The sequence below is a fragment of the Pseudorasbora parva genome, chromosome 6 (assembly GCF_024679245.1).
Source record: "Pseudorasbora parva isolate DD20220531a chromosome 6, ASM2467924v1, whole genome shotgun sequence".
Taxonomy (NCBI): domain Eukaryota; kingdom Metazoa; phylum Chordata; class Actinopteri; order Cypriniformes; family Gobionidae; genus Pseudorasbora; species Pseudorasbora parva.
In genome coordinates this window covers 12626899-12698987 of record NC_090177.1, presented here as the reverse complement: position 1 = coordinate 12698987, position 72089 = coordinate 12626899, and the positions used below count along the sequence as shown (strand labels likewise).

General features: G+C 38.1%; 2 protein-coding genes across 3 annotated transcripts in view; one reads left to right on the top strand and one right to left on the bottom strand.

Annotated features, from left to right (window-relative positions):
- cd40 (CD40 molecule, TNF receptor superfamily member 5) overlaps positions 1 to 10986 on the bottom strand; it is an 11132-nt gene extending 146 nt beyond the window's left edge. The window contains exons 1-9 of the mRNA XM_067447178.1: positions 10840 to 10986; positions 10015 to 10096; positions 6964 to 7086; positions 5817 to 5969; positions 5513 to 5603; positions 4961 to 5019; positions 2966 to 3061; positions 1497 to 1516; positions 1 to 1360 (exon numbers count right to left, since the gene is read on the bottom strand). The exon at positions 1 to 1360 is cut by the window's left edge and continues 146 nt beyond it. Coding sequence (XP_067303279.1) covers positions 5518 to 5603; positions 5817 to 5969; positions 6964 to 7086; positions 10015 to 10096; positions 10840 to 10869 — 474 coding nt within the window. The 5' untranslated portion in view covers positions 10870 to 10986 and the 3' untranslated portion in view covers positions 1 to 1360; positions 1497 to 1516; positions 2966 to 3061; positions 4961 to 5019; positions 5513 to 5517. The remainder of the gene's footprint in view (positions 1361 to 1496; positions 1517 to 2965; positions 3062 to 4960; positions 5020 to 5512; positions 5604 to 5816; positions 5970 to 6963; positions 7087 to 10014; positions 10097 to 10839) is intronic.
- Positions 10987 to 16972: 5986 nt separating this feature from the next.
- On the top strand, positions 16973 to 71598 carry LOC137079225 (uncharacterized). 2 transcript variants are annotated; one of them, XM_067447176.1, is made up of 19 exons: positions 16973 to 17056; positions 17138 to 17341; positions 17896 to 18018; positions 18351 to 18425; positions 18505 to 18678; positions 18789 to 18946; positions 20653 to 20913; positions 21019 to 21598; positions 24378 to 24540; positions 32456 to 32567; positions 35355 to 35445; positions 38832 to 38918; positions 54232 to 54384; positions 64261 to 64390; positions 64497 to 64529; positions 64838 to 64935; positions 66644 to 66727; positions 70296 to 70436; positions 70743 to 71598. In XM_067447176.1, exons 2-18 carry the CDS (start codon positions 17309 to 17311, stop codon positions 70398 to 70400), a joined length of 2460 nt encoding a protein of 819 aa, XP_067303277.1. In that variant the 5' UTR covers positions 16973 to 17056; positions 17138 to 17308; the 3' UTR covers positions 70401 to 70436; positions 70743 to 71598. The 2 variants fall into 2 exon arrangements, with proteins under 2 accessions (XP_067303277.1, XP_067303278.1); XM_067447177.1 differs by having other exon boundaries at positions 17008 to 17137; positions 17305 to 17341; positions 70296 to 71598.
- Positions 71599 to 72089: the final 491 nt, after the last annotated feature.

Here is a 72089-nt window from a genome sequence, read left to right as displayed (position 1 = left end):
AGTGATTACAAAGCCAAAACACTGAAAATATATATTATACATGATATTGTGAACACAATTATTGCAATCACATATTTGCATAACACTACACTGTAAAAAAAAAAGAAAAGAAAAAGAAAAGTTGCTGCCATACATTTTTTAAGTACAATACACTTAGACTGTATTGCAAATTAAATGACATTAAACTGATCTAAAATAATACGTTAAATCTTGTATAACTTGTGTAAAATGATTTGCACTGTTTTTGTGTATTCCATCCCAGCTAACCCTTACAGGAAAGTTTTCCTGACGTTCTGATTACATTCCGAAAACATTACTTCCAAGCATTGTGTGAATGTTTAAAACGTCCATTTAAAAGGTTTTAATTCAGTCAGTTTACAAGCCTTCTGGAAAACCTTCAAAGTGTGCAATCCTACATCAGGGTTGCCAGGTTTGCCCAACAAAACCTGCTCAATTGCTACTCAAAACTACCCCAAAACTAAGCAGGCCAAGACCATCCCAATCCCAGTCATTAAGACAAATTTGCATTCCCAAGGCTAAATATCACTTAAAATGAAAAACAACCCGCGGCAACAGTGTTTAAGTCGCCTAATTCCACGGTGAATTCCACCAATTTCACTTGGCAACACTGTCCTACTAAAGTACCATTCTTAAAAACCAAAGCATTCTGATGCGTTTGCCTTTGTTTTCTTCTGTCTTGCATCACATTGGTGTTGTTTTGATAATTTTTCTTATCTAACTATATCTGACTTAAGGGAAAATCTCCTTAGGAGCTTTCCTAATGCTTTGCCACTTTTCTTCCTCGTGTATGCTAGCTCAACAAAAAGCCACCACTACAATCCATCATGTTTTCATTTAGTTTTTTGCATCTAAATAGTATTGATTGCCTTCTATTTTTAACTTGTATTTATGTTCGTGGATTATGAATTCACAGCAGCATCATAACTTCCACATGACACACTCTCAGCAGCACTGAGTAGTATCTAAACATTAAAAAACTCAAAGTTCATGCTAAGGAGTTATTGTTTCAGTCATGAAGAATACACTTATGACCTAAAGTTGTACTTTATAATGCAATGTCTTTACGATGATGGTTGTAACATGATGGGAGCACAGATTTCGGTACTTTGTACAACACATTGCTCTATGAATAAAAATGTGATTCAGTACTTGAAATGACATGTTCCTTGCCCTGCTCTTGATCCACAACGTTTCCATTTTCGGTCATGTTACTCGGCGTGGGGCTCTGAGGTATGCTGTTGTCAATGTCCTCCTCAGGCTGTCGTAATGGTTGCTCTGCTCTCTCAACATCTACATCTTGTGGCTTCTTTATTATATTTAAGACCTGTGCCTTTGGCAACTAAAAACAAAAGAACCATTATCATTAATCTCCACACATGACTTTTATTTCTTTATTTAAGGGTGATGCAGCTCGAAAAAGCTGTGCATGACTGCATTATGTTGCATTTGATTAAAAAGTAAACCTAGATATTTACCTCTTTCCATCCATTAGTTCCTAGAGGAAAGTAAAAACAGCAATTATTGATCATTTTTGTTTTATGAAAGATATAATGAGCACTTGATCACTTTGAAATTGTAATATGAAAGCCTATAGAGCGCAACAGTCGTGGTTCATTTTCTCCACAGGGAAACTTCTCACGATAACTTTTAAAGTTCTACGAGGTTGTTAATTGATAGTATTTGCTTCTGCTGAAGCTGTTAGCCCGAATTATTTCAACTTATTTTTAAAATACTTGTTTAAAAGCAGAATTTGCTATGAAAAACTACATTACTCATGATTCCATGCAGAAATGAATCATCTTAAGGTCCACCACTGAATGAGGTAATCAAGTCAGTTTTTCTATTTTTGTCTCTATATATAGATGCATATTATGCAATAAACTTAGCAGTCTTCTGATTTTCCCCCCCTAAGAACAGTCTGATATAAAGCCAGAATTTTGAGATATAAAGTCAGAATTGTGAGTCATAAAGTCGGAATTGTGAGTTATAAAGTCGGAATTGTGAGATATAAAGTCAGAATTGTGAGATATAAAGTCAGAATTGAATTGTGTGATATAAAGTCAGAATTGTGAGATATAAAGTCAGAATTGTGAGATATAAAGTCAGAATTGTGAGATATAAAGTCAGAATTGTGAGATATAAAGTCAGAATTGTGAGTTATAAAGTCAGAATTGTGAGATATAAAGTCAGAATTGTGAGTTATAAAGTCAGAATTGTGAGATAAAGTCAGAATTGTGAGATATAAAGTCAGAATTGTGAGATATAAAGTCAGAATTGAATTGTGTGATATAAAGTCAGAATTGTGAGATATAAAGTCAGAATTGTGAGTTATAAAGTCAGAATTGTGTGATATAAAGTCAGAATTGTGAGATATAAAGTCAGAATTGTGAGATATAAAGTCAGAATTGTCAGATATAAAGTCAGAATTGTGAGATATAAAGTCAGAATTGTGAGATATAAAGTCAGAATTGTGAGATATAAAGTCAGAATTGTGTGATATAAAGTCAGAATTGTGAGATATAAAGTCAGAATTGTGAGATATAAAGTCAGAATTGAATTGTGTGATATAAAGTCAGAATTGTGAGTTATAAAGTCAGAATTGTGAGATATAAAGTCAGAATTGTGAGTTATAAAGTCAGAATTGTGAGTTATAAAGACAGAATTGCAAATCTAAAATCAGAATTGTGATTTTTTTTTCTCTCTCGAACTTACATTGTAATTCTGAGAAAATAAGTCAGAATTGTGTCATTAAAGAGTTTCCATAGTTCATGGCTCATAACTCTTTAATACTTTATGGAAATCCTTATGGGAGAAAGGAATGTAAAAAATACTTCCAGAACCAATGGGTCTTAAAAAGTGAGCAGGCTCTGTTGCACTCTATTGTTAACTACTTTGTGGTATTGTAGATACATTTAGTAGATCATTTGTAGGTTGCAGTACTTACTTTTCTTTGTGAGAAATATCGCCAAAGCTATGATGACCACCAACACAAGTGCTGCCACGCCAACGCCAATGGCAACTCTGTGACTGGGTGCACTCACTGAAACGTGAAAAACAGAACACACAACAAACTGAGAAGATGATCTTGCTTATGTCTAATATTCAGGTAGCTATAATCAAAACATTACTACGGACAATACTTCAAACAGGGTTAGATTGCGTTTATTGATTGAGTGACTGCTTTTAGTGATTATAAAGGGAGCACTCTTTGCGCGCTGTCTGGGCAATATAATTATGATTTATTTTTTATGAATAGGTCTAATATATATTTCGAATTTGAATAAAACTTTTGTTTACCATTCGTGACAAGCAGCCACATACACGCTTCAATACACTGACCCATCCACATGCCGGATTCACTCGAAAAATGTGATGACTGATCAGTTATAAATAATCATGTCGAAATCAGGCTCATAAACATGTCAGGAAAACACGATTCCTGGCTGCATGTCATTATCCACGGATCACTGAATCTGTGGTAAGTTGTATGGACCACTATATCGAGCCCAACCTTTGGTTTAAATTGATAATCGTTTGCTAAACTCGCGTTTTCCACTATTAACTCCAATCACGCAGCAGCTCTTCTGCCACTCAGCCCCGGCTGAGGGGGCGTGTTCCGGCGGGAAAGTGACGTCGATGCATTCCCTCTATTGAGAGTTGCTAGACGATACTCGCGGCAAATTAGATTTGCTGCCGCTAGGTTGCGTCTAGATTTATAGGCTAGTTATAATATATTATGATATATTAGCTAAACAGATTTGGCAAATGCTTCAGTGCATATATGTGTTCGCGCTCTGGAGAACGTCAAATTTATCTATATTTACAATGTGTTTTGATGGACAGATGGACATTGCAATCACATGCAGCAAATTTTCGGTAGTGACGTCTACATATAAATGCTGGATTCACTCTGCACGAGGCAGAAATATCCTCCAGGACACATAGATGTTAGATGTTTTGCGTCTGTAGAGGAAGATTATTTTTTAGAGAATTTCTCTGACAATATGTTACAAGCTTTAAGTCTGGTTATTGTTATGAAATATGAGATATTCTTATGAAAATATTCTCAATTATTACCCCATTATTACACGTTTTTTCCATTACCTATACCAGGGGTTTTCAAAACCATTCCTGGAGCCTCCCCAGCACTGCACATTTTGGATATCTCCCTTATTGGACACACCCAGCTCAGCTCATGGAGTACTAAACTAATCAGCTGATGAGTTAATACAGCTGTGTTAAATAAGACACTAACAAGGGAGACATCCAAAATGTGCAGTGCTGGGGAGGCTCCAGGAATGATTTGAAAACCCCTGACCTATACAATGTACCGTTGCATTGCATAGAATATCTTTCATAACAAATCTCTACAAAAAAATTGGATTAAAAAAGCTTGAAACTTAAACATTAATTGGAGAGTAAAAAATAATCCCATTGTTTTTGCCTATTCATGTCTTTTAATTTTCTTAATAATTGGGTCCTGATGTCCTCTACAGAGGACATAGGAATATTTTTTCATAGGACAAAAATGTTTTTGTTCCATTGGTTGCTTATGCTCCAAACAATGTAATAAATATGAAATATTAAAAACTTTTAATATAAATTTTTAAAATAAAAAAGAAATGTAAAGGCATTCTATTTTTGTAGCAAAATATTTTGTATATTCTATTTCAGTTATTGGTAAAAGTGATACCAATAGCACCCTCAGTGAACTGACTCTCTAACCGGGCCTGACTGCAAAACATTTAGTGTGCACAAACTTAGCCATACAGGAACCGGACTCCCCCCACACAACTCACACTGTACTTTCAACACCCACGTCTTGTCTTTTAAGAGCTGACAAATCAACAGCAATTTCAGTTCTGTTTTCTATTTAAAATTCATAGTGATTTTGGACAAAGAACGCATGGGATTAATAAAGAAGATCATGTTTACTCACAACAGGCCCGGTCTGAGGTTGAACTGCCAGGAGTGTTTGGATCATATCCATGGGAACATCTAGACACAGAAAAAAGGAACATTTAAACAGTATATACAACTATTTCTAAACTTTATGATAAAACTTAAACTCTGATATAAACCTTTAAATATGATGGCCAAATGAAAATATATAATAAACCAAAAATTATACACATTTGAAGATTTGGATTTGGAAATGGTTTTGAAAAAAGTCTCTTAAACAAAAATACAGTGAAGACAGTAATTATTTTATATTTTAATGTATTTTAAGATTCCTTTGAAACGTCCCTCCATTATTTAGTGTCACACAATCCTTCAGATTGACGATTTACTACTCAAAAAACATTTCTTATTATTATCAATCTTAAAAATGTTGTGCTGCTACATATTTATGTGAAAACATGATATATTGTTTCCAGGATTCTTTGATGAATGGAAAAGTGCTACAGCATTTGGAATAGAAATGTTTTGTAACATTATACATGTTACCCTTGCTGAATAAGGGACATCTAATCAGAACGTTTTTTCTTACGTTTTTCATTCCTTGCAAGCGTCGGCTGAATCTTCAGTGGAGAATGTTCCGTGTTTACATGTTTCACACTCAGTATCACTGACCGATGAACCTGTACAGGGAGACAAGGGGCAAAGATAAAACCATCCTTATAAACTTTCATTCAAACAGTCCAAACAGTGTCTTTAGGCGAATCAAAGTGAGTACGGTGATTATAAAATCTCTAAATCACGTCTAAAATGATTATTCTGGAGGTGCGGTTTGGGACAGACTCCACATAAACAAGCGGATATATATATGCTATATACACACTAACTGCACAAACCGTTTTTGGCGACTCTCTGTCCTGGCTTGCAGACCGTGTGTTCCATGCAAGTGCTGCAGTCGTCGTCTTGTGTACAGTAGTATCCAGGCTCACACACACATTTGCTCAGACTGGTTTTGCTGGGTTTGTCTGTTTGTGGCTGAAAATGTAAATCTGATTTAAACAGAAAAGCAAGAGAAGAGATTACATTTATTCATTTGGCAGATTCATATATCCATGATTTTAATCATGAATCGTTTTTAAAAACAGTTTATTATTGATATTAACAGATCAAAAATAAATTGATATTAATGGATAAAGACTTAAAGCCAAGACTTAAAGGGTTAGTTCACCCAAAAATGAAATGTATGTCATTAATGACTCACCCTAATGTCGTTCCTCACCCGTCAGACCTCCGTTCATCTTCAGAACACAGTTTAAGATATTTTATATTTAGTCCGAGAGCGTATCCAAGTGTATGCACACTATACTGTCCATGTCCAGAAAGGGAATAAAAACATCATCAAAGTAGTCCATATGTGACATCAGTTAGTTCATTAGAATCTCTTGAAGGATCAAAAATACATTTTGGTCCAAAAATAACAAAAACTACGACTTTATTCAGCATTGTCTTCTCTTCCGGGTTTGTTTTCAAACCTCAAATAAAGATTCAAACAGTTATGAATCAGCGTATTGATTCATGATTCGGATAGCCAATGTCACGTGATTTCAGCAGTTTTATTTTATGAATCAATTCATGAATCAATCCGCTGATTCATAACTGTTAAAATCTTTATTTGAGGTTTGAAAACAAACGCAGAAGAGAAGATAATGCTGAATAAAGTCGTAGTTTTTGTTATTTTTGGACCAAAATGTATTTTTGATGCTTCAAGAGATTCTAATGAACTAACTGATGTCACATATGGACTACTTTGAGGATTTTTTATTCCCTTTCTGGACATGGACAGTATAGTGTGCATACACTTGGATACGCTCTCAGACTAAATATAAAATATCTTAAACTGTGTTCTGAAGATGAACGGTGATGGGTGTGGAACGACATTAGGGTGAGTCATTAATGACATCAATTTCATTTTTGAGTGAACTAACCCTTTAACATTTATTAACAGCTTTCCCCCCTAATAGTTCAGCAGTAATAGACACTCACTGGGGTCACAGTAGGGCTGGCGTTCACATTTGGTTTCAGTCGTGTAGCTGCTCTGATACTCTCCATTTTGGCAGTCCTGACAGCGCGGGTCCTCGCAGTTGTCCTCCACCAACATCCTTTTACCTGTGACACACTCACAGTAACTACCCGCTATGAATAACTAAGAGATTCTTATAAGAAAAAAGGACTAAGATTAAGTCAAACATGGTAGTACTGATGGGTTTATTTTTAAATTAGTTTATTTTAAAAAATTTAAATTCAAATGGGTCGATATGTTTTGTTGTCTGCGCGGACTCGCGCATATGATCCGCGCTGTGCTTTCGTGTCTGTTGTCTAAATTTAGACCAGAGCCGTTGGTGTGTGCGCGGCTGCGGTGCGTGAAACTAACGTGAAAACAGACTTTATTCGCCTCAAATGAAAGCATATTTACACTGAATCGTTTCCTATCACATATATAGTGCGCTATGTGCCTTTCACCATGTAGAAATGAGTAAATGTGTGTTAACTGACCGATTTCAGCTTCAGCAGTGTAGGGGGCGGGCTTTAGATTCTAGAGCGCATTCTGATTGGACAGAAGATTTGACGAGAAAGTGAAGTGTGTGATGATGTCACCAAAATCTGAGATTCGTTTTAGCGGAAGTGGGAGACTGTAAATTTTGAATGCTTATATCTCCTAAATGCAAATTTTGTCGTAGTTTTGGAACATACCAGCTTATTCATAACTTTAAGGCTAACACAGTCATACTAAAAGCTAAAAAACTTAAATTTTGATTTTAGTGGACCTTTAAGGCGACATGTGAAAACCATTACAGGGTTAGTTCATCCAAAAATGCAAATTACCCCATGATTTACTGACCCTATACTGACCCTATACATATGTGGTAAAAAAAAAAAAAAAAAAACATTGCTTTGCATTTACTGGCTAAATTTATGCTTCTGCTGCTATTGATGTCATATTTTTACATTTGTTGATCATCACCATGTTTGATATTTGTGTGTTGATGTACCGGTGGCATCATTCAATACAACTATATATATATATATATATATATATATATATATATTAGGGCAGGGACTTTAACGCGTTAATTAAGATTAATTAATTACGTGACTTTAACGCGTTAATTAATTACGCAAAAAAATAAAAAATTTAACCGCATTTATTTTTGCACCGCGGAACGTTTTTCAAGGAATCAGTTTCGACGGACCGATTATACTGGAACACCAACTAGCGCTCCGGAGTCAAGACAACAACAAACCTTGGGTGCGTCTCAATCAGCTCCCTAGTTCAGTAGTCAGGGCACTGATCAGGGAGTCAGCCCATTGACTTATGTCTTGATCAGTGCCCTGACTAGGGAACTATGGAGCTGATTGAGACGCAGGGCATGAGTGAACATGAACGAAGAAGCTGATGAGACCGCTTTGCTCGGCCCCGTGGATGGGAAATTTTGTTTTAAAAAACGAAAGAATGGAAGCGTCGTCAAGAGCAGGGTTGTGTGCAAGCTATACAACAAGGAATTTGCATATCACCGCAGTACATCGAGCCTCAAATATCACAAATATGCTTTTGCTACACTTAATGGCAAACATTGCGCTGGTCTGCTGGACTGAAATAAATAAACAATATTTTGTTGATTAAGCTTATGTATTCAGTCATTATTCAATGGTATACTAAAAATACATGTGAAAAATTACTTCTCATTGTTCTCAGGTAAAATATTTATATGCGATTAAAATGCGATTAATTTCGATTAATTAATTACAAAGCCTCTAATTAATTAGATTAATTTTTTTAATCGAGTCCCGGCCCTAATATATATATATATATATATATATATATATATATATATATATATATATATATATATATATAATGTAGTTAGCTTTGAAAAAACAAGACTGTAGCTGCTTACATGTAGCTACTAAATGCTAAACATTCTTTAGTTGCCTGTTTTTAACTTTTAACTTTACATTTTTTAAGTTTAAAAGACTTCTTGTTACTCATTAAATGAACATAAGTTTTAAGTTGACTGGAGGAATTTAGTTGACCTTAACTGTCACGTCAACGCCCCACCTCACCCCACCCTTTTTTCCCCTTTTTTTTCTTTTTTTTTTACAGAATGGATGTGAAAATGCTCCATCCAAACATAAATTGTTGTAATTTAAGAATGCTTTGGACTTAATTTTGGTCTTGTTTTAAAGAAGACATGAAAAAGTTATGGAACTTTAAATCAAATGTACTGTACTAAATATATATTTTATATTTAACAAAATACTCTAAAATTACTATCAAATCAAGGCCAAATGTCTTTCATATTTGAAGTTGATATCACAAAAATGTAAGTTCCTATGAGATTTTGTTTAGGTACTGAACCTAAAATATCCACTGGAGATCACCCACATTCCTTAGAATTTTTTATGCATTCTCCTCTACAAATGTATTTATTTCTATCCAAATTTTAATTCTATCACAAAACCTTGAGACTTGGACCTTTCCGACGATGTGTTTTTTCAAGATTAGAAATGGTTTTGATTACAAAGTAGTTCAAATACATTTTGTAATATGAAACATGACACCATCCACTAGGAGAGGAGCCTGCTATAATTTGACACACCCACTTTAGGTCTTGCAGTCTCTAATAATGAGCTGACGAGTTGTGTGTTAGGTGAGGGACACATACAAAATGTGCAGTGCTGGGGGTGTTCCAGGACAGGTTCGAAAAACCCCTGGTTTAGAGAATCTGTTCAATGCAACATCCAATTTCAAAATGTTTTTCACTGTGTGAATTTTGAGTTTGTAAGCTTTCAAACTGATACCTAATTGGCAATTGCTAAAATATGTGATATGAAAAAAGGTGATAAATAAAATGGGGTTGACTTAAAGTGAATAGGCAGGTCTTAACGTTTTTTAGTTGCCTTGACAGGAACTCAAAAGACCTGTTACTCATTAGATGAACAATTTTAGATTTTACAGTGTGGTGATACTTCCTCTACTATGCAAATGTATTACTGTAGCACCACACCGAATTAGCCTACAGTATGTCCACATACCTGGTCCGCACTTTTTGCAGCATTTATCATTCTTCAGATATTGTGTTTCATCACAGCATGACACATGGTACAACAATGTGACCTGTCAAAGAGAAATACATAAGGAACTTTATAAAGAATATTGTTCTGGTTTACAGAACCGGCCATGTGATGTCCACGTTAGCGCCCATGAGAGGTGGCCTCGATCCGCCTTGAAGAATAAAACCGCTTTTTCTGGTGGTCTAATATGTTAAGAGTCGTTTTCATTTCATTTTTAATGTATAATCTTAATTAGCTATAAGTACATTTAAAAAAATCTGTTTTGTCATTCAATTATTCGTTAATAATACCCAACCCTATTTCAACATTTTTGAGCTCGTCTGCATGTTAAAAAAAAAGAAAAAAGATCCCAAACAAAACATGAGGGCATCTAAAACTGAAACGACGTGGCTGTGGGCAACACGGAAAGTCCCGGACAATCCCACTTTGAATGGCTGTTTTGAAGACTGCAACCTTATTCTTGAATCAAATAACTATTTAACAACATACGATGCAAATGTTTCCATATGCCATACAGAAGATACCGATGATATAGACACAGAAACACGATACATGCATCTCTAATGCTATAAGTTGGCTATTGCGCATTCAAATCGAAAGTGAAAGTAACCTTAAACATACGAGTCATTCTTTCAGCAACCATGGCAATCTAGGCGTTCTAAATGCTGCACAGGAAAACTAATAACTGTAGCTATTGTTGACGATGAATATTACCAATCTAAATAACAGACATTAACATTCACGCGCAGTTATCATGCCGTGTATCAAGTATGCTACATCACTTACCAGCAAACAAAGAACGAATACTGCGCGCATGATGGAAATATCTGTAGAAATGGATCCTTGTAACCAGTTGTTAATGCCTCACCAACATATAAGACACTAAACTGTCTTCTGCACTGCAGCTCTTCACACTGGCGAGAGGGGATTTCTTCCCACAGACACGCCCACATGTGCATGTGACCATTTCCTTTTCACCATGCTATTCCAAGAAGTGAGAGTAGCTACAAAATCTTATGACCCTTATTATATTATTAGATATATTTCGCATTTTAGAGTAAATTATTATTTCAGTCATTAACAAAAACATCCAAATAAAAAAACCCAAAAAAACACATTGGCTATTATAACATAGGAATGGTTTATCTCATTTCTAACTTGCAACTCAATACAGAACTTCCCAGTTTGACTCTCACTTCCCCACAGACAAACACTAGTCTATTATTCAGGCACGTCACCAGTGACGCTCGCGCCTTAAGTGGAAGTGACATTTATTTATGTATTTGTTTGTTTGTTTATTTGTTTACACCCAGTTTAATTTTACCATATCATATTCATAAGCAAAATATAAAATCATGAAGAATAGTTTATCTATGATTTACTGAATTACATTATGTGACTAGCCGGTAAATGTTACCCAAAAAGGCCTTCCACTGCATTTTATGCTAAAGGTGAATTAGAAAACAATACAAAATCATTTACACAGGATGTTTTTTTTTTAAGCTTAAAGTACTTGTGAACATACTGATACATTTAAGTAGGCCTATAAATAACATTTTATTTTTGTGTATGTGCATGCAATACAGTATACATAAAATTCAAGTATAGGCATTTTTTTTTTCAATATTTGCCTTTGTTTGTACTATAGTACAGTGTTGATATTCTTAACTAACTAAAAATATAAAAGTGTGTTAAATATTTTAGTTCACAAATATTAATAAATACTAAAGCATGATTTAATAATAATTATGGATATACACCAATGGGGTATAACATTATGACAGGTGAAGTGAATAACACTGATTATCTCTTCATCACGGCACCTGTTAGTGGAGGGGATATATTAGGCAGCAAGTGAACATTTTGTCCTCAAAGTTCATGTGTTAGAAGCAGGAAAAATGGGCAAGCGTAAGGATTTGAGTGAGTTTGACAAGGGACAAATTGTGTTGGCTAGACAACTGGGTCAGAGCATCTCCAAAACTGCAGCTCTTGTGGGGTATTCGCGGTCTGCAGTGGTCAGTATCTGTCAAAAGTGGTCTAGGGAAGGAACAGTGGTGAACCGGTGATAGGGTCATAGGGGGCCAAAACGTATTGATGCACATTGGGAGCAAAGGTTGGCCCATGTGGTACGATCAAACAGACGAGCTCAAACTGCTCAAGTTAATGCTGGTTTTGATAAAAAGGTGCCCATGCTGACCCCTGTCCATTGCCGAAAATCCCAACAGTGGGCATGTGAGCATCAGAACTGAACAACAGAGCAATGAAAAAAGGTAGCCTAGTCTGATTAATCACACTTTCTTTTACATCACGTGGATGGCCGTGTGTGTGTGTTGTTACATAGAGGAAACATGGCCCCAGGATGCACTATGGGAAGAAGGCAAGCCGGCAGAGGCAGTGTGAGGCTTTGGGCAATGTTCTGCTGGGAAACCTTGGGTCCTGCCATCCATGTGGATGTTGACACGTACCACCTACCTAAGCATTTTTGCAGACCATGCCCCAACGGTATTCCATGCTGGCTGTGCCCTCTTTCAGCAGGATAATACGCCATGCCACAAAGCAAAAAAGGTTCAGGAATTGTTTGAGGAGCACAACAATGAGTTTGAGATGTGGACTTTGCCTCTAAATTGCCCAGATCTCAATCCAATCGAGCATCTGTTAGATGTACTTGAACAAACAAGCCCAATCCATCGATGCCCCGGATCTGATCTTAAAGGATCTGCTGCTAACATCTTGGTGCCAGATACCACAGAAAACCTTTAGGGCTTAGGGCTGTTTGGGCTGCAAAATGGGGACCAGTACAATATTAAGCCTATACAATAGCCTAAGACAAGAAAGCAAGTGATATTAAAAATGATATTTTGTTTGTTAAAGAAACAAAAACGTTGAGATAATGCTTTGAAAGTACACATTTGCCACAGTGAGAAAAGAGGAGATTTAACTATACAAAACATCTGTAGCGTGAGAGTTTAACAGCCACAGGTGAATCCCGCCACTGCTGTAGGACTCTCCCTTTAAAAAAGAAGAAGAAAAAAACCCAGGTTTGGATTCATGAGACAGCAGAAGGAAATCCCCACGTTACAAGGAAGTTCTTTTGGAATTTTACACATGAGTAGTTCTGGGGACATACCATGGAAGAGAATAAATACTCTCTGATCATCAATGATTCAACAAGCCAGATCCCAGCACAATGACATCTGACTTTAGACACACTTGGAAGATTTTCTTAACATAAAACCTTTTGTATCACTTCCTTATCATGGCATACATTCTGAGAATGATTTGAGGCATGGCATACTGTAATTAAACATTCTAGTGAAAAACCCTTCAGTCCCACGAGGAACAGTTCAGAGAAAATGATCGTCACATTTTACGGGAGCTTTGAACTTGACTAGTGGTAAATTAAATAGGATGTAAACAGTTTATTTTCTCAGTCTGACACTATTTTGACTCAGAAGTTATTTTAAACAGGTATGAGTTGAATGCAATATGTTTTGGAGTTTTGGTGGATTGAAACATAAGAACACAACTTTTTATGTGGTTATTAAATGCTTGAAAGTGTATTCAAAGAGTTCAAATAAAACTGATTAAAATGCTAATTTCCGTTTACCAAATAGAAGTTAGAAGATATCTGTACTATAAAATGGCGGTGCTCCATAGGCAGCTGTTTCTAAGAACAGCAAGCCCAGATCCTATCTATTTCGTATCTGTCTGTTATGGTTAAAAGCAGGGTAGGTGAATTTTTTTTGTTATGCTGTTTGAAAGTCTCTTTGCATCCCTATAGCAATGACTAAGTTAAAAGGATCGTTCACCCAAAAATGAAAATTCTTTCATTGTTTATTCAACCTTAAGTTGTTCCAAATTTGTATGAATGTCTTTCTTCTGCTGAACACAAAGGAAGATATTTGGAAGAATGTTGTAACCAAGCAGATTTCGGCAGCCATTGACTGCCATAGTGGGAAAACAAAATACTAGTCAATGGCTGCCGAGAACCGCTTCCTTTGTGTTTAACAGAAGAAAGACATTCATACAGGTTTGGAACAATTTGAGCATGACTAAATGATAACAGAATTTTCATTTTTGGGTGAACTATCCTTTTAAGTGGTCTATGTATTAGGCTATATACTGTAGCCTATATCGTCTGTGGAAGGTGTATGACCATAAAATGTTTGTTCAATTATTGCATTTGGTCAGAATGCACATTGTCCAGCCTGTCAGCGTATTTTCACGTCATTAGTGACTGTCAGTCACCGAACACCGCAACCAAAACAGCAGCCTCATTTTACATTTTCTCCTGAACCAAAACATCGAGCTTATGCTGCATTCACACCAACTACTTTGATTTGGAAGAGATGGAAACCCGTAAAGTTGTACTCAGAGCAGTTTGTGACTTAAATTGACGGGTTTCAATGGCAAGACTATCAATGCCGAAATGAATCTGCAGCAGTCAAGTAAGAGTTCAAGTTGTTGTTTTTTATTGTGATGTTATGTTCTTTATTTCATTATTATTGTAATATGTTCTTTGAGACATGAGGTAATTTAACACTGTCTCTTGTGACAGACACTTGTTGCAGATTCTGCTCTGTGTGCGTTTCGTGATTCTTTGTTCTTTTATCAGAGAAAAGCTTAACTCCAAGTCGCGGTCAAAGCCGATTCGAAAGGCAGCTGTTCGCCAGCTTCTGTGTTTACAAGTAGCACGCAAGTGCAACTCTGCCGTCATTATGCTAAGCCCCGCCCACCGACTGTATACACGATGTAATTGGGCTGACCAGAATTTGGTTTTTACAGCTCAGAAGTGTATTGAGAGTTGCTACGATACTTGCGGCAGATTAGATTTGCTGCCGCTAGGGTGCCCCTAGATTTCTAGGCTAGATTTCCGCTGAACTGGTTTGGGAAAAAGTGTTTTAAAGGTCCCGTTCTTCACGTGTTTTCGAAGCTTTGATTATGTTTACAGTGTGCAATATAACATTAGTTAAAAAAACAGTATTTTTCACACAATTTACTTATCTGTACAGCGCTGTTTTCTCTGTCCTAAAAACGGCCTGATGATTTCCTTGTTCTATAAAGTCCCTCCTTCAGAAACACATAACGAGTTCTGATTGGGCCAGCGCTTCCCTGCCAGCCTCTTACCATAACGGGGAGATGCAAGCGCTGAATGCACGCTCTTCTCCACGTGGGAGAGCAACAACACCACGCCCCCTATTTTGCGTGTTCTTGTGGGCGGAGGGTTTGTCAACAAATGGTTCTAGTGACGTCATTACATCACTGCACTTCCTGCTGTAGTCCAAACCGGCCGTTCGCTGTAGGCTTTGAAAGGGAACTTCTGTTAAATAAAATATCTCGCTTGGCATTGAACTTTGAGCTTTATAATTTTACAGGTATTATTTATGCTCTAACAGCAACATTTCACACTAACTAAAGTTTGAAAGATGGAATTGCGAAAAACAGGACCTTTAAAGGAGTCAAGGCTTTGGAGATGCTCTCAGATGATCTTTTGCTTTCAAAGCTAATTCGCTATTGCTAGTCACTCTGAAAAATAGCCTACCCTAGCTTTCATTAGCTTATTTCAATTAAAAAAATACAACCCATGTTATAGGCTACTTATGGTTTACAGTACTTTAACTCATTAAAATAATTTAAGCAATTTCAACTTTTTTAAAAGGCACAATATCTATGTTTTTGCCATTAGAGGTTGCATATACAAAACAAAGTCATAGCTTGATGAAGCCTTAATTTTGTGGGTTCATGGGAGCTGTTGTCTTTACATACAGCCGGGTGGAAAAGAATCCACCGAAATCTGGCAGAAATCATATTCATGGATGAGGAGCTAACGTATTAAAGATTTATTAACGTTACTGTGGAATGAAGCAGTGTGTGGCTGAAAGCTGTTGGAGCGTAACGAGGCCGCTGGAGCGATCGCTAATTGAGAGACAAGTGTGACAAACGGCTCAAGAGTTTTTATTATGCTTCCGCTTCTCCCAGTCATGCGTATGTGGTAACGCAGCGCTGTTTTATCATATTACATACATTATTTGAGTGTGTAGAAAGTTGTGTCATAATGCTACTCTGTGCGTTCGCTCAGCGGTTACTTTGAGACACTCGTTGAACACTGCAGTGAGCTGGATCAATATAAGGCATGGTAAAACATGATTCTCGCAGTAAATCAAGAAAACTAGATTAAAACAATAAGACTAACTGTGTTGAGCTATAGAACAATCATTGTAACACTGGTATGACGTCATTCACGACAAATGGACACGGTCCGTGTCCTTGTTTAAATCTTATTTCTCTGATTTAAACATTGTTAGAAACATTTGGGATAATGCAAGTACACAAGTCAACAAAATATATAGGCTAACGTTGTTCTAGTGGTTTTTAGATTTTTAATTTAAAAATTCTTAATAAGCTGTAGCCTAGACAATAGCCTATACACAACTCAAATTTTTAAGTTTAAAATTGAAATGACCTGCACAATCAAGCTGATCATATTAACAAATTTAAGGCAGCAAATTAATTTGAGTTTTAAAATAGATGTGCCATCTTTTTCAATGTACTTTTCAGACTGGTCCTCCTGCTAATGAGCAATGCGCATGCGCATTCCAACAACAATAGCGTTAGGAGTACGAAATAAATTATTAAAAACAGGTAGGCCAAACCTTATGATTATTGAATTAAAAGCAACTGCGATAACTGTGATATTTTGATGGAAACTAAGTTACTTGTCTAATTTGGAGAATTTTCGTCACATCAACATGTCTTTACTTATGATAGAATTCGATTTTACAGCTGCAGTAACTGCTTATATTAGTATAACTTATATTAGTATAACATATAACTAGTTTGCATTTGCAGGTTATTTAATTTAAAGTTTAGTGTTGTCTTTTACAGTGCTGGCTGTACGCCATCTAGCGGCTGGCAGCACATTCACAACAACAGAGGCAAGGACATAATACATAAGCCGTTTTTTGCTTTTCAATTGACTCTCAAATGAATGACAGACATTGTGGTGAGTCACAGAAAGATGAGAAGTCAGATAAAGGGGGGAAGGTGTAACTTATGACTTCATCTTTTTCTTTTTTATATTCAGGTAAGCCGTCGCGTTTAAGGAAGTTACCTAGTAATATATACACATGCTATACAAGCAAGTTCCCTCTCACACAAACACACCCCTTTACAATCCTCAGTGTAAGTTTGACAACACTTGATGGTTGATCTGACATAGGCTATGTTTTGGTCTCTTGAAATCCAATGAAGAAACATGGATCACAGAAAGACAGTGCATTTTCCTCAGGTAAGGGACACAAGCTATCATTCAAATATTCAGTGAAAAAAAATGTCAGTTTAACGACAGCTATACTGTTGAAAAAGAACAGGTAATCATTAAACTGTTTCATTTTAAATTTCAAGTTTAAACAAACAAAAATAATATCAAACCTCAAAAAACATTCACATTGCTGTAAATGAATGTTGTAAATTAATTAAACACTAGCCATGTTCTCTATTTCATTTACAGATTAATGTATTGCATTTGATGTCCCACATTGATTGACAGCTGATGACATTAAGCAAAAGAAGAATCATCCTCTGTCTCTATATAGTGTAATAAAAACTTACATTTTTACAAGACCAAACATGTGCCATAGGAAATTGGGTGTCCGCAAATCATTATCAAGTGCACTAGCATGAAATACTAGTTTACAGTGACGGTTAATTGTGTTCCAAAAATAAAAAAAATCATCAAAACTTCCTCATTTCAACAGTGTGTTGTCAGCGAGTTCATTATTACCGAACAATGTTGGAGACAGCATGTGCTTGTCTTAAGAAAAACTCTTATTGTTTCTACAGCTCAGCAACGAAATGCAGCTGAATCTCATGGACATGGTGAAATCGGGGAAAATGAGTATCGATGAAGCTGTGAATCAGGCTAGAAGTGGCACGGTACAGAAGCAGAGGAACTTAGACCTGGAGGTGCAGTATGAGATATGTCTAAAACTGACCCTCATGTCTTATTGTCTTATTGCCAAAAATTAAAATAAAAAAATAAGATCTTATCAACACTTGAAATATATCTTTAAAAAAATTCCTATGCAAGTTATTTAGAGTACAATTAGACTGTGTCTGCCACAGTTCTTGTTAAGGAAATGATTTGTTGTTTAACCAGTCTTCATGGGACAAGCCCTATTATTAAAACAGATCTCTGTGGTGATTTTAATCAACCCTATTGTAAAGTGACCCTCTGCTAAGGAAGTATTCTTGATTTCTTTGTTTTACATTGTCATTGATATGGATTTCTGTTGCAGGAAGAAGAGCCGTCACAGTACAACTTCAGTGTTCGCAAGTTCAACCGATACATATGGCAGAAACGAGTGCTGCAGGTGTGTATACACGCTGAACTGTTCAAACATGATTACGTTTTAATGCATGATATAACACATGCATGCTTCTATACTTCAGATTGATTTTAGCAAAAGCCTACTGTGCAGCATTGAGAAAGGCATCGTGAAACGGCAGCTCCTCTTTTCTGATGTGAAAAACTGCCATGAAGCTACAGGTAACAGGTTCTCCATTTCGTTCAGAGGTCGGCCTGACTATGAGCTGGAAGCGGCATCTTTAGAGGACAAGCAGAAGGTGAGAACATCCCGTGCAACGTGGATGGAATTCAGAGTCTTTGGCGGATCATTAGCCATGATAAAGCATTTGTATTGATTATTTTTAAAACCATGTAATCTCACCTTCAGATCATGCTTCTGGTAAATCAGATCATCTACAGTAACATATACAGCCCTCTTGTGAATGGGTCTGTTGAAAGGAAAACCTCACACTCGGCTCCAGACAACCTCAAAGAGGGTCAGCTTTTACTCCAGAGAGGAGGACTGGCATCATTCAAATGGAAAAAGTATGAGTTTTTTTATTGTTGACATTTTGTTTTTTTCTGCTTGCAAGTCAGCGCACAGCAGTTGCTATACCAGTTAGACTAGAACATATGTGACAAACATCTTATCACTGAAACAATCAGCTTTAGGCCATGTTTGTAGGCTCATACTTTTTTAACAAACCTCTAACCATGTATACTAAACGTCGTGTCATGTAAAAAAAAAAAATAAAAAAAAAATTAGATTTTGTTTTTAAACCTTGTTTTCCCCCCTTATAAAACTGGCAAAAGAAAGTCCCATAGGATTCCACTGGATTATAAATAGCAACAAGAATATCAGCAACACCTTTGCAACCACTTAGCAATACTAGAACTGTAAAATGTAGCAACTGCACATTTCTGGCAAAGTACCCAGCATCTTTGCTTCATGTTTTGCACAGCAAATACCACAAACATTTTTCTATTGCAAAGTTCATATAGAAAATATTTTGGCATTAGAAATATAAATTTATACAATGTCTTCCAGGGCAGCCTTAGCCACATCGACTACCTTAAATACATTTGTAATCTAGTAAATTAATAATTAATGACATTATTTATTTTTTGTCAATGTACTGCCCAAAATTGATCCTAATGTAAAACCTACTGTTGTGGCCTGGTAAAAATATCGAAAAACGTTCATAAATAATATTAAATATCAGTTTCAAATAAAAAAATGCTGTTCAATGAACATTCTATTTCTAAAAAAAGTAGATTAGCAAATCAGTAGCAAATGAGCATTAAGATTATTTCTGAAGGATCATATGACAATGAAGACATGATGCTGGAAGTTAAGATTTGCATCACAGGAATAAATTTCATAAAAAATAATAATATTGAAATTGAATTTTTTTTTTTAAATGTAATTCTATTTCACAATATTACTGTTTTACTGTAGATTTGATTAAATAAATACAGCCTTTGTGAGCATTAGAGAATGCTTTCAAAAATATAAAAAAATTATACAGACCCCAAGCGTATATATATATATATATATATATATATATATATATATATATATATATATATATATATATATATATATATATATATATATATATATATATATATATATATATATAATAACTTATACCTACAGTATATACATTCTTGTTTGATTCAAGCCTTAATTAGAGCAAAGACTATTGTTATAGAAAGATGGTTCAGGTTCACTCCTATTATGAATGGGATAAACTGCAACATGCAATATAGCAGAATATACCTACCCTAGAGTTAAAAGATAGCAGAGTTATAGCAGAGTTAAAAGAGCCAATCGCTGATTGGTAAAGTCATTACGTCACTGCAGCTGCAGTTAGAAGCTCCGGTTCCTGAGACTCTTGCTTGTCAGATTTTGTTGCTGGTTTGAGATATTTTATTTAGTTTTGAGTTTGGGTAGCATTTATAGAGATTTTAGGATTTCCCCCATTCAAATAGATAGGACTTGATCTTGGATGCTCGAAATATTGCAAATATGGCCGCCGAGTATGCAGACTATTCTTGAAAGGGACTTTGATTAGGGGGCTGGCAGACTGTTTAGAGCCGTGGACTAGACTCATGGTCACGTGCTCTGACACATTCAATTCTTATCATTGTCATTACTTCCTGATCCTTCTCCCTTATTGCACAATTAATAAAAAGGGCTGTTTTTAAAACCAGATTACTAACAGTTATGCTATGCTTTGCACTCTTAGGTATGAAGCTCATCTTCAGACTGGTCAGTTGACTTTGTGGACTGTTGCTCAGCAATCTGCCAGCAATAATTCAGACACGTCCCTTTCCTCCAGCGAGTCTGTCTGGAATCTCTCAGACATTTATGACAATGTGGATGATAACAGGTGTGCTGGGGGTGATGGGACAGCTGTTATCATCCATCTCTCAGACGGTAATGTCAAGGTGGAGACCTCCTGCACCACAGACACCTTCACGCTGATCAACGACAAGAATGACTTCCTGTGAGTCAAGCGCTCTTTCTTACACCTTGATATTTACCTCAGTAAATAGTAGTCAAGAATAAATGATTGTGTGATTGAAAGTTATCTCAACAACACTATCTTTAGGTTCCGAATTCCCAAAAGCGACCACATGACCTCAGAAGCAATAAAATATGAGCGAGATGCCTGGGTCAAAGCGATCAAACAATTATGCGTGGACTGGAAACGAAAGTCCCAACATGAACACTTCTATGAAGCCCCTGAATTAGATCTTATTGACGGTCCTAGGCCTGTAAGTAAGATGCAGAACAACAACATGCCGCATATACCTCCACCGGTGCCACCTTCACAGAGACCACGCTTACCCAAAACATGGCCAGCTGAGCCTCTAGGTAATCCAACAACACAAGAGCCAGAAATCGTTTCCATGAAAGCATCAGAACCAGAACCGAAGCCAACCCAGACAGCACAATGCAGATCTGTGCTCAAGCCAGCCGAGAGGCCCTCAGCAGTGCCCGTGACCTCACCAGTGGCCACATGCTCATCACCGTCTCTGACTTTGCCATTTTTACTGCCCCCACCATTGCCTGTGCCGTTAGCAGTGCCAGGTCCTGTATTACCTTTGGCCCCTCCGCTGCCCATGATATCCAAGCAGCTTTCAGAGAGGACTAAAGCTTTTCACTGGGACGTGGTGCCTCAGGATAAGGTATCTGCTCTGTTCTCTTATATCTATGGCCCTGTTTACACCTGGTATTAAGATGCGTTTTGGTCGATCGGTAGCAAGGGAGACACATCCCGTTTACACCTGGTGTTTTATTCCATGTCTTTTGTCCACTTTCAATCACTTCTGTCCTGATTTCTTTGCAGTAAGGGTCTATGTATGGGCCTTTTCAGATCTTTCGATCTAATGCACAAAATAATCTCACGCAATTTACATATGAACACACTGAAGAGGAAGGAAAAAGTAAGGAGAGCAACAGCTCTGTTTTTTTTTTTTGCTATGACAGCTGCAAGACCAGCTGAACACTGTGAATGTGTGTTAGAAATCAGGAACGTGAGAGAACATTGTGCTTGGTACGTTTTTCATCTTCAAACCAAACTTGGGTCTCCAGCCTACAAAATTTAAACCTATCTGGCTAGCACACTTCCCATAATGTTTACTTGTTAAATCAGTAGGCGGAGAGTAGATGGTCTTTTGTGGCTGTTTGAATACAATCGATCACATGACCACATTACACTTTGAAAACAATCTGGTCACATGTTTTTTCGACTCCCTCAGAAAGTGGACAAAATTTAAATATTTAGTGTCGTCCACTTGTGATCCAATCAACCAAAATCCATCTTAATACCAGATGTATACTTTTATAGTTTTTATTAATATTTTATAGTTTATATTTAATATTTTTTATTGGCTTTTAATTTATATTTTCAATTTTCATTAAGTTCAAAATTGCATTCTAGCAATATTCTCTCCAGATCCTTCAGATTTCCATGTTGTTGTTTCTTTTCTTCAGTTCACTTCATTCATTTTCTAAAGAATTCAGGTCTGGGATGGCAGAAAATTATTTTTGTGCTCAGTGACACATTTATGTGTTGATTTTGATGTCTTGATGGAAGATCCAACCATGGCCCATTATAAGATTTCCACTAGAATCCATCAGGTTTAGATTTTTTATCTGTTGGTATAAATTTGCCAGAATCTATGATTCTAAATATCTCAAGCAAAAAAATAGGCCCTCAACATTAAAGATTCAGCTTTATGTTTAACCGTGGGCATTGGGGTACTTTTTCATCCCTGTTTCTGTTTGCACCAAACCCAATCGGTGGGTTCGCTGCCAAAAAGCTCTTTTCATAGTTTCATCTGACCATAGAACCAGGTTCCTTTTGAAGTTCCAGTCGTGTCTGACAACTGTATATACTGGAGTTTGTTTCTGGATGAGCAAGGACGTCTTTTCTTGAAACCCTCCCAAACAACATATAGTGATTTATAGGGTTGTTAGATTTTTTTTAGGCTCTCTGAGCCCAAGACAAAACTAATCTCTGCGATTCTCCATCTTTGATCCTTGGAGAGTCTTTTTCCACTTGAAGTATCACCCTCACCATGCATTAGGACGATATAGACATGCATCCCTTTTCAGGCATATTCGTTACATCTTTAGTTGATTGGAGCTTCATTATTATTGCCCTGATGGTGAAAACAGCCACTTTCTATTTTGTGAAGCTCAACAATCTTTTGATGCACTTTCTCATTCTGATGAATGATTAAGGGAATGTGGCCTTTGTGGTTACTTATATTTATACTCCTGTGGAACAAGACGTCATAGCTGCGGACAATTTCATGTTCCTTGTCACCCTGCTAAAAAGTGTAAATATGAATGGGAATGTACTTCATAAAATATTCTAGGAGTGCCAGTAATTGTGGCCAGTGCGTTTTGGAGAAAAACATTTATTTCAAACATTTATAATTATAGTTTTTCCCCTGACTTTCCATTCTTTTACTTTAATGAAAGGTTAGATTTTTGTTATTTTTTAGAATGAAAGCGCAAAAGGATAAACAATGCAGATTTATTTTTACAGCCATCTTTGATCATATTTACCAGGAGTGCCAATAATTCTGGCCATGACTGTATATTGTAGAACACTATCATTCAAAAGTTTTTGGTTGGTAGGTTTTTTTGGTATGTTTTAAAAAAGGAAAGTCTCTTCTGTTCACCAAGGCTGCATTTATTTGATCAAAAATACAGTAAAATAGTGACATTGTGAAATATTATTACAATATAAAATAACTGTTTTCTATTTGAATATATTTTAAAATGTAATTTATTCCTGTGATGCAAATCTGAATTTTCTGCATCATTACTCCAGTCTTCAGTGTCACGTGATCCTTCAGAAATCATTCTAATAGACTGACTTGATGCTCAAGAAACCTTTATTATTATTATCATTCAATGTGAAAAACAGTTGTGCTGCTTAATATTGTTGTCGAAACCATGATACATTTTTTCAGGATTCTTTCATAAATAGAAAGTTCAGTAAAACATGATCTATTTGAAATAGAAATCATTTGTAACAATGACAGCAGTTAAACATTTTACACATTTAATTTTGCATAATGTGTTCTTTTTCACATACAATTTTTAAAAAGTATGCTAGTGTCCTGTTCTGAAAAACCATAGTTTTACATGTTTTTCATGACACCTTAGTTTTTATTTTTGGTAAAAGAAAGACCCTACAGGGGCTCATTTTTGTTAAATGTGTGGTCATAATGTTATTTGCTTATAAATTGAGTCTAAAGGAGTCATTGAACATTCCATATTGCAATTGCAGCATGACTGTTTCAGCACTGAAATAGTTGTTTTGCTAAATCTGTTCCTTAATATGTAATCATTTTGATATCACTAAAGATCACTTACATTCAAGGCAATGCCTTGATATAAAATAATATTATATGAAATAACGGTATTGACTGTTCCCTGCCTTTGCAGATCGAGAAGTCAATGTGGTCTTGCAGGAACCCCAGGAAGATTGAAATTGACACCTCACGCTTGCATGAGCTGTTTGGAGTGAGAGAGATAGGAGCCTACGGCCGATCAGAGTCCACCAGTACTATGGAAATCATGTTGAATTCAAGGGTCGCTCACAATTTCAGTAAGTATTGCAGGACCTCCCATGCTGTTAGCCAAGGGAATCTTTAACCCTTTTTTCCTCAAAATTACCCAAAGCCCTAAAAGTATAAAATAATATTTCTCTTTAAAGGTGCACCATGTAGTATTTTTGCAGTAAAATATCCAAAAACCACTAGGCCGGTGTTATATATTTTCAGTTGACCTACAATATCCCAGATGTTTCCAACTATTTGTAAATTGTGAGAAAATTGATATTTTAACTAAGGACCGGGACGTTTCAGCATAGCATTTGAGGGAGTCGCCTGTCAATTGCGTCATATCTGCGCTACCCTCGGTTTCGGCTTTTATTTGGCAGGAGCGCTTTACTCTTAGCAGTGTGAACAAGTGAGCGCACGGAGTAACGTCATAACATCATTTTAAACACACTTTAATGTATCTAATATGATAAACAGAGCTGCATTACCGTCATCAAACTACGCATTTGTTTTGAATAGGCGCCCTCCAGTGGATGGAAAGTTGCATAGTGCACCTTTAATGCAATTTTTTAATGCAAGAGTTTTGTTATTGTTTTATTTTATTTACCTTTAAATTACTAGATTTAATCGATAGATAGACATTTAAAAGTATAAAATAATATTTGTTTGTCTTTAATGCAATTTTTTGGAGTTTTTAAATTTTTTTATTTACCTTTAAATTACTAGATTAATCAATAAATAGACATTTAAGTAATTTAATTTACTTAACTCACAATTTTTAGCGTAACCCTCTGAATTCAGCTCAAAATATTTTAGATCGGGTGTCTTGGCTGACCTCTTGTGGAAAAAAGATAATATAATGTGATATTTCATGACTCCGTATGCATTCAGATACACATGTAGACATTATAAAATAATTTTTGGTAAATACATGTAGACATTATAAAATAATTTTTGGTAATTTTTAGGTTTTTCTATGTGTACTGAAGCATTCCTCACATTTTATTCATTCGCATGAGGGTCAAATTGACCCGTGAGAGAAGGATTTGTTACTTTTTTACATTACAACCACATAAACTCCTCGAATCCAGTATATTTTTTTGTGCATTTGTAGTTTAAGGGCCACAAAAGTCCTAGGGTCTTAGACCACTCAGAATTTCAATTATAAAATAAAAATCGGGTCAAAATGACCAGAGGTAAGTATGAAAGTTAAATTAAAAAAACACCCTTTCATTTTCATCATAGAAATTAGCAGCCAGGATATACTTTAAAAAAACATGTACAGGAGAAGGTCATACAGGTTTGGTACAGCATGAGGGTATGTAAATGTACTATTCCTTTAAAGAGGATCATGGCCTAATGTTGTCGCTTGAGGTGAAATGTCAGACTGTGGCTCGTTATAAATGGTGTATTTGTTGTAGAACTTGTGGAATCAGTCATGGTGGGTGGGTTATTGATCTCTGTGGGAGGATTAGAGCAGCAACAGAGAGGACCATTAAAAACCTCTTGTGGATGGACTTTGAATAACAATAGATCTGACAAAACAATTTGCACAGTTTAATTCTCACGTAGTTTAGTCCTCTATAGGTTTTTTTACTTTGACAAAACACTATGAATTGAAAAGCAACATTTTTAGCAGACAGCTAGGCTGATTACTTTAGAAGAGAGAATTGTTTCTTGATGTGTCTTATGGTTGTGTGTTTATTCGAGGTGTTTGCAAAGGCAAACCTCACAGTTAGTATTGTTGATACTTTTTTGTGATTCAGACACGAATAATCATGTTACTTACTGATGAATGGTGTGCTATGCTACCTTTCTAAGAAGTAATTTTGTTTGCCTTGGACAATATTTATTAATATATTTTTAGGTTATGTACTGTATAGTTCGTTGATATGGAAACACATCAAGCTCAAAAGACTGAGATCACACTGAAATTCTGACTGTCAAATGCTAATTTAAACCTGAAAACAAACTTTATCCCTAGCCTTTTAAAAAAACAGTTAAACAAATAAACATCATGATGTAAAATGAATAAGAAATATGTAGCCTCCATTGATCGGATTTGTTTGTTTAGCACATCCTACCGATGCTCGACTGGATTGAGATCTGGGGGATTTGGAGGCCAAGTCCACACCTCAAACTCTTTGTTGTGCTCCTCAAACCATTCCTGAACCATTTTTGCTTTGTGACAGGGCACATTATCCTGCTGAAAGAGGGCACAGACACGAGGAAATACCTTTTTTCCACTGTTGCCGTTTTTGGCGGTGGAGAGGGGTCCGCTTGGGCACCCTGACTGGTCTGTGGCTATGCAGCCCCATACGCAACAAACTGCGATGGACTGTGTATTCTGACACCTTTCTATCAGAACCAGCATTAACATCTTGAGCAATTTGAGCTACAGTAGCTCATCTGTTTGATCAGACCACACAGGACAGCCTTTGCTCCCCACGTGCATCAGTGAGTCTTGGCCGCCCATGACCCTGTCACCGGTTCACCACTGTTCCTTCCTTGAAACACTTTTGATATATACTGACCACTGCAGACCGGCAACATCTCATAAGAGCTGCATTTTTAGAGATGCTCTGACCCAGTTGTCTAGCCATCACATTTGGGCCCTTGTCAAACTTGCTCAAATCCTTACGCTTGCCCATTTTTCCTGCTTCTTACACATCAACTTTGTGGACAAAATGTCCACTTACTGCCTAATATATCCCACCCACTAACAGGTGCCACGATGAAGAGATAATCAGTGTTATTCACTTCACCTGTCATGATGGTATGTCTGATTTGTGTATACATATATACACATGCACATATTTATATATATTTCTATGAAAATAATAATTAAGCATAAACAGAACAAATGCTCAGGAACAATATATCGAAAAAGATCTAGCACACAAAAAAGATAAATCTCTATGTTGACCAACTGAACAGCTCAGAAAGCTACAACTAGGTGGCAGTGTTGCGTCAAACTGACAGATATAGACTACATAGAAATTACAGCTTAAAAAAAGTTACTTCAAGCTCCAGTGACCTCCAACTGATACTGAAGCATGGAATATGTTGATTCATCACACTGGGGTTCAAGTGTTCGGATGAAAAAAACATCTTTGTGATGCATGTTTTCCAGAAGGATGTTGATAATGTGAATGTTGACGTTGAAGCATGTCAGAGTAGCACAAAACATCTGTTATTTTTGACCACCTTGTTTAATTGGGTAACATTTTTAGCTTGATTCTTCCTAGTGTTTCAGACTTAAATAGCTTCAGCGGCTTTGTAATGCATTTTTACTTGTTCACTCACACAAGGCATAAAAATAAAAAAATAAAAATTGCAAATGGAAGTAGGTCCTTGTGATCTCTGCTATTAATATTTAACGCATCCCTAGAAAATGTTATAAGAAAAATTGTGCTTTGATTGTTAGATTCTACAAGGTCCCATTTTAAGTCACTTTGAATGATCTGAAGTGCACTTATAACTACATTGAAAGTTGAAAGGGACTTTTGTGCAAAGGTCTGCACCAAAATAAGACATTGCCACAAATGTTACATTTTATTTTCACATTAATTCTTCACAAAGAGGTAAATCAAGGCCTCCTCTGCCCAGGAAGAATAAAGATTGGATTTCAAAAGCCAGAAAATCCGAATGAAATCTGAATGAAAACAACAGCACCAGCAGCAGCAACTAAACGGCTGTGAGTTTCTCACACAGGTGCCTCAATTAGGGGAGCAGTATGAAAAATGCATGGCATCCTTACTAACCTGTGTGTCAGCTATCTCTTCCCTTCCAAGTGTCCTCTTCCCCTGTCTCTGACAAGTTGCAGTGGTATGCAATCAGGGCCCAGAGCAACCCCCAGGCAATTTCTCTCTCAGCCAGTCTAACACGAAGGGGCAAAGGGCTACAGAGCTCGGCAAAATGATAATGCCTTCTCAGATGAATATTGCATGTTGATCAGTAATAACTCAGCCAGAAAACTCCCCCGACTGCATGAAAAGGAAAGAGACTCGCGAGGTGATTGAGCTCGTAGGTGTTCCTGGATGATGGTGTCTGTGATAGCGTGGAAGGATATGCTCCATCACGTTTGTACCGTTTCACATCTGTGACCAGTGTTATGACATTCATTGTTTATGTATCTCAGAGTTTCGCTTAAGCATTATACAACAAAAAAATACATTGATTTTACAAAGAGAAAAATACTGATGGAGGAATTATGGGATTGTGCATTTCACTCTTGTCTGGGTCTTCTCATGACTCGGCTTTCCATCCGTAAGTAGCAGTTTCAGCTTAGCTTTACCAACCCCTCGTGCAAATAAATGAAGAAGACGACTACAAATCATAGCTCACTTGAGCTTTATTTGAATATAGAGTCCAGAATGGTTATGTTATACAGATTGTTAAAAAATAAAAGTGCTCAAGATATATTTAATTATCAAACAATTGTGAAAAGTACAGCATTTATTTGAAATATAAATATTTTGTAACAGTATAAAGTCTTTACTGTCTGCATCTTTTATAAAATAAAAATATAACAGACCCCAAACTTTGAATGGTAGTGTAGACATAATACATACAGTAGTAAATCTGTTATAATAATGACAATTAACATTTGTGTGGGGAATGGTTATGCTTATTTGGGCTGGTGCCCGACTTTGCGCCAGACAGTTTGATCATTAGCAACACGCTGATGTTAAACTGTATTGGAATGAACAGTCAGTTGAGTCTTTTTTTGTATGTTTTCTGCCTGTGTAGAGCAATTCAGATCAGCCACTTATGAGCTTTCATTTTTGTTACGGTGCTTCCTTAAAAGACCTATTTACGTATGTGACAGCCAGGCAGCTCACTAGAATTTGGAACAGACCCATTATAATAATATGTAATATGACTACTTATTTTGGCTCTTGATATAATTTTTAGCAGACGTAGGTCCTAATATGGCAAACTCAAAGACTAATTTGATGTCAGACACTCTTAAGGTTGAGACTTTTAACACAAACCTTACAGTCATCGTTAGTAGCAGCGCTTTTATCCTGAGGACAGTTTAATTGCCTCAAGGTTGCTCTATCATGTCTCTGGAGATTTAAGGGGTAGTTGGGATAGTATGAATTGATTGGTCTAGTCAACATTTCCTAAAGAACATTGATCGCTTCATTTGATGAACAGATTGAATTTAGGCTTTTATTAAAATAAACATTGATCAGTGAACATAAACAGAAGCTCAACTAAACCTGACTGACGCATGAGAACAAACCTCTTGAGGAAGCTCAAACATGCTGCGTAACACGAGAATGATCCTCATTGGTTCTTGAGGAAGCTCAAACGTGATGCGTAACACACGAGAATGATCCTCATGGGTTCTTGAGGAAACTTAAACTTGATGCGTAACACACGAGAATGAACCTCATTGGTTCTTGAGGAAGCTCAAACATGCTGCGTAACACGAGAATGATCCTCATTGGTTCTTGAGGAAGCTCAAACATGCTGCGTAACACGAGAATGATCCTCATTGGTTCTTGAGGAAGCTCAAACATGCTGCGTAACACGAGAATGATCCTCATTGGTTCTTGAGGAAGCTCAAACGTGATGCGTAACACACGAGAATGAACCTCATTGGTTCTTGAGGAAGCTCAAACGTGATGCGTAACACGAGAATGAACCTCATTGGTTCTTGAGGAAGCTCAAACGTGCTGTGTAACACGAGAATGATCCTCATTGGTTCTTGAGGAAGCTCAAACGTGATGCGTAACACAAGAATGATCCTCATTGGTTCTTGAGGAAACTTAAACGTGATGCGTAACACACGAGAATGAACCTCATTGGTTCTTGAGGAAGCTCAAACGTGCTGCGTAACACGAGAATGAACCTCATTGGTTCTTGCTGAAGCTCAAACGTGATGCGTAACACGAGAGTGAACCTCATTGGTTCTTGCTGAAGCTCAAACGTGATGCGTAACATGAGAATGAACCTCATTGGTTCTTGCTGAAGCTCAAACGTGATACGTAACACGAGAGTGAACCTCATTGGTTCTTGCTGAAGCTCAAACGTTATATGTAACATGAGAATGAACCTCATTGGTTCTAGCATATCAAGCGAACATGCTTTAGCTTCTGTTTACCACAACTGATGTGAGTTGATGAATGTTTATGTGTGAATAAAAGCCTAAATTAAAGCTAAAGTACTGAAGTAAGTGAACAATGAACCCTTTCATTTTTGTATTAAAAATATATTTGTAATGATGTTTTTTTTTGTATTAATCCCAAAAACTGCTAAAGAGAAGCCTTTATAGAGAGTTATAGCTAATGGCTTTACAGTGAACTTGCCTATTTCTGAATTCAAGGACTGTACAATGTATCTGAACTTTTCTGCTCCCACTGCGTATACCACCTGTAAAGAAAATAAATCGCTAATCGAAAACCCATGATTAGAGCGGCAGTAACAGTTTGAAGGCTTTTCAGAGAGGTTTGGCTGTTCAGCTGGGGTAGAGTTTCAGGAATCGAGAGAGGAACGTAGTCTGAAGTCCCCGTTAGCTATTACAGCTCTGGCTGTTTTCAGTGCAATCACACACCATGAAAATAAGGTGAACAGTATCATTTTACAAAAGTGGCACATTAAAGCACAAGCACAAAATTATATGTTAAGATGCGTGAAAATGTCATTCTCAATCATTTTTTGATTTATTTTTTCAGTGTAGTATTGGTGTTTTTTTTAATGGTTATTTCCAAAAATAAATTATTGAAATTGTCATTGTTTGGAAGCAAATTATTAAAATATTATATTTGCTTATTAAGTAAAATTGATCTTTTAAGGCATTTTTTTGCATGGTCTGAAGCACAGGTGCACTTATGCCGTGTCCAAATTAACTTTTGCTAGTTTAACGATGGAAAGGTTGGCACGCTGGACACATGGTCCAAAAGTTTTGTACCTAGTTTCTTAATGAGTCATGGGTGTATTTTAGATGTAACGTGCAATAAACCAATCAGAGTCTCCCATTCCCTTTAAACGCCATTACATGACGAAATGTGCAACTTTAGGTGCATATTTCTTACGCGCCCTTTAATAATAATAATTAAAAAAATACTGCGCTATTGACTTAACACCAGGATTTTGTTGTCCAATGGTGCAATTGATTTAAAATTCAACACATTTACAATGCGCCTGAAGCCTTGAACACACCTAATTTTCAGACCAGCACACCCATACGCGAACAGATTGGCGAGAGTACATTTGCTATTTAAACAATGTGCCGCTGGATGTAAAAATGATTACTGTGTCTGGCTGAAACTAGCAAAAAACACTTGCGTCAAAATCTTAATTTCTGCCGTATCAAATATCAGAGTGATTGTAAATGCTAAATACTCACTCTGTTAGTCTGTTTTGTGTTTTGTGGTTGTTGGTTTTTATGAATGTTACATGGCCTCCAATGTTTATATGGATGAAATCAAGAAGCTACTGTGGATTTTCTTGTTTGGCTCATTGCTTTGTGAAATCATGTCTGCCGTGCAAGAACCTTCCTTTCACACAGGATTGAATGCTACGTTTTTTTCTCTGTTCTACAACTTGATGCAAACAGGGAAAAATGGCTTAACATTGTAATTGTACCCTTGATCCTGGTGCCACTCAATCAGTGTGAATATGTTGCTTTAATGAGCGTAAGCCCAGCCGCCACAGCTCACATTATTCATACCTTTTTTTCTGTTTGTAGCTTTAGCACAGCTAGGTTTATTAGGTAAAATGAAATTCCCATCCATTCAGGTTTTGTACAATGCAAATCAGCATGCATCTGGCCCTCCCTGGATCATGTATAGAGAGGTAATTAAGCACACAAACCTTTTGTCTTCAAAATGCTCTTGGAGTTTTTCATCACAGGTAGGGATAGCTGCTGTCAGGAGAGATTGTTTCAAGAGTTGCTCATGACTGAATATGTGTGCTCCTGTGTAAATGTATTGTGTATTGTCCCCACAGATATTTTTCTCAAGAGTTTCCCTGTGCATCCAAAAGAGCTCAAGGACAAATTGTTGATTATAAATGAAGAGGAAGGGGGTCTCTCAGACGAGCATATTGCCTCTCTAAGGAGGTAAGAGATACATGGAGACAAAGCAGCCTGCCAAACTCCACACCTGACACAATAGTTCATTTCTTCACAAGTGGTGGTGTGTGTATTTTAAGTAGGGCTGTTGATTGATTAATTGTTGGTCTATGAACACATGCAGACTACCGTATCTCTTTAAAGGCATAGTTCACCCCAAAAATGAAACTTCTGTCATCATTTACTCACCCTCACGTTGTTTGAAATGTATGAGTTCCTTTCTTCTGTTGAACACAAATGAAGATCGTTTGAGGAATGTTGGTAACCAGACATTTGACGTAGCCATTGACATTCCTATAGTAGGAAAAAATACTGGTTACCCACATCAAAAATACAGGTTTGGAACAACGAGTAAATGGGTGAACAATCCCTTTAAGAGTGCCATGTCATATCAAGTTTAAAAATGCGTACAGGATGTTTATGAAAATAGAAAATAGATTTTTTTGTAACATTATTAATGTGTTTACTGCTTTTGATCAATTGAATGCATGCTTGCTGAATAAAAATATACATTTCTTTAAAAAAAAATGTTACTGACTCAAACTTTGAACAGTAGTGTAGTTGTGTGAGATGACAAATTATACCATTTAAATTCAATTTTAAGCACATTTTATATAAAGCTGATGCACGTATGACCAGAATAGACCGTAGTATTTAATTACAAAATATATTTTATGAAATATAATTTTTAATACCATTAAGGTTCATAATCCAAAAACCCTATACATGCATGGACATTTTCACCTCAAATATTAAAGGGTTAGCTCACCCAAAAATGAAAAGTAGCCCATGATTTACTTACTCTCAAGTCATCCTAGGTGTACATGACATTCTTCTTTCAGACGAATAAAATCGAGTTTGTGTAAGAAAAATATCCATATTTAAAACTTTATAAAGTAAATGATCTAGCTTCCGGTCGATCGTATTGTCAACTTATAGAAAAAGTGTAGTGCCTCTCGATTCCCTTCAGAACGCCTTTATTAACCCCCCTGGAGCCGTGTGGAGCAGTTATATGACAGAAGCCCCTTTCACACTGCACGTCGGACCCGCAATATTCCCGGAACATTGCCAGGTCATCGCCTTCTGTGTTAAAGCAACCACGTCCCGGAATTGATTATCGAATTGAACCCGGGTCGGGGACCTAGTAACATTGCGGGATTTGACCCGGGACGAGCGCTGTGTGATCAAAAGCCAAAACTAATGGCGCAACGTGTACTTAGTTATCGTGCGACTCCTAGAGCTTGTTTTTTCAATAATACAACCCTGCAGTGCCAGAAGAGCTAGTCGGTGTTTTAAACGCAGAGAGTGTTCGTATACAAAAGAAACTAAAATTAAACAAGCAGAAATGTGCGCAAACTGGACACAAGTCGAGACCACGGAGCTCCTTACTATCCGCGCTGAAGGTGATATCGCTCATTATACGTCACATCAGGATGTCACGTGTCAACTCGACCCGGGACCGTTACGGGTTGTGTGTGAAAGCGCACATATTACGGTATTTGGCTGGCTGTGTGAATGGACCAAATCTAGCGGCCCGGGAACAAATGTCGGGTCGCATTATCCTTGTATTTGCCGGAATCGCAGTGTGAAAGGGGCTAGACAGATGCACTTTTATGGACTTCAAAAAAATGATGCAACAATTCACTGCCATTATAAAGCTTGGATTAGCCAGGATTTTTTTAAAGAAAAATGTCATATACATCTAGGATGACTTCATTTTTTGGGGGGTGAACTAGCTCTTATATGCTTGGAAAAAAAGATTGTCAGTGTTATTAGTCATTTACTTTTTTATAAAATATTAATAAAATATAGTAGTTGAGATCAGCAGACCACAGTTAAATGTGAAAGAACAGAGTGAGGTCTGTGTTTTGTAAGGTACTCCAGTGGTAGATGTAATGAAGACCACAGAGACCATGAGAAGTCTTGGGCAGTTCATGTTGAGGAAGACACCATAGCATTTCCTTAATGCTAATATAAAAGAACACATGCCAGGCTCTCTTAACAGAACAGCCTGCTTTATAAAACTTTTATCTGATGTATTTGAGGAAAAGGAAACTATTGAGTTGCCCTGAGGGAAGCTGGAGAAATGCTTTCTCCTCTGCATTTTACTGCAAGAAACATCCTTAGATGACTGCTGGAGGCCGACCTGCATGCGGGAGGCATAATCTAATGTACCTACTGAGAGATTTATATTTATTGAGCCAAATACGACGAATATCTAAGTGCGGCCACATGGGTTTCTGAATACAGTCTTAATCGAGATGGTCCCAGCAGAAACTGCAATATTAATGGTAGGTGGCTTAAGTTTGCTTGTTTCTCCATCGGAACATCCTTGGGCTCATGAAATAGTCAGTGTGGTATGGATTTGAAACACACTAAAACGACCTGAACACAGGTCCATTTTGGAGGCGAGCTGGGTTCAAACAGGATGCAAGTCAGGAACATCCAAACATCAACTACCTGAGCACTTTATACAAGCTGACTGTAACTTGTCTTTTAATAAACCTCTGTTCATCGGGCCACTGGAAATCAGAGTAGCATGCACCCTTTTCAGAGCAGAAAAGGAGGCAATCTTGGAGGAGAAAATAGGCTCGCTAGGCAGTCAACCTGTAAAGAAGGAACAAGGATTGTGTGACATCCTTTTAGAATTGTGCATGCTTAAAATGGGCATCTATGAAGTATTAATGAAGCAGAGAGGTTGGACTGGTGTAAAATGAAATTAGGGCAGGCATTTCAGTGCTTTGTCATGTATTCATTTGTTATGTTCTTCATCAGATACGTGCCCACCGCGGATGACATTGAGATGTATAAATCACATAAAGAAGACGTGACTGAACTGCATGTGGTGGACCAGTACATGATGGAGGTAAAGACATCACGCTCTGGTTAATCAGGCGATAACAAGCAGATGTGATAATCACGTGATGTGCTGTTAATTACTTGAATGATATTTTTGTGTCTAATATTTTTAATTCCTCTTTCTTCAGATACCTTTCCTGAATAATGCAACTTTTGATTATTAAAACAAAAAGTGTTATCATATTTCAGCATACTTAAAGGTGCTCTAGAATGAGTTGAAACAATATGATAAATTGTTCTCTGATATCTACATAGAGGGTATGTGGCTTATTTAAGGGCAAAAATTGTCCAGATACAGTTTTACAGGTCCATTTACAACCCTATAAATTGCCCCTACAATGTAATGCTCTATTTTTGCCTTATTTGAAAGGTTCATGAATATTACTGTTGAGCTCTGCTCTGATTGGCTTATTTCAGCAGCTCACAGCACAGCAGTTCAGTTGTTCAGCGAAGCGGCTCGTGAGTCTGACCGCCCTGACAGAACACAGACCGACTGAATGACACTTTAAGCAGAACATCTCAAATGGAGATTGATAAAATGCAGCTTACTTGTTTATTGGTGTTTTCAGATCATCCGCGTGCGAGAAAGAGCTTGCGTGTTGGCGGTTGCCAGATTTTAGTAATTTAAATCCCCCAAACAGAGCTTTTCTGTGAAAACAAACCCGTATACTATACTGTGTTTTACCTAAACATGTCCAATCTGGCAACTATATGCACTCGAGCTCTCTCTCTCTCACGCGCGCAGATGATCTGAAAACACCAATAAACAAGTAAGCTGCATTTCAGCAATCTCCATTTGAGATGTTGCATGTTTATATTATGTTAGTCACAATGTAGGCTAATGTTACGCAGTGACTGTGATGTACTCTGAGATACAAGCATGCAAAAACATCATAGGCCTACTTCAGTTCTCAAAAATATAAACATATAACTTATATTTTTACAAAATGAATAGCCTTTTTTTAGTCGTTTTTAACTTATATGTTGGAAAAGGTGAAGTTTGCTAGAAGGATCGACTGAACGATCTGTAAGCAACGTATCTACAGTTGTATTTTGTAGTACAAAATAATATTAACCTTTGTCATTAGACACACTATTTTGTTTGGTATGGTCCTTGGAGTTTCCTGTTGTTACTGTACTAGCATCTTGCGTTATCTAGACAATGCCGTCTACATAAATCACTACTTACTGCTTGCAGGAATATAGTTGCGCCTTTCTTCAGTTTAAGACGCTGAGCGAAGCTTGCTTGAAATGGGCAGAACAAACGGACGATTTTGAATTAAATTGTTGCGGTATCCGATTATAATAAACCTCAACCATGACTGCTGACATATGAAAAGTCCTCACATCTCCTGCACAGCCTGGAACATGATGTGTCATGAGAGCTTCCTAGAGTTTTTGCTATCCTCGAGTGTCGCATGTTTACCTGCAGTCCCGATGATTCGGCTCCGTCAGTTCCGCCTGACAATGAACATGTTTGGACAGAGGCAAATGTTGGGGGCGTACATATAAATGATGCCCAGCGATTGCGTCACTAGTGGCGTTATGTTGAGAATCACTTATTTTTCTGTGGTGTTTTTTATTCATGATATTTACATATGAAGGAGGAGCCAATGGTGTTTGAGACTCACAGTATGTGATGTCCATGTACTGAACTCTTATTATTTCACTATGGCAAGGTTAATTTGCGGTATATATACTTTCCTGGAGTAATTTTTTTTTAGCCAGATTTTTACTTTCTACTCTATACATTTTCACGCAATTATCTGTACTTTCTATTTCGGCTTGTTTTCATTCTGGCTCGTCATCGTAAAAAAAAAAAAAAAAAAAAAAAAAACTATCCTGATAAATCGCACCATCCAGATTGACTGTGAATTTGACTGTGGTTGGATGAGAAGTATAAACATATACCGTTCCGACATCCTTTTGGTTTGTACACGATCCATCGCACCTACACATGACAAATCACGTAATCCTCAGTAGTACACATATGGTTCTTTAATGTATTTGCATTGTACTAAAATGCATTCATTTTCAATGGGAATATATGCAGCTAATACTTATTCAGGGGGGATTTCATTTGACAGCTGTTGGTTTGAATTTCAACTTCTACAGAAGTCTTTTTAAACCCTAGTATCTATACTTCTACCTGAGTAATGAATGTGAATACTTTTGACACCTCTGGTTTTTGACAGTAATGACTATTAATCTGCATTCTATAAAAGCACTGCACACAGTTTTGCAGTTTCGGGACCATTCCCGTTATATGTAGATTCTCATGTATCGGTTTAAAATCTTTCATGTATGTTAGCCCGCATTATACATTACCTACAGATTCGGGGCAATTAAGGTCAGTCGGCTAGGTCGGCTTTTTTGCAGGACCTGGAGGATGTCTAAGAATTTAGTTTGATCCTCATTATGTGAAAAATCCATGAGGGGATTTAATTTGACAGCTGTTGGTTTGAATTCTTAACCTTCATCTTTACAATGCAAATGAACCACACAACTTGATAAACAGATTTTATAAGAGAATTTAGCTGTTGCTGTCTTCAGAGGAATCTTTAGTCATTTTAACAACCATGGACAAATGCCGTTTGTGAGGCATTAATCAATCTATTGCAAAGGTTTAAGGCTGGGATTTATAGAAGTGATTTTTTTAGTCTTTCACGACTTTCTGCAAACATCGTTCCTGGATAATGAGCCCTGCATAATGGTATGTTTTAGGAACACCTTCCAGCAGTGGTGGTCACTTAAAATGCATCAGATATGTGAGAAACATACTGCATAATACATGTAAAATATAAATGCCTTTACCTTGAAATATATATATGTGTATATCTAATCTGAAGGAAATACATTATGTGTTGTATTTCAGATGATATCTGGGAACCTGTTGAACTTTGAATAATGGAATCTTAGGCAATATGTAAAAAATATGTCATGTCACCCCAAAATCAAAAGACTCAACTGTTTAATAAAAACCAGGATCTTTGTGGGGTATATATATATATATATATATATATATATACAGACGTAGGATTCCATTCATTATGCTAAGCTATCGGCGACCCTGCCAAACTGCCAAACAAGACCTATTTTTAAAAACCATGGAGTGTTCATTTAATTTATTTTTACTTCATGAGTCCTATGCATTAACATGAAGTATCCTATTTTAAAGGGTTTAAAGTGGTCCTAAAATATACTATGAATAAAATATATAATTTCTTGGTTTTTGTTCGCTTTTGATTTTGGTATGAAATATAACCTGTATATTTTCCACTTTCTATTTGTGAGATTCACCCATATGAACCAAGCTAAGCATGTGTGAAGGTGTTGTTGGATATCTTTGCAACATTGTCCAGATCGTCCAATGAAATATCACCTCTTCCTCAGATGTGTAACATCCCGAACCTGAGCGCCCGCCTGGACCTGCTGCTCACGCTGCGAGAGTTGCCCATCTGTATGGAGGACCTCACGCCGGTGAGACTCGCATTACAAACACCTCATATGCACCTGTCAGTCATGTTTGTGTCAGCCTGACTTGGTTTCTTTTGCTTTTTGCCACTCTTTTTATCTGAACTCTGCTGAATTACTTAACATTAGGGATCATTCAAGATACGCCGCCAATATAGAATGCATTTATTGTTTTCGGGTGATACAAGAAAAGATTTTTTGCACTTTTGCATTCATTATTACTTTTAAGTTTAAGCAGAATGTGTGTGTGTGTGTGTATGTATATTCATTTGCATGTTTGTGGTTGTGCAGGCATTTGTTTTGCATTTAGCACTGCACTGATGATTATGATTGACAGAAAAAGAAAATGAAAAGTTTGTTTGTGGAAAAACAATCTCATGTGAACTCAAGTCTCACAGTACGCCTGGAGGAAATCAGTATTGAAGCTTCGCAAAGGTGGCTCCTGAGGCACACAGCTGAACGAAGGGGGGGGAAACAAAGAGAAAGAATAAAAAGCTCATTTACTAATGCAAAAGATAATCTTGGCAGACAGCAGGTGTTTGGAAAAAATAAATTAAATAGACTTGAGGTGAAAAAAATATCATACATTAATACACAGGGGTTCTGTTCCCAACGAATCAGCACTTAGAGTGGTCTGAAGGAGTTTCTAATGGCAAATTTCCTCCAAGTCATTTATTAGTTAGAGAGAGGTAGTGCCGGGAAGAAGATGTAGCCCAAAGAGCACTCTGAATGCTTTTTCTACCTGTGAGTAAAAAAAAATTGAAATCCCTCTTGTACTTTCAATGCATCTTAAAGTTAGTTTTTATTCGAGTCCCTCATACCCACCTGGCTCCTCTATTCTGCACCATTAATACATTTCTCTCTCATGTCAAGTTCACTCAGTGCTCTGAAATCACTCTAATGAAGAAATGTAGCGTTTGAAAGGTTTGCAGGGACGTGACATTCATCTTCAGAAGCTTTTCTGTGTGAACAGATGATTATATACCGGACGAGGGCTGGAAGTTTAGGTCAGTCGAGTGTGTGGAGGTCAGGGTCATGGATGTATCGGGGATTTTTCCAGAGGTTATGGGTGTTATATGGCATCAAAATAGGCTTGACTCAGCATTTGGATGTCAGTAAGGGCTTATGTTTTTTCGCCTCAGGGAATTGACAGCTATTTTAGCCGATGTTGCTATTCTGTACACCTTGCTCTGCTCGGTGGTGTCACTGACTGTCTTCAAAGATGCCGGAAGCAGTAGTCATTTTGAATCATTCACACAAATATGTGTCTGTACTGAGAATATATAGTATATCTGAAAATTCACATGCATATAACATTTAGTTTGATAAACCCAGCTACTTTATTTATTAGTATAACCCCCCTCATATTTCAAGAAAGCAGAATATAAGGTTGGTAAGGCATCCGCTTCTAGTAAACACAGAAACTGGCGAACGGCGGCGGTCTTTCGAATCAGCTTTGACCGCGACTCTGGAAGATTTGGAGTTAAGCTTTTCTCTTAGAAAAGAACAAAGAACGGCACTGAAGTCATTCTTAAAAAGGGAAGATGTGTTCGGAGTTTTGCTGACCGGATACGGCGAATGTTTAATCTATCAACAAGCTCTGCTTCACCTTCGGTGCTCTGGTTCTTTGTGTTGACCACAGAACTAACTGTTACTGCCAAAGCTTGGATTAGCCAGGACTTCTTAAATGTAACAGATGATTTTATTCATCTGAAAGAAGAATGTCATATACACCTAGGATGACTTGAGGGTGAGTAAATCATGGGCTAATTTTCGTTTTTGGGGTGAACTATCTCTTTCAGCATTCATTTCTACATACAGTGTGTATGGAAAGTATTTAGACGCACTTACATTTTTCACTCTTTGTTATATTGCATTTGCTAAAATTATGTAAGGGCATTTTGGTCATATTGACAGAAAAACACAGAAATGTTGACATTTTTGCAGATTTATTAACAAAGAAAAACTGAAATATCACATGGTCCTAAGTGTTCAGACCCTTTGCTCAGTATTTAGTAGAAGCACCCTTTTGATCTAATACAGCAATGAGTCTTTTGGGGAAAGATGCAACACGTTTTTCACACCTGGATTTGGGGATCCTCTGCCATTCCTCCTTGCAGATCCTCTCCAGTTCTGTCAGGTTGGATGGTAAACGTTGGTGGACAGCCATTTCAGGTCTCTCCAGAGATGCTCAATTAAATTTAAGTCAGGGCTCTGGCTGGGCCATTCAAGAACAATCACAGAGTTGTTGTGAAGCCACTCTTTCGTTATTTTAGTTGTGTTCTTAGAGTCAATGTCTTGTTGGTAGGGATGCACGATATTGGATTTTTGCCGATATCCGATGTGCCGATATTTTTCAGCTCATTTAGGCCGATGCCGATACCGATGCCGATATATGTTTATTTTTTCCCTTTGTTTGGAAACAACACCATTTTGAGCAAAAACTATTTTTTTTTCATTCTGGTTTCAGATTTCTGAGGTATCCTTACTAAAAGGATTCTTGTTGAAGATAAATAAATGTTAATAAAGTTCTTTTTATGATAAGAGTATATTAAAAGCTCTGAAAATAACAATAATAAAGTCAGTAATTTTTCACCCCAGATGCAGCTGTAACCTAAATATTGTATTTTTGGATTTAACGTTTGTGCACATGAAGTGGGGGTGGCATGACATCCATTGATGCTGTCTTTTAATTCTACAATTATTGTAGAGCTCCTTGGATTATTTTTCATCATCCATTTCGTAAAATTTTATTACAGATTAATACACTGTATATAAAAGTATTTAATTTACAAGTGTCATGCTTGTGATTTATGACATCATTACTGATTTGTTTAATCAGAACAAGAAGTAACTTCAATTTATTTGTGTATTCTACTTTTCATTGTATTAGTGTAACAACAGCGCCCCCACTACATGTATAAATATATAGCGGTCTAGCGGGAGGGCACTAGGACCTGGAGGAGCTTCTGCTGCTGTGGAGGCTGCCGCACGTGCTAGAGAGTGGGGAGACGCGATTGGGCTTGTTTTGGGCTAGTTTTGTTGTGAAAACGTGGCAAATCTGCTGCTGACGGTCACGTCTTTCTGTACGTGCATTCAGAAATTCAAGGCAGCATTTAAAAACAGCCAATATAAATCACTGTACATGCAATGTATTGTCTTGTTTTCACTTGAAGAATGACTGCAGTGCTGACATGGTCTTATCGCTGTAGCACTCCTTGCACACGTGAGTTATTGCAGGCGCATATCAACACGTTATCATATCGGCAAGGCATATCGGCATAATGTTTTCATATCGACCGATGCCGATTTTTATATTTTAAGCGTTTATCGGCCGATTCCGATGTCGTGCCGATAATATCGTGCATCCCTACTTGTTGGAAGGTGAACCTTTGGCCCAGTCTGAGGTCTTGAGCACTCTGAGGGTTTTTGTTCAGGAAATCCCTGTACTTGGCTGCATTCATCTTTCCCTCGATTGCAACCAGTCGGCCTGTACCTGCAGCTGAAAAAAACCCCCACAGCATGATGCTGCCACCACCATGCGTCACTGTTGGGACTGTAATGGACAGGTAATATTTTTCTCCACACATACTGCTTAGAATTAATGCCAAAAAGTTCTATATTGGTCTCATCAGACCAGAGAATCTTATTTCTCACCATCTTGGAGCCCTTCAGGTGTTTTTTTTGCAAACTTTCATGTGTCTTGCACTGAGGAGAGACTTCTGTCAGGTCACTCTGCCATAAAGCTCCGACTGGTGGGGGGATAGCTCAATTTGCCTGTACAGCCAGCTATAGGAAGGGTTCTATTCGTCCCAAACGTCTTCCATTGTAGGATTATGGCAGCCACTGTGCTCTTAGGAACATTAGGTGAAGCAGATTTTTTTTGTAACCTTGGCCAGATCTGTGCCTTGCCACAATTCTGTCTCTGAGCTCTTCAGGCAGTTCCTCTGACCTCATGATTCTCATTTGCTCTGACATGCACTGTGAGCTGTAAGGTCTTATATAGACAGGTGTGTGGCTTTCGTAATAAGGCCATCCTTAGAAATATTCTTGTTTGCCGTAACCCGACCACCCTGTCAATTTAGGGCTGACTCAAAAAAAAAAATGTTTTCCTTTTAGTCCGACCGACTTGTCGGTTGAAAATTTGCTTTAAGACCGACCAATTTCTTTTTTTTAATCTTCAAACAACTAATACAAAAGTAATAAAATAATATGAATTATATTTTAGTAAGTATTATAAATATATGAATTGCCTATGCCTACAAACGAAGGCTACGATCTTTCTTTTATAGAAAAACTTGTGACGTCATCTATGTTTACACTATGGATGTCACACTACGGCCTGTGTGTTCGTTTCGGCTCATACTCTCATTCACTGTAACGTTAGACTATTAAAGCCCTGTCGGAGATTTCACCGCGTTTTGTGACAGGAGTCAGGACCATGGACACGTTACACACACCAGGCAAGTGCACTGCAGAGGGGAGGGCTTTGGGGGTTTGAGCCTCTGCCCTTTTTGAAAATTAATCAAAAGTGCCCCTCTCAACATTCATCATTACTATATTGTGGCCAATAAAATAGAATTTGAATTATAATTAATATAACAACGTGTACAAAACAGTAACAAATGGCGAAAAAAACGTTAATCTTGTATCTGTCAGTCTGAAATGTCATTGTCATAATGCGTTGCTATGGGTAGCGTGTGTTTTGCTCGACCCCGGCGCGTGGTGCAAGCGGCGGCACTGGTAACTTGAAAAATAATGCTTTATGTATGGTTCTGTTGATGCATACACGTGCTGGTTCCTCAGAGACAGGCTACACTACAACAGCGATAATAAAAGAAAAACGTGGGTAAAACGGTCTATCTTCGTAAACTGTGTTCAACGCATGCAAGTGCTGCCGTATGACCAGTCATTTTCATCATCATCACCCGGGTATATTCGCCAGAAGATGCGAATGAGAGAAGATCTGTCTCTGTCCGCTCGTCCAAAAGCGCGCGCACGTCTTACAGCGCCTAAATATTGAGTTCTTCAAGTCTTGCGCTTGAAAGGACAAACTCACACAGAAAGTATGTCAACATGTTGATCTTGATGAGTATCTAAGCAGACATGTCTGTACATGCCTTAAGTTAACATACAGCCGAGAAAGACGAGCATATCCCTGTATTAGGTCTTAAAGGGGCAGTAGCCTTTACTGCTGTCTGTTTAATGTCAAACAAAAGATAAGGACATAACTCACTGCTCTTGATTGAATAGCTTTTGTAAGTTTAATAAGGATTAATTTTTTATTTTTTAACAGTTAAATGTGCAGTTATTTTACATTTGATTTATTTATTCAATTTCTCTACCTAAAAACTAATGTTAGACCTACCTGAAAAATCTGAAAAGCATTTTTTATTTTATTAGTATCTTTGCTCAATAGTATTTATTTGTGCTACTGCTTGTATTTAAGTTTTTTGTTCTTATTTTCTTTATTTTTATTTGACAGTAGTTCTTTCTTTCCCTTAGCATGGCAAATACCAAACCGTACTGAAACCGTGAACCTAAAACCGTGATATAAACCAAACCGTGAGCAATCTGTACTGTTACACCCCTAGCGTAACGTATGTATGGGGGTGCCACAAAATTAGAACATTTCCAAACGGTGCCATGACTGAAAAAAGGTTGAGAAACACTGATTTAGTGAACGGCTGTGGTTCGACGGCAGAAAAAACAATCCAAACGATTTTTTCATCATTAACGTTAATCAAATCTATTATTCTAAATGTAGGCTGCCAAGAAGGAGGAAAGAGGGGCAGTGTCTCTTCAAAAAAACTGAGAGACAATACATAATATTACAAAAATAAAATAATGTCTGAAAAAAATGGTCTGCCATTGTCTGTGATGTTTGTTTACTGTAATATTTACCAGTAAATGTAGGTTATAATTAATTGAATTCATAAAAACAACTTTTTGCTTTTTAATATTCAAATACACTAGTCTATATCACCAGATGTGTTGGTCTAGCAACAAGTGCATGCCCCTTCAGAGACACAGATGTGTTCTGAGTTAACACAATCGAGCGTAAAAATACGGAACATATCACGGGAAAATACTAAAACGTGAAGACAGCGGGAAAAGAGCTAAAATACCTGAGAAACTCAGAAAAAAAGGGAGGGTTGACAGCTATGAGTCAATGACAGCTAGCTGGTGGTTGGAACCTTTTCTTAATGAATGCACCTGAAATTTATGCAATAAACATGTTTTTGACAAATATTTCTATTTGTTTGTGGTCTATATAGCCTGCAATTAGCCTACACGCCCGAAGGCACGGCTTGAAGACCCAGTTAGTGACGTCACGATATGCTAATTTGTTTAGATTCATACCTACGTAATCACCATCACCAAAAATGTACTTTTTTTCTTTACATTAAAATGTGAAAAAAAAAAAAAAAAATTGACCTACCTACCGACCCTTTTTGTTTTTTATACTGTTACTGCAAACCAAAATATTTTTAAAGGGGGGGTGAAATGCTGTTTCATGCATACTGATCTTTTTACACTGTTAAAGACTTGGAATCCCATACTAAACATAGACAAAGTTTCAAAAGTTAAGGTGGACGTTTGATGGGAGTATTTCTTTGTCAAAAATACTACTTCCGGTTAGTCATAAGTTTCGGCAAGTTTTTTGAGATCATGCGTCCCCATTGACGTTAGTGGGGGCGGAATTTCCTTGTATAATTCAAGTATAAATATGTAAATAACACAAGCCGCTAAGCATATTATATAGTTAGTGTATAACTTGTAACTTACCACATACAGACGTCCTGCTCTAGTCGTTTTTGCTGCTGCTCCTGTTCAACTGCAGCCTCTGGGTCTGATTCCGGATCATAGATGTATGGCTGTATCTGATTAAAAGCCATATTTTTATTTTGAATAAAGTTTTTTTCCGCTGTTAGGGATGACGCTCGACTCAACACACAGCGCGCTGCTGCACACGTCATTATTTAGCTCCGCTCACACGACACGCCCCCACCCGCTCGGCTTTTTCCGGAAAGACTCGGAACAGCGCATCTTTCTTATATAATTATTAAAAAAATAAAAACTTTTCGGAGATATGCAGGATGCAATGCTACTCTATAGGTACTCAAGATTGACATGACACTGACTGAAACTGAGTGTTTCACCCCCCCTTTAAGGATGGCCTAAAGTCCAATCAGTATAATCAAACAAAGCTGGACTCAAATTAAGGTGTAGAACCATCTCAAGGATGATCAAAAGAAATGGACAGCACCTGAGTTAAATATATGAGTGTCACAGCAAAGGGTCTGAATACTAAGGACCGTGTGATATCTCATTTTTTCATTTTTAATAAATCTGCCAAAATGTCAACAATTCTGTTTTTTTTCCTGTCAATATGGGGTGCTGTGTGTACGTTAATGAAAAAAAAAACTTAAATGATTTTAGCAAATGTCTGCAATAAGAAAGAGTGAAAAATTTAAAGGGGTCTGAATACTTTCCTACCCACTGTGTATATGATATATATATATATATATATATATATATATATATATATATATATATATATATATATATATATTATATAACTTTTTTTTTTCAGCAATAGATAAATGCTTAAAGTAGTTTGGAACTTTGCATAAGAGCTAAAACAATATTTAAGATTGTTAAGATATTTAACAATTAAGATATTTTATTTTGTGTCTAATTTAATTGAGACAAGTAGCCGTGCAAGTAGCCTCCGCTTCTCGTCGGGGTCCTGATCCCTCTGTCGGGGTTTATTCTGCGATAACAACCTGGCTGGGTGTACATTATCCCTTACTTAACTAATGGGACCTTATTGTAAAGTTTAACTCCTATTTCTCTCATGACAACTCTCTGAGTGCTTTGCATGCTAATGGGTATGACAATGACAATGCTGATATTTTTGGTCTTGGAGGAATAGATCTACTACGCTACTGCTGTTATTGCTGCTGCTGCTGCTGTAGGTTATTGCTGCTGCAGGTTATTAATAATAGATTTTATTTGTAACACACTTTTCATTCAAAATAATCTCAGAGTGCTAAAATTATTTATTACTGTGCTGTAGGTTATTGTCACGTCACAACACAAAGGAAAGCTAGTGTGAGGACTCAAGTGCAGATAAATTCAAAACAAAACCCACAAGGGGGCAAAATAACTAGACATAACAAAACTAACTGAAAACATACCAAGGCGGGGACACAGGAAAAACGGGAGATGTAGACATCACAACGATCCGACAGAGACTAACAAACACAAGGAGCTTTATAAAGGGAAGAAATCAAGAGAGAACAGGTGGGAGAAATCAAACACTAATCAGATAACAAGGAGAAGAGATCAGACAATGACAGGAGCACATGGTCAACATAACAAAACCCACATGTGCACACTAGACAGGACAGGCATGTGACAGTTGTTGCCGTTCCTTTTATTGTTGTGCTGTAGGTTATTTCTGCTGCTGCTGCTGTAGGTTATTGCTGCTGCTGCTGTTGTTTTTGCTGCTGCTGTAGGTTATTGCTGCTGCTGCTGCTGCTGTTGTTTTTGCTGCTGCTGCTGTTGTTTTTGTTGCTGCTGCTGTTGTTTTTGCTGCTGCTGCTACTGTAGGTTATTGCTGCTGCTGCTGCTGCTGCTGCTGTTGTTTTTGCTGCTGCTGCTACTGTAGGTTATTGCTGCTGCTGCTGCTGCTGCTGTTGTTTTTGCTGCTGCTGCTACTGTAGGTTATTGCTGCTGCTGCTGCTGCTGCTGCTGTTGTTTTTGCTGCTGCTGCTACTGTAGGTTATTGCTGCTGCTGCTGTTGTTTTTGCTGCTGCTGCTGCTGTAGGTTATTGCTGCTGCTGCTGCTGTAGGTTATTGCTGCTGCTTGCTGCTTTTATTGCTTCTGCTGCTGCTGGTTATTACTGCTGCTGGTTATTGCTGCTACTGTAGGTTGCTACTGCTGCTTTTATTGCTTCTGCTGCTGCTGGTTATTACTGCTACTGGTTATTGCTGCTACTGTAGGTTGCTGCTGCTGCTTTTATTGCTTCTGCTGCTGCTGGTTATTGCTGCTAATGTAGGTTGCTGCTGCTGCTTTTATTGCTTCTGCTGCTGCTGGTTATTACTGCTGCTGGTTATTGCTGCTACTGTAGGTTGCTGCTGCTGCTTTTATTGTTGATGCTGAATAGCAAGTATAGGACCGATATCTCTTCCCTTTGTGTTTTGAGCTTCTAAATGTGGACGGAGAGCAGCGCGCTGAGACTGTGTTGCTTCAAGCGCATCATTCTGCGCACGGGATGCGCATACGCGCTTATTATTACACTATGTTGCTTCAAATGCATCATCTTGCGCAAGGTGATGTGCATACGCGCTTTGTGGCGGCATGCATTATAATACTTTTGCGCTATGAAAGATTATTAATAGCTTTTCTTGTTCTGCCCTATCTATAACATGTTTCTGCCTCCATAAAAATATTTGCTATACATTTAAAATGAATGTAATTTCTTAGTGTATAGGTCCTATTTCTATAAATATATTTACTTGATTTTCATGAATATATTTTGTGTAACATTTTACCAGATTTACAGCTACACTTATTCACTTTTATGTTTTCCTTTATTTTCCCCCCACTAAATGTTTAGATTTATTGTGCACTCATGATTTTGTAACTTTTGCTGCTGAATTATCTACTAACCTAATTTATTCACCATCTATAGTAGTATATTTGTCATAGATTGTGATTTTTTTAATATATATATATATATATATATATATATATATATATATATATATATATATATATATATATATATATATATATATATATATATAATATATACAGTATTGTTCAAAATAATAGCAGTACAATGTGACTTACCAGAATAATCAAGGTTTTTCGTATATTTTTTTATTGCTACGTGGCAAACAAGTTACCAGTAGGTTCAGTAGATTCTCAGAAAACAAATGAGACCCAGCATTCATGATATGCACGCTCTTAAGGCTGTGCAATTGGGCAATTAGTTGAATTAGTTGAAAGGGGTGTGTTCAAAAAAATAGCAGTGTGGCATTCAATCACTGAGGTCATCAATTTTGTGAAGAAACAGGTGTGAATCAGGTGGCCCCTATTTAAGGATGAAGCCAACACTTGTTGAACATGCATTTGAAAGCTGAGGAAAATGGGTCGTTCAAGACATTGTTCAGAAGAACAGCGTACTTTGATTAAAAAGTTGATTAGAGAGGGGAAAACCTATAAAGAGGTGCAAAAAATGATAGGCTGTTCAGCTAAAATGATCTCCAATGCCTTAAAATGGAGAGCAAAACCAGAGAGACGTGGAAGAAAACGGAAGACAACCATCAAAATGGATAGAAGAATAACCAGAATGGCAAAGGCTCAGCCAATGATCACCTCCAGGATGATCAAAGACAGTCTGGAGTTACCTGTAAGTACTGTGAAAGTTAGAAGATGTCTGTGTGAAGCTAATCTATTTTCAAGAATCCCCCGCAAAGTCCCTCTGTTAAAAAAAAGGCATGTGCAGAAGAGGTTACAATTTGCCAAAGAACACATCAACTGGCCTAAAGAGAAATGGAGGAACATTTTGTGGACTGATGAGAGTAAAATTTGTTCTTTTTGGGTCCAAGGGCCACAGGCAGTTTGTGAGACGACCCCCAAACTCTGAATTCAAGCCACAGTACACAGTGAAGACAGTGAAGCATGGAGGTGCAAGCATCATGATATGGGCATGTTTCTCCTACTGTGGTGTTGGGCCTATTTATCGCATACCAGGGATCATGGATCAGTTTGCATATGTTAAAATACTTGAAGAGGTCATGTTACCCTATGCTGAAGAGGACATGCCCTTGAATCGGTTGTTTCAACAAGACAATGACCCAAAACACACTAGTAAACGGGCAAAGTCTTGGTTCCAAACCAACAAAATTAATGTTATGGAGTGGCCAGCCCAATCTCCAGACCTTAATCCAATTGAGAACTTGTGGGGTGATATCAAAAATGCTGTTTCTGAAGCAAAACCAAGAAATGTGAATGAATTGTGGAATGTTGTTAAAGAATCATGGAGTGGAATAACAGCTGAGAGGTGCCACAAGTTGGTTGACTCCATGCCACACAGATGTCAAGCAGTTTTTAAAAACTGTGGTCATACAACTAAATATTAGTTTAGTGATTCACAGGATTGCTAAATCCCAGAAAGAAAAAAAATGTTTGTACAAAATAGTTTTGAGTTTGTACAGTCAAAGGTAGACACTGCTATTTTTTTGAACACACCCCTTTCAACTAATTGCCCAATTGCACAGCCCTAAGAGCGTGCATATCATGAATGCTGGGTCTTGTTTGTTTTCTGACAATCTACTGAACCTACTGGTAACTTGTTTGCCACGTAGCAATAAAAAAAATACTAAAAACCTTGATTATTCTGGTTAGTCACATTGTACTGCTATTATTTTGAACAAGACTGTATATATATATATATATATATATATATATATATATATATATATATATATATATATATATATATATATATATATATAAAATTTAAATTAAAATGCTTTGTTTTTTTAACTTTTGTTTTGTTTTTGTTGTATTTTATTTTTTTCTCTTTGGATGGATGTCCGAATAAACTAATTAAACTAAAAAAAAATTAGACTAAACCTGTATGATTTTTTTTTTTTTTTATCTATACAGTCTATACAGTGAAAGTCAATGGGGTCCAATGTTGTCAAGGTTTGTTTAGACCTCAGTGTTCTTCAAAGTAACTCCTTTGGTGCACAGAAGAAAGAAAGTGATACATGTTTCGAATGACATGAGTCATCATGTTTGGGTGATCTACCCTGTTAAGACACATGCATTTGTGTCTGAAAATGTTATATCACAATTTAGTTGGGACCCCACAAAAAGGTCTTCCATTGTTAAGAGTTCCCAAAACAAGTACCCAGAGTTCTGTTTCCACCACTGCTATTAAATCCATGGGATTGTCTGACATGGTTGACTTTTTAAACCTGTAACATTAAGGCGGATTTTGCCACCATCTGACAGGCTGGGTGCTAGGGTGGAAAATTGGTCTGGCTTAGAGTGGGGAATACTGAAGAGCTCTCTAGGTGTGTTGTGCTTTGTCTAAAAGCTGTCTGAGGAATGCTAACTCCTTGTGGCATTGTGAGCTTTTAGTAAACAGAGTGTGTGTGCGATGTTCAAAGAGCTCATGAGGTTAGCGAAACAGAGGAGTTTGAGAGAACCAGAGTAAAAATTTCAAGGAGATCACTCATTTGGAGTGTTGGAAAAAGGCTTAGCTGAAGTACCCACTCACTGGGATTTGATTAGCATAGCTAGCTTTGGTTAAATTAGTATTTAAGGGTGTGAATCACCAGGTAGAAATGGAGGAAAGGGCTCAAAGGTAATGGATTGAGGCTGAGGTTACGATGGAAACAGATGAGCATATGGTGTAATGTTTTGTCTCATAGATCGTAGATATCAAATCAAGCTGTGTGTTAGGACTTTTTCATTCCGATGTTGTCTCTGCTGTTGCTCTTTCTCAGGGGTTCAGTACATCTGCTTGTTAAACGGGTTGAAAATAACAAACTAATACCGCAAACAGCAGTAGCAATTAATGCTAACAGCTTACATTGCTTTTCACAAACTCCTTTCAGCCTAACCTGTTTATCTTGGCTAAATCACAAGGGCTTTCCCCAAGAGAACCATAAACTTGTCTCTTGTGGTATTAATAGGAATGTTAATCAGACAGCCTAAATTAATATGGTGTATCTGATTTGGTGAAGTTAATTGGATGTAATCCAGTGTGGTTCTGGGAATATTACCCATTCAGTCTCTATCCTGATTCACTGACTAAACCTAATGCTTTATTTATATAGTGCAATATGGACATTTATGCATTTCGGTATCTGTACATCACCATGAAATCATGTGACACCATTTTTCAGAATGAAACATCATTTGGAGGCCATTTTGATTGTACAAAAAAGTACAATCAAAAGTACAAGATGAAAAAAAAGAACTTTCACTGTTGTTAGTTGCACTCAAATCATCCTTGATCACATTACTTAAAAAAACTCATGTAACTACATTAACTTGAAGGGTTAGTTCACCCAAAAATAAAAATTTGCTCATTAATAACTTATCCTCATGTCATTCGACACCCGTAAGACCTCTGTTCATCCTCGGAACACAGTTTAAGATATTTTTGTTGAAATCCGATGGCTCAGAAAGGCCTTCATTGACACCAATGTTATTTCCTCTCTCAAAACCCATAAAGGCACTAAAGACGTTGTTACAAAGTCCATCTCACTACAGTGGCTCTACAATCATTTTATGAAGCGACGAGAATAGTTTTTGTGCGCAAAAAAATAAAATAACGACCTATATGTTGATGAGCTGAATTCAAAACAATGTTTCGAATGGTTATGAATCAGTATATTGATTCATTGATTCAACCTCGTCCATAAAACTTTGAAACACAGAGGGGGCATTTACTAGACCATACGGCATCACAAGGTATTCGTAGGAATAATTCAGCTGGATTCTGGTGGTAAATGGGAACTGACGCTGCAATGTCTCGGTAACAGTTCCGTTCATCTTTGATGAACTCGTAGGGCTTGCTGCATTAATTTTTCTAGCCCCAGCGTGTCATCATAAATGGTGAGCTGGAGGCGAAGTGTGGGGTTAACCTTCTTCGATGGACTGTCAAAAGGGCCTTTTCGCTCCACCCACTTGCCAGAAGCTAGGGTTCGGAATTCAAGGGAGTATGCAGAAACTGATCTTTTACATTGACATAACTGCAATAGTTGGTCGCTGACAGATAATCCCCTATGGGGTGCCTAAACACCTCTTTAAAATGATTTTTAAAATTCTGTAATGAGCATATAACCACAGTCTTTTGAAACCAAGAGCAAGGGATCACAGGCGGCGGAGAATCAGACAGGGATCCTGGAGACAGTCGGACAATGACACAGATGTTTGTGTAACACAGGTAAGTATACGTAACGCCTTGGGATCTCAGGGAGTATCAGAAGATCAGGAGACATCAGGATAATGGTCTGTTCCTGTTGGAGGTTGGACACTGAACTGGGACAGTGGTGAATGTTTTATGGGACTGGTGATGAGGCTGTTGATGGGAAGCAGGTGTGAGTGATTAGTATTCTGGGGAGAGTGATCGTTGAGTGGTGGAGGGAACCGAGCTTGACTGATCTCTGACAATAGTTGTCCTCTTACACTTGTAGAGCAAATAGTTATTTTAATAAGGTAAATTAAATAAATAAATGTGTTTACCTAACATAATACACTTTTCTAAATATAACATAACATTATTAAGTAAACATAATGTAACAGTGACAAATTCAAATGGTTTGTATTCACTCAAAGACATTTTGTCAGCTTAACTTGAATTTCTTTTGTTCATATAACTAAATTGTTATTTGTAAACATTACTCAATAGTTGTATGGAACCACTTGATGCTGCATTTTAAGTAAATTCAACAAGTAATTTTTTTTGAGTGAATCACATGGAGCATTCATTCATTCATTCATTCATTCATTCATTCATTCATTCATTCATTCATTCATTTATTCTTTTCTATCTAAAATGTTTTTTAATGTATTCATATTTTTTATTATTCACATTCATTTACTGCGTTAAAGGGAAAGTTCACTTAAAAATTAAAATTCTGTCATCACTTACTTTTACCCTCAAGTTTTTCTTTCTTCTGCTGAACACAAAAGAATATTTAGCTACTATTTTTCCTAAGCTGAAGTCAGCTAAATGTTGTTACAGAGTCAGAACAAGCCATTACATTTTGATAAACAGTTAAAAAAATCCCTTATGCATAAGGACACCAGGAACTTGCATTAAGGAAGTAAACAGGGTTTTGTTTTGATTTGATCTTGACTTGTGTCAATAGATTGTGTAATATCTGTAATAGTAACCATATTCATACACCATTCTGCTTCAGAGTTATGATTTGGCACATATACTTGTCAAGCACTCTTGTAATAGCCCTGATTTAAGTGTCTTGTTGACAGATGTGGTCGTTGATTGTACCTTATACTTGTCACTTCAGTAAGAATCCCTTAACATAACTGCTACCAATCCTCAGGTTTAACTGTCTGTCCAGCTTCAAATAATATATTATAGCACTTTCCGTGTAGGCTCTGATACACACTTGACAAGAATGGTCTGTGTCAACAGGACCTCTGAGAAATCCGGCTGTGCTTAAGTGTCTATGGCTGTTAAGTGAGAGGCAGGAAAAAGTTTGCAGTGTGATTAGTTGGAGATGACATGTTCTGGCCTTTCTATTTGTCTTGCAGCTGATTATCCAGAAGATCCGCATGTGCCAGCAGCTGTGGGCTTGTGAGCCATTTGTCAGTGTGCTAGAGTACCTTCTGGCTGTGGGCAATTACCTGAACCAGAACGCAGGCAAGGACAGGGCCAAGGGATTTCGCCTCTCGTCCTTAACTAAGGTAGGACCCGCACCAGCAGCAAATGACTTGTGGGGATGGCGAGGAGAGCCAGGGCAAATAAAACATCTTATTGGCATACAGGTTTTATTTCTCTTTCTTTTTTACTGGTTTTTATTTCTTCTCCAGTTGTTTTATCTGTTCACCCTTGGTTAACAGCATTAAGGATAACAAATAATATGGGCTGAGATTTTTTCAAAATAATTTAGCATTTCCTGTTTTTAGCTCTGGTTCTGGTCACATTTTGTTGTGAGCACATATGAACCGAAAAGTCTCGCACATATTCTACCATTCAAGACCGGTAGTATTTTTTTCTTCTTTTTTATTCAGCTAGGTTGTTTTAAATTGATCAAAAGTGAAATTAGGTTATGTTAAACAGTTATTTTGAACTTTCTATTACGTCAAATAATAAAAATATGTATCATTTGTGTCCACAACATTGATGAAAATAATCAATGTTTCTGAAGCATCAAATCATCCTAATTAGAATGCTTTATGAGGAATCATGTGACACTAAAGAATAGAGTAATATATATATATATATATATATATATATATATATATTCTGGGGCTTGTTTGACTTCACCCAGCGATGCGCAGACCGATCGGCGGCAGACTTGAAGCAGTGCATGCCGGTTAGAAATGTTGTCCGACTTGAGACAGCGCTGACGGCACGTGACTGTGATGTATGTCAACAAAGTACCGCGAGAGCAGCCGGCTGATGCAGCCGCTGCAGATTCTCAAGGGGGACTGCAGGAGGATACACGAGCTCTGATGACGACACAGCTGATCCATGATTGGCCGGATTCACCGCATGACAGCGATCACGTGTGTCTCGTGTTTATTCTAAAACCTTATGTTACGCTAATACTCACAAATCATTTATTTATAACAGTAAAACCTCTTTTCATGTAGTCGCGATGTTATATTGTCATGTTTATCAAACTAAAACTGATAAAAACCGTTGACACCACTTCATTGATAGTGTAGGTTTATATGTTAAACTTTAAAGCTACACTGTGTAACTTTTTTAGTTTATTCTTAGCTAAAAAATAGTTCTTTCAAAAATATATGTGCTCATTAATGTATATTTACTTCTTTCAAGTAATAAAGTATTCTCGTAAGTTTATAATATGCCATTGAAAATACATACGGGTGAGGGGTTCGAATGCTGGTCGCCATGTTGCCCCTCCATCTTGAAAGTACATTAGCCAAAGAGGGACATACCCATAAATTCAAGCTTCGCCTTTCGCGTTTTAACACTCGATGGCACTGTGTCGAATGTGAGAGGGGGATTGCCATGTTAATCTTGGACTAAATCGGCCACCGTAGGAGTTAAAACGAAATCAGAATTGAGAGGAACAGAGACTATTCACTGGATGGTCATATACCTTTACACCGCTAGATGGAGGAAAATATTACACAGTGTAGCTTTAATCTTGTCCAAATAGACGCTTTATTAAACAGTACATAAAGAATTGAATGAAAATGTCATTTGAAACATCTGTGTATTTGAGAAATATTGCATTTATTTAACTTCAGAAGTGATAAAGTTTGCTAACGCAGCGCAAGCATCACCACGGGAAGCAGTAAGTGTCCGACTTCACGTCTCCGTTTGCAGCTCCTCCCCGCCTGCACTCGGCTACTCTCGCCGATCGCATGCATCCAGCCGCAGCCGATGTCCAACACACCTCTCAATTCTCACAAGGATGCATTGTGTCCTCACGTCTTTCCGAGTTCTTTCAAGGCCTGACCCGTCTCCACGAGAACGCATGTCCATTCTTTGCATTCTTGTAATTGAGAAACAGCCATGACATCAAAGACGGACGATACATTGTGATTGAAAAGACGTTGACAGCGAAAAGGAAAAGGTGTTGAATTAGTGACATAATTGCTGCTAATTACATGTATGTTTTGTATGTGACATACCTGAACAAGTTTTCCCAGTAGAACTTAAGAAAGGCTAGTATCTCCTAAACCCTGTTGTTATGATGCATTGCATATGTATTTCATCATGTATGTTATTGTATGACTACACAAATCAGACATGCAGTACCTATGAGTTTCTCTTTGTTGTTAATTTCTACAAACTCTTGCCACAGTGGACCGATTCATTAGCCATGCGGCATGGCTTTTTTTTAGAGCCCGCTAAGTCATTAGTGACACACAGTGGTAATTTATATTGATTTTTGTAGACCAAGATGCTGAAAACCCAGTTCCTCAGTGGCAAGATTTAAGGGTACTTACACAATAAGCTAAACGACTTCCTCCTTTGGAAATGAGGTTTCTGAGTGCACCATCTATGTGCTTCCTACATAGAAACATGACATAAGAAAGATAACAGAATTCTAACTCTTAGAAGTATAACTGTACAGTGCAGCTTTGGCGATTCATGAAACACCCTACCCTGACATGTTGATTATGAATGTGATTTCATAATTGAAATAATATAATATAAAATATTCATACAATAATATATAATATTTTTGTTTCCAGTGTAAGACATTTAAAGAACTTTGCATTTCCGTCTGGAATCTATGCATTGCCATGAACTTTTTATGTCACGGTTTAATGCAAAACAAGACCAATAATGTACACTTATATTGCCAAAAGTTTTGGGACGCCTACCTTTAATGACATCCCATTCTTAATCTGTAGGGTTTAATATGGAGTTGGCCCACCCTTTGCCTTTCACTGTCTATAACAAAGGGGGCAAACCCAACCCCTGAAAAACAACCCCACCCCATAATCCCCCCACCACCAATCTTTAAACTTGACACAATGCAGTCAGACAACCGTTCTGGCAACTGCCAAACCCAGACTCATCCTTCGGATTAGCAGACAGAGAAGCGTGATTTTTCACTCCAGAGAAAATGTCTCCACTGCTCTAGAGTCCAGTGGCGGTGTGCTTTACACCACTGCATCTGATGCTTTGCATTGCACTTGGTGATTGTCACGTTACAGACAAAGGAAATGGTGCGAGGACTCAAGTGCAGAAAAGGATATATATTTATAACAAATAAAACATAAATACAAAACAAACACCCACGAGGTGGCAAAACGCATAATAGAACATAAACTAAAACTCAAAACATACCAACAGAAGTCACTGGGGGAACGGGAGACGCAGACATTACACAAGGATCCAACACAGACTGACAAACACAAGGAGATTATAAAGGGAACAAACAAGGCAGATAATGAGGGAGAACAGGTGGGGCAAATTAACCAATAATCAGATAACAAGGGGGAGGGAACTGACAGGGACACGAGCACATGCTCAACATAACAAAACCCACAAGTGCACACACGACAGGACAGGCATGTGACATTACCCCCTCCTTAAGGAGCGGCTACCAGACGCTCCACTAGGGACGGGAGGGACAGACCCGGGCGGGACGGGAGGGACAGACCAGGGAGGGACGGGAGGGACAGACCAGGGAGGGACGGGAGGGACAGACCAGGGAGGGACGGGAGGGACAGACCAGGGAGGCACGGGAGGGACAGACCAGGGGGGCACGGGAGGGACAGACCAGGGGGGCACGGGAGGGACAGACCAGGGGGGCACGGGAGGGACAGACAAAGAAGGTACAGACAAGGGAGGGGTAAACAAGGGAGGAACGAGGAAAACAAAAAGTTCAGGAGGCCATGGTGGCCCACAAAGTTCGAATGGCCAGGGCGGCCCACCGAGTTCGGGAGGCCCACCAAGTTCAAGCGGCCGGGGCGGCCCATAGAGTTCAGGCAGCCAGGGCAGTGCGGGTAGAGCAGGACGCCAGGGAGGCGCGGTGAGAGCAGGGTGCCAGAGAGGCGCGGTGAGTGCAGGGGGCGCCAGGGAGGCGCGGTGAGAGCAGGACGCTTTAGTGGCGTGGTGAGAGCAGGACGCCTCAGCGGCGCACGGAGAGCAGGACGCCTCAGCGGCGCACGGAGAGCAGGACGCCTCAGCGGCGCACGGAGAGCAGGACGCCTCAGCGGCGCACGGAGAGCAGGACGCCTCAGCGGCGCACGGAGAGCAGGACGCCTCAGCGGCGCACGGAGAGCAGGACGCCTCAGCGGCGCACGGAGAGCAGGGCGCCTCAGGGGCGCAGGGAGAGCAGGGCGCCTCAGCGGCGCAGGGAGAGCAGGGCGCCTCAGCGGCGCAGGGAGAGCAGGGCGCCTCAGCGGCGCAGGGAGAGCAGGGCGCCTCAGCGGCGCAGGCAGGGCATTGGGGAAACTTCTCCAGTCCAGCAGTATCCACCGGCACTGGGACCACCGGAATACGATCTGCTGGCATTGGGACCACCGGAACATGATCTGCCGGAACTGGGACCACCGGAACATGATCCGCCGGCACAGGGACCACCGGAACATGATCCACCGGCACAGGGACCACCGGAACACGATCCACCGGCACAGGGACCACCGGAACACGATCCGCCGGAACTGAGACCACCGGCACACGATCCACCGGAACTGGGACCACCGGAACTGCCTCCGGGGCTTCGGATAAAGCCCTGTGCTCCTTCCACGCATGCAGGACTGCCACCACAAAGCATCCCATCACAGCCCTCCAGGCCGTTTCCGGACTCGGGACCACCGGAACGGAGTCCACCGGCACAGGGACCACCGGAACACGATCCACCGGCACAGGGACCACCGGAACACGATCCACCGGCACAGGGACCACCGGAACACGATCCACCGGCACAGGGACCACCGGAACACGATCCACCGGCACAGGGACCACCGGAACACGATCCACCGGCACAGGGACCACCGGAGCACGATCCACCGGCACAGGGACCACCGGAGCACGATCCACCGGCACAGGGACCACCGGAGCACGATCCACCGGCACAGGGACCACCGGAGCACGATCCACCGGCACAGGGACCACCGGAGCACGATCCACCGGCACAGGGACCACCGGAGCACGATCCACCGGCACAGGGACCACCGGAACATAATCCACCTGAACTGGGACCACTGGAACAGGCACGGAGGGAGCCTTCCTTCTCCTCCTCCGTTTCAAGACCACCAGAACTGGGTCCATCGGCATTGGGACCACCGGAACACGATCCACCGGCACCGGGACCACCGGCACAGGGTCCACCGGAAGTGGATCCATAGGTACCACCGGACTCCGGAGAGGGGCCCTCCTCCGCTGTCCAATGAAATAATCCACAGTCACCTCGAATGTTGCCCCCTCCAGTGCCCTCATTACAGTCCAATCGAATGGTTTGTCGAGGGCATAATTGAAGAGCTCCTTAAGAGTTTCATCTCTGTATCCCAGTCCCTCTGCAGCCCTCTTAAACTCCTGTGCAAATTCCCTCAGATCAGTTCCTTGTTGCCGCATAGCTCTAAGGGAGCTAAACTGGACTATACGGTCCCAGAGGGGACAGGAGATAGCAGAGGGAGGGGATTGCGGTGACCTCTTTCTCCGCTGAGTCCTCATATTGGTTGGATCCTTCTGTCACGTTACAGACAAAGGAAATGGTGCGAGGACTCAAGTGCAGAAAAGGATATATATTTATAACAAATAAAACATAAATACAAAACAAACACCCACGAGGGGGCAAAACGCATAATAGAACATAAACTAAAACTCAAAACATACCAACAGAAGTCACTGGGGGAACGGGAGACGCAGACATTACACAAGGATCCAACACAGACTGACAAACACAAGGAGATTATAAAGGGAACAAACAAGGCAGATAATGAGGGAGAACAGGTGGGGCAAATTAACCAATAATCAGATAACAAGGGGGAGGGAACTGACAGGGACACGAGCACATGCTCAACATAACAAAACCCACAAGTGCACACACGACAGGACAGGCATGTGACAGTGATGTAAGGCTTGGATGAGCTGCTCGGCCATAGAAACCCATTCCATGAAGCTCTCTACGCACTGTTCTTGAGCTAATCTGAAGACCACATGAAGTTTGGAGGTCTGTAGCTATTGACTGCAGAAAGTTGCCGACTTCTGCGCACCTTAGCATGATTTTATACTCCTGTCCTGTGGCCATGGAAGTGATTGGAACACCTGAATTCAATGATTTGGAGGGTTGTCCCAATACTTTTGGCAATATAGTGTTTTTTATTGGTCATTTGGTGTTTGCTATTTTTCCAATTACAACGTTTCATACACTACAATTCAAAGGTTTGGGATTCGTTAGATTTATTTATTTTATGCTTAACAAGGTTACAATTATTTGACCAAACAGTAATATTGTTTTCTAATTTAAAATATTGTAAAATGTAATTTATTCCTGTGATCAAAGCTAAACTTTCAGCATTATTACTAGATTCTTCAGTGTCACATGAGCCTTCAGAAATCATTCTAATATGAGGATTTGCTGTTAAAGAATTATTTATTATTATTATCCATGTTGAAAACCGTTGTGCTGTTTCATATTTTTATGGAAACCGTGGTAATTTATGGTAACACTTTAGTATGAGGAACACATATTTACAATTAACTACGATTTTGCCTGAATAAACTCCTAATTTACTGCTTATTAATAGTTAGTAATAGCCTGTCGTGGTCATACTCAATTCTGTTCAGAATATGATTCTGATACTGCTCCATTGGGCTCTAATTATGGGGCATGTTTCTACCGAACCAGGAAAGACTTCAATTAGATAAACCTACAACCAATCAGAGCAACTAAGCGAAGCATGACGTTAGTTGTCAAACGTCAACAGAACTCAACTGCACTGTGTGTTGCCAAATCTGCGTTTTTCCCAAGTTTTATTATGCCACAGGTTGTTATTATGCCGCGTGTTGTTATTATGCCGCGGGTTGTTTTCCATGCTCGCGGGTTGAAGCGACCTCAATTATGTGATATATAGACCCATGAATGCGAATTTAGCAGGCCACCTCGCATATACAAACAAGCTCTCCGTTTAGGATTTGAACAAATTCAACCAAGCGCCTTTGATGACGTGGATGATTACGTTACTGTTGATCATTTGTCCATCATCGTCCAAAACCCACCCTGATGATTTCATTGGTCCGAACAGTTTCTGTTCAGGCATAATCACTCCTCTATGGATCAAGTCCAGACCGAACTGCCCGAGCTCAAATGTTGTGGGCGGGGCTGAGTTCGGCTGGCATCCAGGCAAGGTTAGTAAGGTAGTTTAGGGTAGGATTAAGGGATGTAGAATTAGGTGGAATAAAGCATTATTATGTGCTTCATAAGTGCTAATAAACAGCCAACATCCTGGGATATGCATGCTAATAAGCAACTAGTTAATATTAAGAATTAAACCCTAAAATAAAGGATTACCTAATTTTCCCAGGATTCCTTGATTAATAGAAAGAAGAGTTCAAAAGAACAGCATTTATTTGAAATAAAAAAATCTAACAATGTAAAAGTCTTTACCGCCACTTTCCATCAATTTAATGCATCCTTGCTAAATAAAAGTCAAGAATTTTAATAACCCAAATTTTTACTTTTTTTGAAACCGCAAAATATAAGTGATCCTTTCTGAACTAAGCCTAAGCTTTGAACAAACAGTGTATTTGATGCCTCCTGGTCACCTTCTAGTATTGTAGAATGGTTCGGGATTGAAATTGTAAACAACACAACCTAGAAACAGAGTACAGCCCACTTTTCCACCCATCTGAAGATTAGTATTTAGACCCCTGTGAGTTTTAAATTAGCGGCTGCTGAAATTGTTGCAGTGGCTTCATGTCTACATGCATTCCCATAAAGAATAGGTCTAGAGAGCTTGATATATCCCTGCTTTTGTTCTCTACAGGCCTCTTCATATGGAGAGTAGTTGAAACAATCACTCTTGAACATGCTCGCTGGGTTTTGTTGCATGCATACTCACTTAACATTTTCTTTCTTTAAGAAGGTGCAATTGAGATTGGAGTGTTTTGTGTTTAGCACTATTTGATTCATTTTCAGTGCTTAAAGGGTTCAACCAAAAATGAAACTTCTGTCATCATTCACTCACCCTCCAGTTGTTCCATACCTTTATGAGTTTCTTTCCTCTGTTGAACACAAAAGAAGATATTTTTAAGAATGTTGGTTATCCAGACCCAGACTTCAATAGTTCCCCCCCCCCATATTTTAAAAGTCAATGGGGTCAATCAGCTGTTTGGCCACCAACATTCTTCAAAATATCTTCTTTTGTATTCAGCAGAATAAAGAAGCTAATACAGGTTTGGAACAACTGGAGGGTGAGTGAATGATGACAATTTTTTTTTTTTTGGGTGAATCCCTTTAAGTTATTCACAACATGTTAAAACATCAACACATGAGTGTTCACTTTTTCTAAAGACATGCATTCCTCATCATGATCACCCTTCAGTCTGCTATACAATTCTCAATCTTTAAAAACACTCACGTGAAGCTGCAGTACTTCAATATCTTTTGCATTGTGTCTGTATGGAGAATCAGAGAGCAGAACCTTAGAGATGTCAAGGAGACCCTTTTGGAAAAATGTTAACTGGTTTTTCACATGTGCACAATAGAGGTGCTCTTCGGCACAAGGACATTATCTTCCATTTTTAGTTGATGGTAATATGCACGTGGGTGTTGAATTGTCAAACCTCGCTCTTTCTCTGGCCTTGGGCAAGGTATTGGTATTCAAAGATGCGTGCATGTGCGTGCATAAACGCTCACAAATGCACACTCACACCCAAGATAAATATTTGTTTACTCGATCCTCTAAATTTAACACCCTCTGGTCAGATGGGATATTTGATTGGGGATATATGACCAATTGTTCCCAAATCTCTGCCTCACTGCCTACATAGACAATTGATTCCAATCGGATTTGTTGTTAATATGTTGCTAATGGCATTAATAACCATTCAAGTACATTAAGTCTTGAGTCTCTTCTGCTCAACAAGGCTGAAATTATTTGATCATAATACAGTAAAACAGTTATATTCAGAATTATTACAAAAAAGTTGTAATATATAAGGGTGGTTCCGTGGTTTTTTTAAAGGCTTGGTTGTGTTTATGGGGCGCAGTATAACATGTCTTAATACGTCTTCTTTTTTAAACGCCGTATTTTTCTTCTATTTGACCTTTATTCCACACCGCTGTCTCCACTGTCCTTTGAACGGCTCGTTTGCTTCCTGCTTCTATGAAGCCCATTCCTCTGAAAAACGTAATGGTCTTAGATTGGTTAGATGGCCAAATGTAGTTTCCTGTATTTTTATTGGCTGAAGTGCCAAGCACAGGTTGAATGGAAACGCCACGCACCTTACCATTACGGGCAGAAGTCACATCTGCGGAGACTAGCAAGGGTTTATGATGTCCCCAACCCGGGAAGAAGCTTGTTGTAGTCCAAACCGGCCGTTTTTGAAGGCAATTTGCATTGAACTTTCAGCGCTTTAACTTTGCTGATACTGTTTATGCTGAAGCAGCAACATTACACACTAACTAAAGATAAAAAAGTGAAATCGCATGCAACCACCCCCTTTAAAATGTAATTTATTCCTGTGATGCAAAGCTAAATTTTCAGTATCATTACCCCAGGTAATGTCACGTTATCCTTCAGAAATCATTCTGATATGATGATTTGCTAAATTATATATTAATGGAATAGGGTTTTTACAAATATTTCACTCATAAATGGCAATTTCTCAACTATTTCTACTCAAACAATTTAGAGCTTGACACAACTAGAAAAAATGATTATAGAAATGTACAAGTTTAAAAAAAATTTTTTATTTTGTATTTATATTCAATAAAAATATTTGTATTAACTTTTCCCCCCGGTGTTAAATGGAATACAGTGTAAAAAGTGTCAATGATGCCTTAAAATGCTCCCTACATTGGCTGCTCAATAGGTTTTGTAACACAAATGTACCATCTTTTCCCAAGTGCAGGTGCATGGATAAACACATCCATTACTTTTCCCTCTTTTTTCCAGCTTTCTCAGCTGCGCGGGAACAATCGGAAGTTCACCTTGCTGCATGCCCTTGTGGAGCAGATCATGTTGCGAGAACCACGTTTGGCCACCTTTTTCCTGGAGCTTGCAGAATTCGAGACTGTTCCTGGAGGTACTCTAATCAAAATTTCATTGGGAAGGGAAGATGTGATAGATGTTTTTTCAGGCTGATTTGATTGAATGCCTTTTGATTGTGTGTATCTGTGGTTTTCCTGCAGCTTCGGTTAAAGGTCTAACAGCAGAGGTGGATGGTACGTGGTCTTATCTGATGTGTTACTGCGGCACCAAACTTGTTTTGTAGATGCCTTTGATGCTTGATTGAGCACTTTTGCTTTCAGAATATCAACAAACCCTTTCACTTCACTATTATATTGAAGTTTGGTCAGGCATTTCATACAGTTTATAACTTTTTGATCAGCTGAGCGTTAGATTCAAACCTGTTGCTTTTTGGCTTGCTTGCGCATTAATGCATAAAGGCATTGCAATTTTAATCAGAAAGTTTAGTTGGTCCATTATAAATGTCCTCAAACAGAGATTGCTCCCCTTTGTCACCATTTAGCAGTGAAGAATGAGTTTCAGAAGGTCATCCACTACAGGAAAGCACAAAAAAAGAAAAACACAGCCAATCAACACTCTAAATTCTTCAAAGACTTAAAGGTAATTTTACAGATTTACCCAATTATCTTTGCACTACTTGGTCTGAATATGAATTTGAAAGAAAACAGAAATTAATGTAATGTTTTTTAGAACAGTATGATTTATTCAAGTGATTTCTTCTGTTAAACACAAAATGTTAAATTATGAGTTAATCCCGAATGGCGATTTAAGGATTTTTTTCCTTTCCTGTGAAAAAAATCAAAAAATATATATTATTTGTGTGGTATATTCTAAGTCTTTGCAATTTAAGTCATCACTCATTCACTGAGCTTTAATGACTTTGACTGTTGAACTTAAGAATCAATCTGGGGTGCATTTGCTAAAACCATTGTTAGCCGTTATCAGCATTGTGTAACAAGTCGGTATTTCACATAGTTCCAACAAACATTCACAAACCACATTGGAAAATGGGTTGGTTGGCACAACAGCTCTCAACCGCTTGTTAAAAACATAGTTTCTTGTTTGCATGACGTGGAAAAAAATGTTTTGCTCCTGATTTTGAACATAATAAGCAAGCTGACATTCAGTATCATCTATGTTTTATTCAGAATACATACAAATGTCATTTACGTCTTTTAGTTTGTCAAAAGTGTTGTTTTTGAAATGTGCATGTGCGTACGTGCTCTAGTACATAAGAACCTGCCTATGATTGATTCTTGAAATAAGCAAAATTTGAGTTAGTCCTCAGATGATGCCATGTCCATAATTTATAGCAATTTTTTTGAATCATTTTTGATCTCAAACTGATTCATTTAATTTAATATTAATTAAAAGAAATTATACTATGATGTTTGTTGAATGCTTGAATCTGATTGGTTGATGAACGTTCTAAGGTGTGCAGTTGTTTTCAGGGAAATGCACAGCTAAAGTAGTTCCAAGCATGTCTTGACATTTACATTTATGCATTTAGCTGACGCTTTCATCCAAAGCGACTTAGTTACATTGCATTCAAGGTACACATTTTTACATTTGTTTTGCTTTCCCTGGGAATTAAACTCATGACCTTGGCTTTGCTAGAGCCACGCTCTACTGTATGATCTACAGAAAAGTACAGAAACTACAGGAAAGTATATCACTTTGCCAAATGATTTCAGTCATTTCAAAAGTCCTTACAGCGATGTAAGGACCGTGAAACGTTAGTTTATTTCTTCAACTATGCATCACTCTATAGCTCACCCCAGACTGATTCTGTGAACTAGAGCAAAAGATCAGATTTAAAAGAATGGCTTAAATTGAACAAAGCTACTTCTCTCAGTGAATGATTCAAATTTTAGTCTCTTCCTCACACATAGCTATCATATGCCTTCCAGAGCTATCAAAAGACTTAAAGCACACAAATAATATAATACATTATTATGCTTTTATGCTCCTTAGTCAGTTTGGAGCTTCACAGCCCCAGTCCTTATTTATCTCCATTATATTGAAAACACTGTCCAGGATATTCTTTAAAAAAAAAAAAAATCTAATGTATTGTATCCTTGTTGCAAAGCTCCATAGAGAAAGGAAGTTAATCTAGATCGTATAAAGCACAGATCCTTGTGAGCTTGCGGTTTGTTACACCTTTTGTCTGTATAAAAGCTTTTTCTGTGGTCTGGTTGGAGAGAAATATCAGTGATATCACAGAGACTTTGAATTCCAGTGCTAAAAAGAAGGAAAGAAGGATAATGCGCTCCAGTAACACCTGCTCTTCCTTTATCTCCGGCTCTAGATGGCCATCGAGAAGCATGAGGCCGATTTCAGACAGCTGATGAAGAGGTGTGAGGAGATGAGGAAGCTCTACACTGACATATTGGTAATCCCTGAGTTATTATTTCAATATCTTCTGTTGTGTTGCCTTGAGACGGATGGGCTGGAATCACCGGCTTCCTGGAGATTGGCTTTTTCTGCTTATCTGTGCCAGGTGGACTTTGGGAAGGGGGGATATATTTCAGCCCAACAATTCACCAAGGTTACCGTGTGTTTTTTTTTTCTTCTCCTCCTTGGCTATGAGGGACATGGTGCTGGATTGAGAATGATTTATGATGACAAATCTCTGTGATGCTCATGGGTTGTTTATAGCATTAAATATGTGATGAGCATAGAAGATCGTCTTTGGTGGACCAGAGGGGCATTTGCTACAAAAATTTGAAAAACAGCTTGAAATTCAGCATTGTAACAAATATGCTCGGCCCTGAATATATTCAAATAGAAAGCACCTCTTTTAAATTATAATATTTCACAATATTACTGTTTTACTCTATTTTCAATCACATAAATGCAGTGAGCAAAAGACCTTATCTTACCTACCCCAAACTTCTGAACAGCAGTGTTATATTTATTATGTTTCTACTTATTTCTGACAAAAAACAAGTCTCTAAAAGTCCAGTTGGGGCAAATATGCACAGCTTTCCTAATAATAAAGGAAAGAACAAATTCTTAAAGAGAGTCCTTTTCTTCTGTTTGTAACATGTATTGTATTTCCCAACTGCCACAATTTTCTTTAAGACCATCCATAAAAACTGTTTCACTGTAAACATTCAGCCCATTGTGAGTTTGACAGGATGAGGAGCGAGTCTTCTGCCAGGGATGAGAATAGTTTTAGTTTTACAATTACAGCCCAAACTTTCAGCCTTGGGCAAAAATACAGCAAACAGCAATTTGGGACTGTGGAGCCACGATAAAGAGAGAAACTGAGGGGGATGGGAAAATAAGCAGGCTTTTTGGCTATTAAATAGTTTATATCACTTAGTTTGTCATCATTAAGGTTATAAGCCTGGCCTACCTGGTGTCTCTGCAGATATGAAGGTGATTAAACAGTTGTTCACAGCATTAGTTGGTCTAAAAAGTTCGATTCTGCCATCATTTACTCAACCTCATGCCGTTCCAAACTAGTATGATGTTGTTTCTTAAGTGGATGAATACATTTTAAAGCGGACATAATATGCACTTTTTTAAGTGTTGATTTGTTTTTGGCTTCTACTAGGTTTTCATGCTTGAATGTTCAAAAAACACCTTATTTTTCACATATTTGCTGTTGTTGCAGTTCCTCTTAGTGATGTCCAGTTCGCGAACGAATCGTTCTTTTTAACCAGATCTTTATAGTGAACCGGTCGAACCAGTTCACCAAATCGAACTGAATCGTTCTAAACAGTTCGCGTCTCAAATCAGGGCTGATCCCACAAGTTACTATAGTTATTAACTTTCTGACATGAGTGACAGTCTCTCAAACTAGAAATAAACTAATATCTTGAAGTAGATGTTGTAACTCCAATCGTTAGCTGAACTGAGACATGTTTTGCTGAGAGATCTGATGAGCTCACGAGCAGCTGATACTAAGCATGCGCGTGTAATCGAACGTAGCGGCTCTCGGATCATCGGATCAGCAGTACAGAATCGAAAACCGTTTCTGTCGGACACGTTCGATACTGAGAACCGATGAGCCGATGAGCTGCGCATGCGTTATTTGTTCAGAGGAACGAAATGCAGGTTAAGTGTATAAAACTAATCACATTTGGAAACATCATAAAGCTGTCTCATCACTGTATTATTTTAAAGTTTGTACAAAGATTGTAAAACGGTCAAATGAAACATTTATTTGTTTTATCAATAATGCATGGTATTTTCAGCAACAGCTTTTATCTTATTGAATTTCTAAGTTGATACACATTTTAAAATGTAATCAAAACAGTAGGTTTGATATAGACTATTCAGCTTGCAGCATTTTGCAGCTCAGCAACCTATGCTCAGCACACACACACACTGATACAGCGGTTCTCGAGTCAGATCGACCGGTTGCAACGGATCACCAGTACAGAATCGAGAACCGCTTCTATCGGACACGTTCGATCTTTCGGACATGTTCGATTCTGAGAACCGGTGAGCTGAGATACTGAGCATGCGTGATAGCGTCGTAACCGAACTGTTTCTCTCGGACTGGGACAGCTGATGCTAATAAAACATGAGCACGAGTGAACTGAGGATTTGTGTAAGTATTATGTCAATGTAAGTTTATTTAATCTGTGTAAAACATCAGTGTTTGCATGACAGTGACAGTGACAGTCTCTCAAACTAGAAATAAAACTAATATCTTGAAGTAGATGTTGTAACAATCGATTCAGTTCGATTTGGTGAACTTGAGTGCTGTTGCAAAATATTAATGAAAAAATGTATCCAAGATGATGATGATGTCAATAATAATTATTACTATACTAAGTTTTGATTACAAATACTTTTTTATAGGGATGTGTTTAAATGTATTTTCATCCGCCGGGATGATAGAAATGATGTCATTACGTAAGGACGTAAAAGAACCGGTGATTCGTTTTTTTTTAACCGGATCATTGAAACGAACTGTCCGAAAGATCCGGTTCGCGGAAAAGAACCGAACTTCCCATCACTAGTTCCTCTCTTCCCAGTCTGTCAGTAACCCTGTTTAGTTCCTGTCTCGATGAAGCCCCACCTAAAATTGGTGTGCTGTGATTGGTCAACCACTTCAAGTATGTTTTGAAAAGTTACCCCTATTACCAAAATCAAATTTCAAAACTATTAAAATAACTCAACCAGGCCCTGCCCCTTTTTGTTTTGGGGTGGACTGTATTTTAAATCAAATAAATGCAGCCCTAGTGAGCAAAAGAGACTCATCGTACAGACCCCTTGTTCCCGTGTATGTTAAACATTTGAGAGAACATCACATAATAAGCTGACTTCATAAATAGTTGTTGATTATCCTAAAATGTTTTCTTTTGAACTCATCATTATGGTGATCAATGTTCCCTTTGGTTGGACACCAACTTCATTTATATTATTGTAATTCTCTTCTTATTGATGCAGCGATGCAACAAGAAATCACAGTTATTAGGTTTCAAAGGAAGAGAAGTATCCGTAATAAACAGATTGCTTTTAAAAGGGTCAAAACACAACAGCTATTCTAAGTCAAGAAATTAACTGTACTAACTAAGCTTTTGTCAGTACAACAAATTATTACTTAGATTTTAAAGCATCAGTTTTACATGCTTTTTTAGGTAAGTCTAAATAATTAGATTGTACAGTGTATAGAGAATCACTCCTTTGGAATGACTTTGTGCTGACGTTGTAACTTTGCAGAGCTTTTTCATGCTCAAACAGCAACATTATTACACACTAAAAAGCATAACAGTATCCTTTTAAAAAGTATGACATGAATATTAGTGAAAAACTCAAGGGAACATTGACTAGGTGGAATTTTAATGATTTGATTTGATCAGGGGTACTCTATTAAAACTTAAAAATTTTGACTTTGAAAGAGACAGTAACAGTCACAATATGAAGCAAATTCCATTGTATAAAGCATTATATAAATAAACGTGATAATATCACTGTTCATTTTTTTTTTTCTTCCACAGGTAAAATTCGGAGAGCCTTTGGATCAAGACTCCCAAGAACTTTTCGGATGGATTTGCCAATTTATTAGTGACTTCAAGAAAGTATACTCTGAATACGCTCAATGAACATGAGTTTCTATTCCGAGAGCCACGTCTAATACAGTAGGTGTTTGCATGTGTGAATTTGCACCTGCTTTCCCAAGCATTTCAATCCAAAGGTGATATAAATGTCTGTAGAAACAGACTTACCTGCAGACTGCGGCAAATTTTTTTCCGGATGTTTCCCAGTGCTGGTGTTTAGGTTTGATTAAAAGTCTTAGCGAGCTGGATAATGCGGTTCTTTGACCCGACGCTACAGCAAATAGCTAGGATTGATTTTCCAAGCAGGAGCAAACGTTTATTGGAGGCACATATCATTTTTGTTCTTTTAGAGTTTATGTATAATGGATGTTGGTTATAAATTCACAGATGGATATTGTGAAAGAGGCGTTCTGGTTCCGACAGCCAGCTGAATGGCTTCCACGTGTGCCTGCTGAATCTCTGACTCTCTCTGTGGCCTTGAGCGTGTGTGTTTTCTGGATGATACAGACTCGAGAAACCCTCAGTGGCGGTTCAGCACAGGACATCTACATTTCAGACTATTCAGAACCGACCGCTTTTCATTTTTCTTTTCTGTGGATTTCATTCATAAAACGATGACGAGTAACAGAAGAAACACATCTGATTTCCTGTGCATAGGATTTACATGCTAACAATTTGTAATCCTTTTTGTAATGAACATCTATTGGAGTTTTTCTGCCATTGCAGGTATATTTAATCCAGAAATTAAAAGGCTGTCATTGTTTACTCACCCTTACGCCATTCTAAACCCATATGACTTTCTTCTTTGGAGCACAAAATATGCTTTGCAGAATGTTTAAGCAGCTCTATAGTGATGAATGGGGCTGTGGAGCTCAAAAAGAGCACTATAAAAGCATTCTAAAAGTGCACTATATTAAATACTTTTTTATTTTAAGCACTATTTTACATTTTTTGGGGGACTAATTTGAGTTAATACGTGACCCATTCTTTTAAACCACATAAACCAGCACAGTAGCAACAGTAGCTGTGTAAATATGACCTTGTGAACTATTTGTTGTGAGCTATGGAATCACATTCATTGTATAGTATAACAAGCAAATAAAGCAAGTATTGCACCCTGCAGTAGGGTACATAAAGTATTCTGTGTGCCATTTCATGACCTGCAGGAGTTTGTCAGCTCAAATTCTCTGCTTAGTCAGACATAAAATGCTTTCCCTCTACAATGTGGCAAAAAGAGTTTTTACTAAACTTGACTGCACAAGTAATGACTATTTTATTCATTAAAACAATATATTCACATTAGAACACTGCATTAATAGTCATTTTAACTTGACTCTTCTGGTATCACTGGTATCTGTAGTCCCTTTGTGTGCTTTTTTGAACATTTTGTACTCATAGTCTGTGAACATGTTTGGTTTTATATTAGAAAAAAAAACAGAGGGGATTACAACATTTGCTTTAAATTATTCCACTTGCAACACAGAGCTTTTACGGTTACATTAGTTTAAATCTCTACATCTTACATCTGTTGATGTTTGTAGGTACTCAGCTGTTGCTTTGTTATCTTATATTTTACCTTAACTGGCTTGAGACTGGCCATACAAAGAGTAGGAAGCCAGTAGTGCTTTTTTCACAGTGCATGTTCCCTTTCAAAAGCTTCTCTATGCTGCACTGATTGTAGCGCTATGGGAACACTTGTGTGTGACTGGCTATGAAGCATGTGTGCAAACATGC

Coding starts and splice junctions, on each gene's coding strand:
- LOC137079225 (XM_067447176.1), top strand. CDS start 17,309: ATGGATCACAGAAAGACAGTGCATTTTCCTCAG. Junction 17,342..17,895: donor AGACAGTGCATTTTCCTCAG/GTAAGGGACACA, acceptor TTGTTTCTACAG/CTCAGCAACGAAATGCAGCT. Junction 35,446..38,831: donor TGGACCAGTACATGATGGAG/GTAAAGACATCA, acceptor CCTCTTCCTCAG/ATGTGTAACATCCCGAACCT.